Source organism: Hypanus sabinus, chromosome 30 (assembly GCF_030144855.1).
Source record: "Hypanus sabinus isolate sHypSab1 chromosome 30, sHypSab1.hap1, whole genome shotgun sequence".
NCBI lineage: Eukaryota > Metazoa > Chordata > Chondrichthyes > Myliobatiformes > Dasyatidae > Hypanus > Hypanus sabinus.
Window position 1 is genome coordinate 37,161,447 of NC_082735.1, and position 67,857 is coordinate 37,229,303.

General features: G+C 41.3%; 2 protein-coding genes across 2 annotated transcripts; one reads left to right on the top strand and one right to left on the bottom strand.

Moving 5' to 3' along the window:
• Positions 1 to 1,396: 1,396 nt before the first annotated feature.
• On the bottom strand, positions 1,397 to 31,172 carry LOC132383575 (glucocorticoid modulatory element-binding protein 1-like). The gene is made up of 9 exons (XM_059954717.1): positions 30,873 to 31,172; positions 27,132 to 27,220; positions 16,567 to 16,679; positions 15,787 to 15,890; positions 11,594 to 11,751; positions 9,947 to 10,072; positions 6,464 to 6,601; positions 4,615 to 4,737; positions 1,397 to 3,179 (listed from the first exon to the last, which is right to left on the bottom strand). Exons 1-9 carry the CDS (start codon positions 30,995 to 30,997, stop codon positions 2,458 to 2,460), a joined length of 1,698 nt encoding a protein of 565 aa, XP_059810700.1. The 5' UTR covers positions 30,998 to 31,172; the 3' UTR covers positions 1,397 to 2,457.
• An 8,864-nt stretch (positions 31,173 to 40,036) lies between these two features.
• Positions 40,037 to 55,934, top strand: LOC132383576 (dnaJ homolog subfamily C member 5-like). Its single transcript, XM_059954718.1, has 5 exons — positions 40,037 to 40,139; positions 42,588 to 42,724; positions 47,593 to 47,806; positions 51,442 to 51,538; positions 54,395 to 55,934. The coding sequence occupies exons 2-5, from the start codon at positions 42,618 to 42,620 to the stop codon at positions 54,484 to 54,486; spliced, it is 510 nt and encodes a 169-aa protein (XP_059810701.1). The 5' UTR covers positions 40,037 to 40,139; positions 42,588 to 42,617; the 3' UTR covers positions 54,487 to 55,934.
• Positions 55,935 to 67,857: the final 11,923 nt, after the last annotated feature.

The following is a 67,857-nucleotide window of genomic DNA, read 5'->3' on the forward strand; positions in this document are numbered from 1 at the left end:
ACTGTTTGACAGACAATGGAATGCTTTACAACGATGGAAATGGAAATGACAACAATATAAATAGGAGTAGACCATATGCCCTACCTTTAACGCATTTGCCATCAACCCTATTTTCTTTGTTCCTTGCAAATACACACAAGGCCCCATTTCAATTAATCAATATCTAGTTTATAATTTAAAAGGGAATGATTCAACTTTCAAAATAAAAACCTGTAGGTCTGGGGAATGGAATTCGAAGGTCTAGCATTGGCCCTCAGTCACTTTGCAATTTCTAATAACCCAAAATAATGGACGTCATACAGTAATGCAAAATTTAGGAAAGTGTTTTTTTTGACACTTTCTATCAGAAGTAATAGGTAGTCGTATTCAGAAGGTTATGGCCAGCCCACTAAGCTAGTTTCACTTCTCAAAAAATGGCATTTCCCTAGACACAAATGTGAAGCTATTACAGATTGGGATCTTGGAATTCAGAGTTCAATCCCAGCATCCTCTGTACATCCTCCCTGTGCAGTGTGTGGGCTTTCTGTGGGTCCTTGGTTGATGTATTGATTCCCATAGGTTGAGCTAAGGTCTGAAAGGACAGAATGAGAGAAATGCTCAGAGGCAGCCCCCAGATGTAACTAGAATCTGTAGTGGTGGGCGTAAACAAAGTACTTAAAATAGTCACCATTTTCTAAAGGAGATAGTAAGACTACTGAGTAAAGGTTTGGCCAAAAAAGGATGGATTTTACAATTATTATTTGATAAGTCTACATACCATTCCCTCTCAATATTTCTTGAAAGGAACAGTCTTTTAGCTATGATACGCTACCACATAACTTAAACAACATACAAGTGCTTCATGACCATGTGACCTTTCCTTGAAGTCTGATTTAAACCTGATGTCTCACTGTAAGACTGCAACAGAGTTCCTGGCCTGAAGCAGGGAATTGCTGGTTGTAGGACAGTTTGATAAGATTTAAATCATGGCTGTTCTCTCCTCAGAGGGAAGAACTCATGTCCTGACCCACACTAGCTAAAGCTGAGTGACTCATGATTTCATCCAATTAGTGTTAAAGGACAACTGATTCAATGTAAACAATTGTTTCGAAGCACTCTAAAATCTAGTTTGATTTGGTGTGCAAACATAGTCAATATATTGACTATATCCCCATAGGTTATTGTGACCTTTAAAGAGTCAGATAGCTTTCTATCCAATGTCCACACAGATACTAAAGAACAGGCAAGTGGTCTGAGCTTTCCATAATTCAAAGGAACTGGACCAGCTGTACTAATCGCCTGGTTAAGATCAGCTTATTAGAATTAAATCAATTGTCATCAAGTTCGATTTTGTACCTGTTAGCAACAGTCAGTGGAAGAGGTGAATTACAAAAATAAATGTATATTTACACAGGACAAAGAAATAAAAGCATTTGATTAATTTCAATCACCTTCTGTCACATGCATTTAATTGCTATATAGGAATGCTATTAATCTTTTGTTGGTTTAGTTTAAAAAATGTACATATTGTGGATTCATAATAAGCAAATGAAAACATTACAGGCTCACATTAAGAAACATCATTGAAAAGGAGACACAATGAAGCTGCCCTTCCACAAAAGGAACCTGTTCAAATTTTGGCAAGGATAGGCAAGGAGGTTACAATTAAAGGAGTAAAATCACCAGTGAATAGCAAGATGTGCAGCATCCAAAAAGAGGAGACATTAATCTTTTGTTGACTTTTTCATTACTAAGAGTGAAGGAGAGTCTCAAGATGCAGACCTTTCCCCCCAAATGCTGATGCATCCGCTGTTCATTTCCAACCACTTGTTATTTTGCATCAGTCTGCACCATCTGGAGTTGTTGATTTCTCACCTATTATACCAGCAGTGATTGCTTCCCAAATTTCTCTCCAATTATCCAAAGCAACAATGCAAGAGTACAACTTTTGTTAAGTGATCTTGTCACCCACTGCTACTTGTCCTTCAAAATCTTTTCTTTAAGATTAAACAACTCCAACCTCTTTCAGGTAAAGGAATCAAATGTGGATGCCATGTACAAAATATGGCTCAAGTTAAACCGAATCAATTCACTTTGTTTTACAAATGCCAGCAGTGGCTAATTCGTGATAAGCAATTTTAAGAATGTGGATCTAGTACATACTTTGCATTCAATTACATCAGAAAACCAAAGACTGCATCTTCATTACAAGTTGCTTTGAGAAGGGGCAAACAATGTGAGATGATTACATGCTACTCAAACACTTGGTTAAAAGCAGCGTACAAAATGAAGGAAACCGGAGCGGATTCTAATCCACGGCTGGAACAGAGCACAGAGAACGCATCATAATATTGCATTCCTTCCTTTAAAAAATCATGTCAAAATTCATACCTTTTACACTTAACTACATTTTGGTAACAGTACATTCAGATACAGCCAAGCGATTATTTTTAAAGCTCAAATGTTTGCTTTGTGTCTTTAATTTTCCTCATTTCCCTCATCCTGCTGATCCTCATGGGCCACAATTTCAATGGCTTGTATTTGGGCTTCATTGTCCGTGTCAGGCGTCTTGTCATCACAATCTGCTTCTGCCACACCATCTTGGTCTGAATCCATGGCCGGCCCAGGGTGAATTTCGATCACAGTCTGTGATTCTGCTGTCGACTGGTCAACACTATGGCTCTGAACGACAGAGGCCAGACCAGAGTCCACTGTGACCAGCTCCACGGGGCTGACACTGACACCAGCCATTGTCGTGATGGCATTGCTGTCTTGGATGGCGGCCGTGCTCAGCAGGGCAAGGCTGGAGGCAGGATGAATGGTAACCGTGTCAGAGGTAGTTGTCTTGGGCGCACTGACTACGGCAGCATATCTGGTGAAAAGCTGTGATCCACCTGACAGTGTGTGGACAGTGACAGGGCTGGATTGCTGAGCAATGGCCACGGGCATGGTCGTGACATTGGCAACAGAAAAGTTTGTTCCTATTGGTGTGATCGCAATAGGCGATAAGACAGTGAACTGGGGCTGTTGAACCGGTGTGGTTGGGGTCAAAATGCTGGCAGAGGCAGGTCTCTGGAGTCGAGGGCGCTTGTTGGGTTTGGGAGTAGCAATTGGCATCAGCACCACATTTTGTAACGTTTGGTTTTTCAATTTTTGTTCCTTGGCTCGTCTCCTCTGCTCCTCCAGCTGACGTTCCAGTTCTATTGTTAGGAATTGGGAAAAGGAAAACAAGTGTTTTTTCCAATATCAAAATGGTAACATTGCCAACTGCATATGCCCCTACTACACCTCATGCTTGGGGCTCAACACATGCAAAATTGTAGGAACTAAAAAATTATTGGGTATAATTAAAAAGTTCAAATGTATACACCAGAGAGCAACTTTCTTCACATTCATAGTAAATACGAGAAACAATAGCATCAATTAAAAACTGCACTCAGCAAGACGGACAACCTTTCTGCAAAAGACAAACTGTGCAAATACAAAAAGAAAGAAAATAAATTAATAACGAGAACATGAGATGAAGAGTCCCTGGAAGTGAGTCCACAAATTGTGGGGAAAAACTCAGTGATGGGGTGAATCAAAGTGTAGTGAACTATTAAAACTAATATTCAGAAGAGATTTAACCTGAATATAAAAGATCCCACTAATATATGTAACAGTACGTACCTGTATTCAAGAGCATTTTACAATCCTTCTGCCTTCAAGGTTCTTTGTTTACTTCCTGTTATCTGAAACCTTCGCCAATCCATCGACCACTCCCCCTCCAGTTTTTGTCACTTGTACACCTTTGTAGCCTTCCATTCAGCCCCTGAGCCTGAAGCTCTGAAATGCCCTTTATTAACTTGCACACTTCTAATTCACTCAAGATTCTTTAAAGTCTGTTTCTGAGTTTTTGAACAATTGCCTTAATGTCTATGTCATGCCATGTCAGAATTTATTTTGACAGTTCTCCTACTATGTAAATGGGATGTTTTGTGTTAAACCTGTGATATTTTGTAAATTGAATGGGAGGTGTCAGTTACTGAAATGTTAGAATTTGTCAGAGAAGCTGATAAATCAATGATCCCAATCAGATTGGATGGCAAATCTTTAATATTAAGAGTACTTAAGATTCAGAAGCCTAACAGAGTGCTTTATCATTGCCAATGGAACATAAAGAACCCTAGTTGAAGGGCTTATCTAACCAAAATGAATGCCATCCCTAGGAATAGGTACTATATTTTGAGAGTTCAGCTAATTAATAATCTCTATTCACACTTCAGAGTGAATTTGTCTTTAGTTTTCAGCAGTTAAAAGTGCAAAAATCACCAAGTAAATTGTCCTCAGTAAGACAACCTAACTATTCCAGATCTTAACTCTACAGAGTACCTCAAGTAATAAAAGTGACCAGAACTGACAAAAGTGGGAGTCTGTTGCTTTCAGCTTCCCTTAATGGCAATGTTCTTCAATGTCTGACTCTAATTTGATTGGTACAATAACAAGTGGCTTGGTATTTCTTGAAGCTAGAACTACCCTGCAAAATTCTTAGCAGTGTCAGCAGATGCCCAAGAAATGACATATTTGCCCCTTTCGTCCTAAAGCAAGAGTACAACCTAATGAATTCCTTCATTATAGGTTGAAAAAGTAACTTACCAGCAAGATCATTATGAATCTGTTCTTGGCTTTGATCAGTCTGACTCTTCCTGTTGTCTAATACTTTCTTCACAGTCTCTAGGAGACCAAAAGTGTGTGCCATGTTGTTCAGAACTGCAGCATCTGAAACCGAAACGTAAAATATTCCGCTATGTTGTTCTAACCCCAAACCAGAGCTCAGCTTCAGAATAAAGGTTCAAGCTATCATGGTAGATGCAAGTAATGTATTCACTCAAGGCGGCTGGATTTTTAAAAAATTAACTAGAGGGCTACAGATGCTGAAGTATTGAATGTTCTCAAGGTAGAGATGACTGGATTTTGAGAATGAGAAACTCAGCAAGGAAAGAGCAGTTGAAGCTGAAGATCTGTCAGAGAGGTGTAACATAAACAGGTCCACTAATTCCATGTTGGTCTATTAAACATTTACAACAATTGCAACCCTGCAATTCCCCCTGCCCCCCAGATTCTACCATAACACACCGGGAAGAATTTGCTGTAACCAATTAACTAGCAACCCACACGGCTTTGGGATGAGAGAAGAAATCAGAAGAACTTTGTAGTTCTAGGAGGAAGATGCAAACTTCACAAGGACAGCACCCAAAGTCAGGATTGAGCCCAGGTCCAGCACTGTGAGGTTGTGAAGTTACCAAATGTGCTAGTGCATCTCTTAACACTTGTCTGGATTAGATTACACTTGCTATTTCCCTGTCCACATTTTCAATTGGTCTACATCTCGCTGAATATTTTGCCAGCCTTTCTCATTATCCACAACTCTGCCATGTGGGTTAACTTCAAACTTACTAGTCAGTCCACATACATTTTCACCCAAATCGTTTGACTAGGTCTTGTGGAACACTACTGGTCATAGATGTCCAATCAGAAGAACACTCCTTCACTACTACCTTCAGTCTTTTATGGCTAAGCAAATTTTGAATCCAGTGCACTAAGTCTCCATGGATCCCACATGCCTTAATCTTCTCAATCAGCCTACCCTGAGGTACTTTATTGCAGCTCACTGCCCTAGCCTCAAATCACCTTCATCACCTCTTCAAAAACCTCAAACTTTCAAGATATAACCTCCCATCACAAGGGCTATCCCTAATAAGCCTTTTCCAACCTTAAACATTCACAGCCAATTAGGTATACTAACAGAGTTATGGTTTATCTCAACTTGTCAATACCAATATATTTTGGATTCTAATTTAGAAACTACCCACTAATGAATCAAGAATTCTTCCAAAACACCAGATATACACATATTAACAGCCCAAACAAGGGAAAATGCAAAGTCTCAAAAGTTTAGTCAAAGTGCCATACATGGCATGTTTTTTTTTTAATCAGCTCTAGCCTAGTCTAGACACCACTAAATTAAACCTCATACTAGAAAAAGAAACCAAATAATTGAACATTTTCAACACTTATAGATGTTTAGATTCCATCATGTACAAAGTGGTCCAAGACAATTCAAGATATGAGGAAACTGGCAGCAAACTAATAATTAAATAGATTTCAGGAGGTGGTATTAAATGTGCTTGGAGTAGTTAACTAGTCATAATGAGACAATCAATAGGAATAGGGATGAACTGGAGTTTATGACTAACAGCTTTATAGTAATTTATCCTCTATTAAAAATACTAAATTATCTGAACAATAAAGTGATTAGACAAGTTGGTGGATCTAAGTGGGAAGTGAAGGGAAGGGTTAGATTAATCTTAGAGTAGGTTAAAGAGTCAGCACAACATATTGGACTGAAGGTTCTATGTCTGCAAGATCCTAAGCAGGAACTAGGCTGAAAACCACTTTTGCAAAGACAGTACTCTTATGTGAAGCATGACACTCCTCTACTTACCCGTAATTTGAAGTGGAGTTTGACCCATCCGTTGCTGAACACCAGATAGCATCTCCATCAGCTCCTTTTGAATATTGGTGACAACTTCCCCCAGCAAACCCACATCTGCTATTCCTTTCCAGAAAGCCAAAGTATCCTCTGCAGCAAGTAAAACAAGTCTATAAATTTGATATTCTCCCAGCACCAGATCAGATAATGAAAAGGATGTAATGCTGAGACTTTTGACATTTTTCAGACCACGGCTGGAATACTGTGAGCAGTTTTGGGTTCCATATCTAAGAAAGGATGTTCTGGCATTGGAAAGGTTCACAGACAGTTTACGAGAATGATCTCCACAATAAAAAGGTTAATGTATGAGGAGCACTTGACAGGCTGGGCCTATACTTGCTGGAGTTTAAAAGAATGGGGCACAGGGGTGGGAAGGGGGTAATTTCATTGAAAACTGGTACCAATAGTGGGACAATCTAGGACCAGAGGACGAATAACACAAGGACAAACTTTTAGGACAGATAAGGAGAAATTTCTTTAGCCAGAGGATAATGGATCTGTAGAATTCATTGCCACAGATGGCAGTGGAGGCAAGTCACTGGGTATATTTAAAGCGGAGGTTGATAGGTTCTTGATTAGTAAGGGTGTCAGAGGCTACCAGAAAAAGGCAGGAGAGTGGAGTTGAGAAGGATAACAAATCAGCTATGATCATATGTTGGAGTTGACTCAATGAACTGAATAGCCTAATTCTGCTCATATGCTTTAATGTAGTATATTACTTTAGCAGCCAATAATCACGGTGAATGCAAAACGAACATTCCACTTCTTTGACCAATGTGAGCAGTAAAAACCTCAAAACAATAACTGCATAAAACATTGCCAGTATGCTGTAGTGTATGGTTCAATTTGTACCTCATTTCAATACTTGGCTATGTAGAATGAACAGAAAATCCCATCTCCTGATTTTCCATTAGTTTGAGTAGCGAATCAGTTGTGGAACAAATTTATGGTGAGTCGGGGGGGGGGGGGGGGAGAGAGGGGGTGGTGTCAGATGCATTAAGCTCTTAAACAGTGCAACATTTTGATTTTAATAGGGTCACATACAACTTTCTTGAAAAAAAAAGGATTAAAAAAATAATTAATGTAATATGAAACACAAAGAAAACATTTAAACATAGAAAACCTACAGAACAACACAGGCCCTTCGGCCCACAAAACTGTGCCGAACATGTCATGTCCTTACCTTAGAAATTACCTAGGGTTAGGGTTACCCATAGCCCTCTATTTTTCTAAGGTCCATGTACCCATCCAGGAGTCCCTTAAAAGACCCTATCATATCCGCCTCCACCACTGTCGCTGACAGCCCAGTCCATGTACTCACCACTTGTTGTGTAAAAAAACCTACCTAACATCTACCTCCAAGCACCTTAAAACTGTGCCCCCTCATGCTAGCCATTTCAGCCCTGGGGAAAAAGCCTCTGACTATCCACACAATCAATGTCATCTTATACACCTCTATCAAGTCACCTCTCGCCCTCCATCACTCCCAAGGAAAAAAGGCCAAGTTCACTCAACCCACTCTCATAAGGCATGCTCCCCAATCCAGGCAACATCTTTGTAAATCCCCCCTGCACTCTTTCTATGGTTTCCACATCCTTCCTGTAGTGAGGTGACCAGAATTGAGCACAGTACTCCAAGTGGGGTCTGACCAGGGTCCTATATAGCTGCAACATTACTTCTCAGCTCCTAAACTCATTCCCACGATTGATGAAGGCCAATGCACCATATGTTTTCTTAACCACAGAGTCAACCTGCACAGCAACTTTGAGTGTCCTATGGACTCGGACCCCAAGATCCCTCTGATCCTCCACAATGTTAAGAGTCTTACCATTAATACCATACTCTGCTTTCATATTTGACCTACTAAAATGAATCACCTCACACTAATCTGGGTTGAACTCCCCCGCCACTTCTCAGCCCAGTTTTGCATCCTATCAATGTCCCGCTGTAACGTCTGACAGCCCTCCACACTATCCACAACACCTCCAACCTTAGTGTCATAAACAAATGCTTTCACTTTTGAATATTTCTGATTATGAGAGCTATTTTAAAACAGTTTGAAGGGTGCTGTTAATATCAAACTGTCAAAAGGCCAAAGTCAGTTCAGGGATATAGCTTCAGTTTCTACTGCTTTGCAACAGTGAGGTCCAAGCTACCCAAGGACACCCAGGCTACAAAGAACAGCACAAGCAGCAAGTGAGTAGGTACAATTCAGCCTAATGATATTAAAAATTATCACTATTCGTATCCACTGGCTTACTACAGTTGTGCTCTGCCATTTCCTCCACAGGTCTGGAGCATTGAACACAATTGCAGCATCCTGCTGCTACATAATATCAAAGCGATTGGATCAGAGCATACTAGAGATTGAACCAGAAAGTGGTTTAATGGCCTATCAATGAATTCACTGGGCACTCACTGAAACTTCTGAACTCTTTATAATTTTGTGTAGAAACACAACTGGAAAGGAAGTATTTACATGGCTATACGGGAAGAAATAGAAAGGGAAGACCAAGTGATAATTCCTCTTAAAGACCCTGCACAAGAACAGAGCCAAATGGCCTCCTTTGGAGAATGACTGTTTCTACACATTATGCCTTGGCATTGTTTTTTCAACTCGGGTTCACTGAATTTTATAATTTCACATTTAAGTATGGACTATGAACGTGCACTGGCTCAGGCTTACTGAGCATCCGGCCAAGACCCATCGGTTGCTTTATGCTTTCAGCAGTAACACCTTAGTCAAAAGCATTGAAACCTAATAGAATGACCCTAAATATATTTAAAATTATGCCTTTTCAGATCCAAGGACTTGCCTGAGGAGGTCACCAGAAATGAATTATTTTTGAAGTGCTGCCATTTACACTATGTAGGCAGTTAATGCACAGCAGTCACTTAAATAAATGAGATTAAAATCAAAACCTGTCTTGGTGGTGTCATCTTAATGAAAGATATTGGGCAAGAAATCAGTAGAGGTAAATGAGACATCAACAATGTCTTCTTCAAAGACAATACCTCTTTGATAAGGCAGCACTCTCTCAACACTGCTTATTGTGTTCAGATGCTGGACAGAGACATTGACCACAGCATTGTATTATCAACAGATACAACTTTATTCTTCTTCTTGGGCAGTCCCTTGGGATGGAGGATGATTTGCTTCCACAGCAGACTTGTGGCTTCTAAGGTAAGTGGAGAGGCCAGTTGACTTTAATCCTTTCCTACTCAAGATAAACCGAAAGGAGAGAGAATTTAAGTATGAACTTGATGGCCTTTACAGTTACTGGGAAAGTGCTTGTATTTGCTTCAGCATTATGGGAGACTGCACTTTATAACCGGAGCAGGCAAACAATTTCATTGAAAAAACTTATCATTCCAACAAAGGCAATCAAGACAACTACTAACTCAAAAGGATCCTGTCTGAAACCTGAAAATTACCAGAGATTTCTTCACCATCTTTCCTGTTTAGATCCTCTGTAGTAACTGCCACTGTGGTAAGAGCTGGACTCCACTCAATGCATTCTTCAGTATTGTCTTCAGATACAGTGATGTGTGTCCCATTGCCTGAAAAATCAACAGTCCTTAGAGTATACAATTTAACTAAATGTTACCAAATTGAAGCCCTTTCCTCAGAGTCAGATTGCTTTATTTACAACCTGCCTGCACCACTCTTTACCAACTCACACAATCCTAAATATGGAAATGGAAACCAGAAAAAAACTAGCTGATTCATCAAGTCTGCACCATACTCATGATACCTAGAGCAATATAACAATTCAATTCACTGCCAACATACATCTAATTTAAAGTCACGGTAAAAAACCGACCAATACTTGGTTGGAGTGGTCAGGAGAGGGCAAGTTATCTTGGGAAATTCCTTTCTGACCCACTTAAGCAATACAGTTAACTGCTAATTGACTTACCTTCTGTATGATGTGATCTGAGTCCCAGCCAGGGATCGGTCCAGCTCTCTCTCTTTCTCTGACGAAGGCCTGCAGAGAGTCAGCACCCAGCACACCAACCGGCAATGCATCCCAGAAGCTCACTACTCTCTAGGAAAAAAGAGAACCACCTAACATCTAGCCTATTCCTACTTTATGTGTAGTTTAATTGCATAACTCCAGTCCACCCCAATCTATCAAACTGCAATGATCCATCTTAAATACACAATTCTAACCTGTAAATATTTTCTGTACTTCAGTAAGTAATCTACATGAAAAACTATGCAGAGTTCTGTATGACTGAGCCAGAAGGTCCAATATCCACTGAAACAACACATTACACAGCTGACAAACAAATGTTAAAGAATGAGGTAGGCAGGGGATGCCATAAGGTCCAATTTGCTAACATTAGGCAGCCCCTCAACCAGATATTCCAGCCAGAGAATTCACTCTGCATTAGGCTTTAAAAAGCACAAGTATTGTAAATACATTTAGTCTGCATTATCTCATATTATAATACAAGGCTGGGGCATAGGCAACCCAAGGAGTGGAGATCATATAATCTCCTTGCTGAATGCTGCCCTCTACCCTATATTGCTGGATGCAATAGTGTCCTGTTGTCATCAAGGTTCACTCATCACACTTTTAAGTGGCCTCAATAGTAAGTGAACCTTGTCCATGTAGGAATGGATTAATGTTGGTGAACCAGGACAAAGACAACAGGTTTCCACCCCTAATTTATAATGACACCATAACTTCAGAGTTACTTAAAAAGAACAGCTCAAACTCTCAACCACCATGGTGCAGCCTGAATGCATGATCAGTGGAATAAAAGTTTACTATCATTATACAATATTGTGTTGAGACAGGTAAACAGTAAATGCCAAAAACATGAAATGCTGAGACATACCACTTACTCAGCATTCCAACAGGATTTTTGCTGAAGACTTTCACATGAAACCTGACCATTCCAATCCCAGAGGTGTTTTTTTTTTGGGGTCACACTCAACAAAGCTTGCATTTTATCAGGTTTATCAGCCTCCTTGTGGCTACTGAAATTGTGCACAATTCACAGCTCCCTAATGAATTTGCAACATCTCCATCACTCAGTCCTTTCACTCCATCATTGTGGTGTTACACTTACCTTCAATAGAGGTTGGAGTCTGGATCACATTGCTCTGCTGACTGGGAACTGGTGCCCTAGCACTACTGATCAGAAGATCAAACTTCGTGCTGCGGCAGGTGTTGGTGCAGACTTTATCGTGTTGAAAAAAGTCCAACTGCCCAGAATCCATCATCTTCCTACCAATGATGCAACCACATGTTAGACACACAATACATAGAGCCCCTTCTAGCACACTAAACACCAAGGTCTTTGATTTCCATTTTAGATTTTATCCTGTAATATGATCTCGGCTGAGTTGGTACTCACTTTTGCTCCTTCCCCTTTTGATTGCAAAATAAAACAACAAAATCTGATAATTGCAACCTTCCAAATGGAAACGGTGGATATTGAAGAGAAAATTGCAGAGATCAAGAGATAAACTAAGGAGGAACTAAACAGTTTTTAAAATAGTATATTTGAAAGAAAAACAGATATTTACTGTGATAATCAGAATTAATGTTATTCTAATTGTTTTGATATATAGAGCAAATAGAAAAGATTTCCCTTTTGAGATGAGAAAATATTGCCTGCCTGAAAAACTGGTCATTTGTTCCTGGTTATGGAACTCTTAACGTTTCTATAATCTACCACAAGTTGATCTCCCCTTATCTGAAATTCAAAAACCTGATTCTTTTTTTTTTGAGCGCTGATGTCACAAATGGAAAATTCCACAAGATAAAGTTCCAGGCACCACTGACAGTTCTGAGAAGAGATCTCACATATGTAATGAACAGAAGTTAATGAGAAATAGAAAAACACTGTAATAGAAAAGTGAAAAATTAAGATCTTGATTGTGTATTGAGAGAGTGGATTAGTGATGAAATGAAAATATGCTGCTTAACAGTACGCTTATCATGAAACAAGCAAAGATCTACCACAACAAACTGAATATTGAAGTTAATTGTGAATATTCCGCAGCTGGTTACAGAAATTAAAAGATACTGCAGTAAATATTTAAGAATTTGTGGTGATAAGTTGCCTGCTGATCACAAAACAGCGGAGAAATTCTTTAATGAGTTTTCCAAGGTCGACATTGATTAAAACTTAACATGCTGAAAGGTTGCTTCAGTATACGTGTGATAAACAAGTGTAAGACAAAGACTGCTTACCAATAGCACATAAATTCAGAATCTGGAATGATGGTGATACCAGTCACTGACTATCCACCTGAGGTAGTGATAACTTACCTTTCTGATGGCTCAATATACACATTGTTTCATGCACAAAGTTTAAAAAAAAATAGATACCTGCAAAGTATATGTACAGCTGTATATGAAAATGTATATGGATTTTGTGTTTAAACTTGGATCTCCGAGGTATCTCATTATATAGGTGCATATATTCCAAAATCTGAAATCCAAAACACTTCCGACCACAAGCATGACAGATAAGGGGTGCTCAACTGTAGTTTAAAAAGAAAGGGTCACTAAATTGATAAAGATTAAGATCACAAAAAGCAATTTTAATGACATCTGGGACTATAGATTTTAATCCAATACCTGACTTTTCAATTTAAAAAGAAATAAGCTAGAAAATAAAAGACATACACAATCCATAGGATTATCATTATTTCATTCTAATTAAGCTCAACCTGAAACTTCCCTTCAAGGATTTCCTAGCGCTTTTAACCTGGTAGTGTGGAAAAGGGAGTACCATATTCTGATCACCTCACAATAACGCAGTAGTCATTCTTGACACAAAGACAGGCAGCTGCTTGGGTCCAGATCAGTGCAATCACCTCAGAAAGCTAGGGTGACTGCAAAGTTCTGGAAGACCAAAAATATGAAATGCATTTTTCACTTCATACTACATCAATTGCTTCAAAGACCATAAGACAAGTTATAGGAGCAGAATTAGGCTATTTGGCCCATTGAGCTTGCTTCATTTCAAATGGCTTCTCAGCCCCAATCTCCTGCCTTCTCCCCATATCTCTTCATGTCCCAAGTAATCAAGAATCTATCAATCTCTGCCTTAAATATACCCAGTGACTTGGACTCTAAAGCCACCCATGGCAACAAATTCCACAGATTCAATCTCTGGCTAAAGAAATTCCTCATCATCTCCATTCTAAATGGGTGCCCTTCTGTTCTGAGGCTGTGTCCTCTGGTCTTAGACTTCCCCACCACAGGAAATATCCGCTTCAAAACTACTCGATAGGTCTTCCAACCTTCAATAGATTTCAATCAGATCCCTTCTCGTTTTTCTGATTTCCAGTGAGTACAGCCCAGAGCCTTCAAACACTTTGTATATAAGCCTTTAAATCCAGGAATCATTTTCATGAACCTCCTTTGAACCCTCTCCAAAGTCAGCACATCCTTTCTTAGACAAGGGCCAAAACTGCTCACAATATCTCAAATGAGGCCTCACCAGCACCTTACGAAGACATAACCTTATAGACCCTTCCACCTCACTGTCAAAAGCCTTCAGCTGTTGAATACACTGACAATTCTGTAGCAATTGTTTTATCTGCTTTGCAAACTAAAATCCACACTACAGGCAAAGTAACAGTGATGGGCCAGAGTCCAAAACCATTTCAATGGACTATGAAGAAATTCTGCAAACTAAACCAATGCATGATTAACATCAGAGCTCAACACCACAAAACAATTTATTGGGAATGGGATCAAGCATAGCTTGTGTTGTCATTGTTGAGTGCCATCAAGTCGCCATCGACTGATGACGAAGCTATGGATATAGTAGCTGTCTGTAGGGTCTTCTTGGCAAAATATAGAAGTAGATTGCCAAGCCTTTCTTCCATGCAGATACTGCTGTTGCCCAGGTTGGGACCTGGCCGGACTCAACTCAAAACCATCTGCCTTAAGGTCCAGTACTGATGCCAATTCATCACCAGTCAGCCCATATTCTGTGTAGGATACCACAAAAGTCCCTGTGGCAGTGTTGACAAGTGCATTGCAAACAGAGTTGTTGGTTCTCTAAGGACCAAGTCAGTGATGTGTTTATCCAGTCAGCATAACATCCTTGAAAGAGTTTATCACTGATTAACGAATGAGTAAATATGAAAATGGTGAAAATTTAGAGATGGTTAAAGAGATGGGGCTTGACACGGGGGGGGGGGGGAGAGAAGGAAAAATAAATGATAGTAGGATAGGAATGATCATAGATATCTAAAATGTTTGCGGTATAGCTGAGTCTCTTTGACAAGCTGGGTGCAAGTCACATCCCGTAAGTTCACAACCCAAGATGTTTGCACTTATATAACAGACACCCGAACTCCTCAAATGGAAGAGTATGATTTGGCTGCTAAATTTGGAACTTTGCCATATATATAAAAATCAAGATATTGAAAGTGTAGCAGTGCAAGAATAAAATGCCAATCCAAATGTGGAAGTTTCAGGAACTGCTACAGATTGATAAAGAGTGGGTGCATTTAACAAGAAATTTTACACTTTTGTATCTCTTGATCCAAGAATACCCATAGTCTATAAGCAGCAATGAGGTCTTGAGCAGCTATTTTGTCTGTTTGTGGTTCTTTTGGCTGAGGGATAAATAATGGCCAAGAAACTTGAGCAATTACTCAGTACTCATCTTCAAATAAGCACATGGGATGTCATACGTCAACTTGAAATGAAGACATTTCAGCTTAGCATCATATCTGAAAAGCCATATTAGCAACAGCAAATCTCCTTAAGTACTGCACTGACATAGCAGGTTTGATTGGTTAAGGGAAATTGCTGATAGCAGGACTCAGTCGACCATAAGCTCTTTTGCCTTGATCTGACTAAAGCTTTTTGATTCAAACACTTTCACTTTCTTCAGATGCTGCCTAATCTGCTGAGAGTTTTCAGCATTTTGTTTAAAATTCACTAGATCATAAAGTTTACAACCAACAGCAAAGTATCACTTCTTCAAATCCATAGGTAGGAATCAAACGTGGGACTCATGATTTAACTCATTTAACCCCAACAGAAATGGCAGTAATAGTTAAACAAGAAAAATGGAATAAAATATTTTGTAATGTGAAATTAGGAGAGAAAAGCCAGCAATGGTAGGCAAATGATAAGCAATTAAGGTTGAGAGTTTCAAAGGTGCTGAAAGTACTTCTCAGATTACAAAAGTGTTTTGAAAATTAAAACCAACTACTCGACATGGTAATTCAAAATTACATGTGAAACAGTCAACAAAAATAACTCCTCTGGAAAAATGATACTAACCTCAACATCACACCACCTATTCTAATTGCTCTTTTCCAGTCTTTCAGAGTAGATTTCCCTGCAAGGTGTACAAATTGCTTTGGGCTTATAAGCTGCTCGTTAAACTAGAAAACAAAACAAAAACAGAAGAAATCAGCTTAAATTTGAACCATCAGTTCTGCTGGTAGTAGGAACATAAACACAAGTAGGAGTAGATTAATTAGCTTCTCGAGCCTTCCCCACCATTTAATAAGATCATACATCATTGAATCTTGAGCTCAGTAACTTTCCTACTCACTCCCCATACTTTAACACCCTTGCATTCTAGAATGAATAATTGTGAAGATTCACTGCTCAGAAGACATTCCTGAGGAATGCTATCTCACGTAATCCAAGATTGGACTTACCAACCTTTTAAAACAGGACAGCTGCAAATAAAGAACTGACTCATGGTAGGGTCCAAATCTTCATACATGGATAAAAGATTGCCCCTCATTTGCAAATCAAAACTATAAATGCAGCTTTTTCATAACACTGCCATGAACCACATTTTACATGCATGGGAGAAGTTAATGGATAACAACAAGAAATAGGCAGCAGGGTATGTTTTCTCTAAATTCAAAGAGGGTTAATCTAACTGCACCACCCTTATTTCTGTGCCATGAGACACAAGTCTGCACCAGCCAAGAGTCCAACACAGGCCTTTGCTATTCTGACTCATCACAATCTCAGGCAACACATCAATTACTCAACAAAAATACCAGAGTAGTTGTAGCTAGAACATTTTTATGTTGTTCATACCTTTACACATTTCACGTTAATCCCCGGGCAAACAAATTTCTTCCACATTAAAATGGCCTTGCTTTCCCCACAAGTAATAGGATAAGCGATTTCAACATCCTCATTGCAGATATCTGAAAGTTAAAAACAAACATTTTTTACTGCACTCATTAGGTACCCATTGTTGTTATGATATTGGACAAGTAATCAAAAAACCTATTCAAATCCTATTATAGAGCTAGATCAGCATTGCAATCAATTTATTAGTGATTTAGTTGATTTCAGAGATGGACTGTGAATAAATCAGACTGATGAACCAGATGACTTTTATAACAGAATCCCTTTGGGAAGGAAATGTCTATCTTTACCTATTCTGACCTATGTGTGGCTTCAGACCTGAAGCAACATCCTTAACTTCGACAAATTACTAAAGTCGCTACCTACCTCCTTATTAAGGCCAAGTAACACTGAAGTAAAAGCTTGCATGGGCAATGACACTCATACACAGAGGAGTAAACTAGGACAAATTTCTGACAATTATTTCTACCTCCCTTTGGAAAACAACTTAAAATCCTGAACTAATGGCAGAAAGAAAAATGGAATGGAAACAAGTCACTTGGGCATGTGGCACTATTAAACATCAGAACCAATCTAGCACCTTAATCCCACTGTCATCTGATCATGATCCCAAAAGTTCCACAATTTCCACAATCAAAAATCTTGGAATGTATGCTCAGTTGACAACAGACTAACAGCCAGAGACTGATGATTTCAAGATAAACTAGCCTTGATTAATTTCTCTTCAGTCCTAAATAGCTGATCCTTTAAAATGAGATTATGTCTTTTATCGAGATTGTTTCAATAAATCACTCTTCTGAATACCCCTTTGAACATCAACTGGATATCATCCAAAACTGCTGTAAACTATTTTCCAACCAATCTTTCAGTTCCATCCCGTGCAGAACAAACCCTATCTACAGCTTTTTACCCAGTGACCAGTTCAGAGCTTAGTGTTTGCCAAGCCTTATCACACAAATTTTAAAATACACCTTAATAAAATGAGTAGCGAGTGAAGGTTTAACAAAGAAACATTGAGCTTTCAGTCTAGACAGCTGAAGGCTGAGCAGCTGATCCAAACATGATGAAGACACATAGAGTTCTCCACCAAGTTACGGGACTAGAAGAGGGAACACTGTGGACACATAATAGAACAATAAAGGCCCAAGGACTGGAATCTGCACAAGAGAACTAAAGCAGGAATAAAAATCAGACATCTCCGAATAAGCACGACATACTTCCAAATACAGCACAGTAAAGAAATCATACAGGCATAGAATTATACAGCACAGAACAGGCCCTTTGTTCGAACTCACCCAGACTCCTTGCTTACCTGACCCAGTCACTTTTGACTGCATTCCGTCTATAATCGCTGTAGACCTTTCTGATACAAATACCTACCTAAATCTATTTTAAACATTCTAATTGTACTGTTTCTACCACTTCCTCTGGCAGCTTGTTCCATCTACCCCCAACAGCAAATAGAAAAACAACTTCACTACTTTCTTGCTTATTTTGCTCTCATTTCATTCCTCCTTTGCTTTTTGTTTTAAAAAATTCTAGTCCCCAGCCAGTGCGCTATCCTGATTCTGCAATCCCACAGTCTACAAAACTGAAAAACTCTTGGACATGGCCACATCAAGTATATCTAGTTAAGCATGGGTTAAGATGCAGCACAACCAACCTTCTACACTATTACCAAACATCTAGCACAGGACAGCCAAATACACCAATCACTGCTTACTCCATATATAGTACTATTTTAATACATGACATCCAGTGATATTTGAGTGATACTTCCACTGAATGACTGTTGATTGTGTCTTGGGACTCATTGTAGAGCCTTCACAGCTGAATAGGGATGACTTTCACGGTATTAAACTGGCCTGGATTTAAACAATATACTGCTCACGTTTGAGGTGTTGGATTCCAATGTGCCAAATTAATTTAGGTATCAAATTAATTCCTCCTGTACATCCAGGAATCTTTCTTTGACAAAGCAAATATTCTTTATTTGAGGTAAGGGGTACAGGCCAGGAAAAACTGCATTAACTGCTTCTAAATATCTTGCACAAAATATAAATGAAAGCCCACTGTGGCAATGAGCCCCAATAATTTGGTACAGCAATCACCAAGTTCCAGTTTGTCATCTTGGTTGATATGTTGGAGGTAAGGATTCAGTTACCAGCATGCTAAAGTAGAAGGCAAAACAATCAACTCTGCATGTTATTTATCACTTTGCAGGGACTTGGACATAACCAGCAGCACCTGCTACTCTGGGTATCAAATTCAACACTATGTCACATTCATGAATGTAAAGCAACACCACCTACACCCCCCACAACAATCTGCATTTATACGTTTTCAATCTTAAAACTGCCCACATCACTGTAAACATTAGCTGACAAAAAAACAGAGGCAGAGGACAAATGAAAATCTTTTATCAAAACCAACATATATAGCAGCATTTTGACAAGACAACATATATAGCAGATAGAAAGTGGAGTACAAGTTACACAGTTCCAAGAAACCAGGAGAGAAAAGTACATATTTAAATGAAGCATTGATTTCTGATAATCATCCAAGTTACTCTCTTGAACTACAGTCTTATCTTACAAATTCCCCATGTCCTCTTTCATGGGGACTTTCAAGCCAACTTACTACTCCTTAGATCAGAGAGGGAGCTTCAGATGCAAGGAGAGGAAATGCCTTTAATCTGAACCAGTGCCTGACGCGCGTGCGCACACGCACGCACACACACACACTTAGTGATTCAATAAAACCACCCAGTCAGAACCTTATTTTTCTTTGTGTAAAGTGGAAGACTTCCCATTTTTGTGTACTCAGATATTCCATCTGCCACGTTCTCACCCATTCACTAAACAAACTTAAAATATTAAATATATTAGTTATTTCAAATAATTGCAAAACACTTTTCCCCACTACTTATTAATCAGACTCATACTTACAGGTACTTCTTTCCAACATTACTGTGCTAAATTGTGATTCACGTAATTGCAGCATCACATACAATTACTGTTCTACAGGCAATAAATACCCTGTGGCACACTTACGTTGCGGGACAGAGCTTTGGCCAGCTAGCACTGAGCACTATAAACAAACTCATAAGTCATTCATATTCTTTCTAGTTGGCGATCCCAGATGATTATGTGCCACAAACACTGATTTTGCTTCACTGACCTATGGGGACAAAATCCATGTGTAATAGCTTGTCTCAATTCTTCAGGTAGAATTAGAAAGCCCCAGGAGTCAAATCTGGGTCTTTTATATGACTCATTCTACACTGGCCCTACTATAAAAAAACACTACCCAATAAGGGACAAAATAAAGGAAATATGTAGTCAGAATTATTACAACTTTTAAAATATAAAATCAGGATTCACTTCAATTCCTTCTCCCTTTAATTTCTCAACCTTTTCGTTCCTTCTCAATCACATAGAGCAGTGCCTGAGGACACAGTTTCTGCACTGGCTTGGTCTATTGCCCAACGTGACAGCCTGGTCACCTCACACTGACATGCTGTCCAGATGCCAGCCATATTGATGGACCGTGCACCTTACAAGCAACATCAGTGACTTAAGCTGTTAGTTTGAAGTAATGAGTGAAGGTTCATTTAGAACTAGAGCATCATCAGCAGTTATACACCTATAAACACTGGATAGATTGAGTGCCAGTTATTAATAGACAATAGGTGCAGAAGTAGACCATTGGGCCCTTCGAGCCTGCACCGCCATTTTGAGATCATGGCCGATCAACTACTATCAATACCCGGTTCCTGCCTTGTCCCCATATCCCTCGATTCCCCTATCCATAAGATAACTATCTAGCTCCTTCTTGAAAGCATCCAGAGAATTGGCCTCCACTACCTTCCGAGGCAGTGCATTCTAGACCCCCCCACAACTCTCTGGGAGAAGAAGTTTTTCCTTAACTCTGTCCTAAATGACCTACCCCTTATTCTCAAACCATGCCCTCTGGTACTGGACTGTCCCAGCATCTGGAACATATTTCCTGCCTCTATCTTGTCCAATCCCTTAATAATCTTATATGTTGCAATCAGATCCCCTCTCAATCTCCTTAATTCCAGCGTGTACAAGCCCAGTCTCTCTAACCTCTCTGCGTAAGACAGTCCAGACATCCCAGGAATTAACCTTGTGAAACTACGCTGCACTTCCTCGACAGCCAGGATGTCCTTCCTTAACCCTGGAGACCAAAACTGTACACAATACTCTAGGTGTGGTCTCACCAGGGCTCTGTACAAATGCAAGAGGATTTCCTTGCTCTTGTACTCAATTCCCTTTGTAATAAAGGCCAACATTCCATTAGCCTTCTTCACTGCCTGCTGCACTTGCTCATTCACCTTCAGTGACTGATGAACAAGGACTCCTAGATCTCTTTGTATTTCTCCCTTACCCAACTCTACACCGTTCAGATAATAATCTGCCTTCCTGTTCTTACTCCCAAAGCGGATAACCTCACACTTATTCACATTAAACGTCATCTGCCAAGTATCTGCCCACTCACCCAGCCTATCCAAGTCACCCTGCCACCCAGCTTAGTATCATCAGCAAATTTGCTGATGTTATTTTCAATGCCTTCATCCAAATAGTTGACATAAATTGTAAACAGCTGTGGTCCCAATACCGAGCCCTGTGGCACCCCACTAGTCACCACCTGCCATTCCGAGAAACACCCATTCACTGCTACCTTTTGCTTTCTATCTGCCAACCAGTTTTCTATCCATATCAATGTCTTCCCCCCGATGCCCTGAGCTTTGATTTTACCCACCAATCTCCTATGTGGGACCTTGTCAAATGCCTTCTGAAAATCGAGGTACACTACATCCACTGGATCTCCCCCGTCTAACTTCCTGATTACATCCTCGAAAAACTCCAACAGATTAGTCAAGCATGAATTACCCTTGGTAAATTCATGCTGGCTTGGCCCAATCCTATCACTGCTATCTAGATATGCCACTATTTCATCCTTAATAATGGACTCTAGCATCTTCCCCACCACCGATGTCAGGCTGACAGGTCGATAGTTCTGTTTTCTCCCTCCCTCCTTTCTTAAAAAGTGGGATAACATTAGCCATTCTCCAATCCTCAGGAACTGATCCTGAATCTAAGGAACATTGGAAAATTATTACCAATGCATCCGTAATTTCCAGGGCCACCTCCTTTAGTACCCAAGGATGCAGACCATCTGGACCTAGGGATTTGTCAGCCTTCAGTCCCATCAGTCTTCTCATCACCGTTTCCTTCCTAATGTCAATCTGTTTCATTTCCTCAGTTACCCTATGTCCTTGACCCATCCATACATCTGGGAGATTGCTTGTGTCTTCCTTAGTGAAAACAGATCTAAAGTACTCATTAAATTCTTCTGCCATTTCTCTGCTTCCCATAACAATTTCACCCAATTCATTCTTCAAGGGCCCAACATTGTTCTTAACTATCTTCTTTCTCTTCACATAACTAAAAAAGCTTTTGCTATCTTCCTTTATATTCCTGGCTAGCTTGCGTTCGTACCTCATTTTTTCTCCCCGTATTGTCTTTTTAGTTAAGTTCTGTTGTTCCTTAAAAACTTCCCCATCATCTGTTCTCCCACTCACCTTAGTTCTGTCATACTTCTTTTTTTCTAATGCTGTGCAATCTCTGACTTCCTTTGTCAGCCACTGTGGCCCCTTTCCCCCTTTGAATCCTTCCTTCTCTGGGGAATGAACTGATTTTGCACCTTGTGCATTATTCCCAAGAATACCTGCCATTGCTGTTCCTCTGTCTTTTCTGCTAGGATATCCGTCCAGCCAACTTTGGCCAGCTCCTCCCTCATGGCTCCATAGCTTCCCCTGTTCAACTGCAACAATGACACCTCCGAGCTGCCCTTATCCTTCTCAAATTGCAGATAAAAATTTATCATATTATGGTCACTACCTCCTAATGGCTCTTTTACTGCAAGATCGCTTATCAAATCCTGTTCATTACATAACACTAAATCCAGAATAGTCTTGTCCCTGGTCGGCTCTCGTGCAAGCTGTTCCAAGAATGCATCCGGTAGGCACTCTACAAACTCCTTATCCTGTGGTCCAGCACCAACCTGATTCTCCCAGTTCACCTGCATGTTGAAATCCCCCATAACTACTGCGACATTACCTTTGCCACATGCCAATGTTAACTCCCTATTCAACTTGCACCCAATATCCATGCTACTGTTTGGTGACCTGTAGACAACACCCATTTGGGTCCTTTTGCCCTTACTGTTCCTCAGTTTTGTCCACACAGACTCTACTTCTCCTGACCCTATGTCCCCCCCTTGCAAAGAACTGAATCTCATTCCTCACCAACAGGGTCACCCCACCCCCTCTGCCCACATTTCTGTCCCTACGATAGCAGGGATAAAAGGAAGTAGAGCAAAAAGCTAGGCTATGGACTTTCTGGTCCATAAGCTTTTCTACTTTACAGATTGAACAAATCATCTCTATTTAAGATAAAAGCAGGTTTAAATGTTTTCTCAAAGTAACTGTGGAAATCCTTTCCCTGTCAACACTATGAACTTCCATCAACTTTGAAACAAGACAGTAGCCAAACCACCTTACATTAGCCAATTTAAAACTCAGTCTTCTAATGCTGTAGATCAGAGAATAAAACACTTAGGAGATTTGTCTCCAGCATTCAGATCTGAGATTTGCATATTTACTCTGGATTGTTTCAATGAACTTGAACAGAAAAGAGACACTTAGACCGTGCGTGTAATGATGTACAATTATTGCTAAGATGTAGGAAAAATAGCCTTTCATTTGCACATCGCCAGGCTCCATACACAGTATTGAAATAATGACCAGATCACTCATTTTACTGATGACGGTTAAAGGAAAATATTATTTTTCAATTAATTCATCTAAATATTTCTCTTTTTCAAATTTCTGCTGAGATGCCTTTTATGCTTGCAAGGACAAAGTCGCTGTTACTCAGCACATCTGAAAGAACACAGAACAGTACAGCACAGCAGAGGCCCTTCAGGCCACAATGTTGTGCTCTGCTATAGAAGCCTATGCCACAACCAATCTAACCCATCCCTCCTACAGTTCACAACCCTCCATTAACCCAGAATAGTCTTTTAAATGTTCTTAATGTATAGTACTGTGCAAAAGTCTTAGCACACAAGTATCGCTAGGGCACCTAAGACTTTGGTACAGTAATGTAGTAATTTTATGTATTGCATTATGCTGCTGCTGCAAAAAATCAAATATCATGACATACGTAAGGGATAAGCCTGATTTTTATATGGGCCTCTATTGTGGACTGAGAATGGAAAGGGGCATGGAGAGGGGAGGGAGCAGATGCACCAGAGAAACATTCTGAAATGATCATAAACCAATTGTTTGGAATCAAATGACCCTGCCTGGTGTCTCAGGGCTGGGTGTGTCTGCACCCTTGCCCCTGGCACTCCTCCTCAGCCACCTGTCCCACACCCCTCCTGTGGCACTCCACCCTTAATCCAACATCTTTTGTTCCTAACAGATTTACAAACACCGTGCTCCACGTGACAAATACAGTACTGTGCAAGTCATATGCACCCTAGCTATATATAGGTGTGCCTAAGATTTTTGCACAGTACTGTATCTGCCTCTACCACCACCCCAGCAGTGTGTTCCAAGTACCTATGACTTTGCATAAAAATACCTCTGATATCTCCTCCACTCACCTAAATAATGTCCTCTGGCATTAGCCATCACCACCCTGGGATAAAGGTGTAGTGCCCCTCTATTTATGCCTTTCATGATCTGATACACCTCTATCAAGTCACCTCTTATCCTCCTCTGCTTCAAAGAGAAACAATCTAGCTTTCCTCATAACTTATTTTGAGATATGCAACCCAAAACTGTTGACAATTCTCCAAGTGTGGCCTGATCAGTGTCGGATAAAGCCTCAGCACTATCTCCTTGCTTTTATATTCTATTCCCCTTGAAATGAATGCCAACATTACATTTGCTTTCCTTACCACAGTCTCAACCTGATAATTAACCTTCTGAGAGTCTTGCATAAGGACCAAGTCCCTTTACAGCTCTGATGTTTGAAGTTTCTCCCCATTTGGATAATAATCTGCACTTTTGTTCCTTTTACAAAATGCATTATCATACATTTCCCAACACTAAATTCCATTGTAACTTTTTTGCCAATTCTTCCAACTTGCCTAAGCCCTGCTGCAATTGCAGTGCATCCTCAGCACTACCCACCCCTCCACCTATATTCACATTATCCACAAACTTTGCCATAAGCCATCAATTTCATTATCTAAATTATTGACAAACAATATTAAAAGTAGTAGTCCCCATATTGACCCCCGAGAAACACCTCTAGTCACTGGCAGCCAACCAGAAAAGGCCATCTTTATTCCCAATTGCTGCCTCCTGCTTGTCAGCCATTCTTTTATGCATGCCAGTATCTTTTCTGTAATGCCACAGGATTTTATCTTGTTAAGCAGCCTCATGTGTGGCACCTTATCAAATGTTTTCTGAAAATCCAAATAAATGACATCCACTGCCTCTCCTTTGTCCACCCTGCTTCCTCGAAGAACTCTTAACAGATTTATCAGGCAAGATTTCCCTTTACAAAAACCATAATGACTTTGACTTATTTTATCATTAGTCTCCAAGTACCCCAAAACCTCATCCTTAGTAATAGACTCCAACACTTTCCCAACCATTGAGGTTAGGCTAACTGGCTAATTCATGAGCACCAGCAGCTGAAATTCAATGTTCGAGGGCCAAAGATTTGAAATTGTCCATCTAATGTGATGAACAAACATTTCAAAGTGTGAGGGGAAATGGTTAAATACAAAGAGAGATTCAGTGAAGAGCCAGGTTGTTTAGTGAAAGAGCTGGTATGGTCTCAGTAGTATGAATGAATCATTTCTGTGCTTCACTATTCTCATAATTGAAGCTTCACCCAAAGTCAGTGAAAAACATGCTGTTATTTATTACAGAACGTCTACACAGACTCTTGTTGATAGCGCAGCTCATCAAAACAGGGAGGAGCCAACAGCCCCTTGGTCATTGAATAAGATCACGACAGTTCCTGGACCTCATCTGCGTTCTAACCAAACCCACATATCCTTCAATGTCCTATTGATTTACAGACCTCAATTTTGGATAAAGCAACAACAGAGCATCAAAGCCCTCTGAGATTTATAACTCTAAGAAACCTCTCCACACCTGTCCACACATCACCTTTTTTTTTAAAAAAAAGCAAAGATGACCATACAGCAATCTCAAAAGGACAGCCATAGATAATTTCTTTGTTTTTTTTTTAAATACAAAGGAGTTCATTTTGAGCACAAGTCCTAACTGCAAACCTACTAACTACAAGAGAGATTGAGTAGATCCAAAGTAATATGCCAGCTAGGAGCATTTTGTTAAACTCAATGAACAAGTGGCACGTTGATTTGCTGAATTTTTTTTCATATTAGGGAGCTGAAACAATTGCCTGACCCCTACTCTCTATCTGATGTCAAAGGCAACAAATTGAACTTTTTGATACATATTATGGTAGGAAACATCTCCTGAAAGGGCCCCTGTAATCTATAAAAGGACAGGTTCTCCCATGAATGATGAAATGTCTGTAGAAATCAGAGTATATAATGAAATCACAGAACAAATGCAATTTCACAAATAAACATTCTATGACGTTGGTGCTTGTAATGAAAAAAATCTAGATTTTAAGCATTTACACAGACATAACTAACCCCATCAACATAACTAATACCAGGATAGTAACACTTCAAGCAGAATTTGAAGCAATTGAGGCAAGTTGCAGCGTTTGCTGGAGTTAAAAAAATATTCCGATTCAGATTAGCATATGTACATCAAAATATACTGTGGAATGTGTCATTTGTGTTGATAACCAGCACACCTGAGGATATGCTGGGGGCAGCCCGCAAACCAGCACATCATGGGAACAATGTTCCGAAGAACAGCAGAGGCAGCACAGCAACAAGCGCAAAGCATGCCCTTTCCTCAACCTTTCCATTCACACACCCAGTCAGGCCAACTCAAGGCAAATAGCCTGAGCTACTGAATGACACTACTTAGAAAACTGTCACATATTATTCTATATACCTTCAAGATATTATTGGAGGTCAGAGTGTTATTGAAATGTTTATTTTGATCCCAACAAATGTTAGGGAAAAACAGCATTCTTCTATCCTCTAAATTCGGTAAATCCCATCTTTTTATCCTTTTTACGTTTACAAGTTACCACCATAACCACTCATACATTTACCTGACAAGGTTAATGAGTTGTTTTAAAAATTGCTGCATTCATAAACTGTTCAACTCAGCATTCAGGGAAGTATGATACTTGGAAGACAAAAGTTTTATCTCAATGTTTGATTAAATGGAACCCAAAAAAATCCAATTAAAAAATAAAGACCAACCCCAATGTTCAGAGAGAAAAAAAACATGCGAACAATAGAAGCACACAATTAAAACAAAGGAAAAGTTCTCAAACTCTTACCTTCACCATCTGCTAACTTCTGTAAAGTGTGAGTCTCCACAGTAACAACTGAAGCATTGCAGTTCGACTCAGTTCCTTCTTCACACATGCTATTGAAATAATTTCAAATGAGCATTAGAGGCAAAAGAAAGAACTCACTAACTACACAAAGACAAATAAAAAGCATCTTGGACAGAACATATAGTAGTGCCTCTGGGAATTCTGAGAGAAAATAAATTCTTCAAGTTTGACGTCTATATATTGAATTTATGCTGGAGTGGGCAACAATTAAATTTACTTACTCTTTGTCCAGTTCACACTACTACTGCAGTAAAAGATCTCCAAGTATCCCTGAGAACCAATATGTTAAGCAAACATAAACCCTCGCCCTTCAAAATAGAAAAAGATTTAACCTAGCCAAACTTGCAGCTGTCTGAAAAATATATTTCAGATTCTGAAGAACAGTGGAAGTAGTTTTAGTGAAAAATCATTCATGTAATGCAAGACTGAGGATCAATCATAAGATACTGGTATATTATATACAAAATTACATTTGAACAGCATCTCAACACGTAAAACTTCTCTCAATACTATACTGAATGAATTATTTGTGGCTGCATCTCTTGCAGAGAAAGAATTTTGGCTACAGTACCAACTAAGTCCAACTCCATTTTGAAACAGTGCCATGGGAACTTGGATCTGAGAACACAGTTTAAAGTCTGGACTAAAGTACAGCAAGACATTCTATTGCACTCTAATGCTAACCTAGATCGCTAGTGTAAGACTTCAATTTACAGACTTCTGACAGAAGGGATTTCTCCCATTCTCTCAGTCACTTCAATCTTCTTATCCACTAATATTATATTGATAATGACAGCATTTAAGTGACAAATGATGCTGAAATGAGCCTCATCTACCTGAAGAACTTCATCAAACTGTTGAAACTGACCTCTGAAATGCTCTTCATTTTAGGTCATTTTGCTGTGACAGGTCTAAAGGCAAGTCCTTCAGTATCTTAGCAAAATTGTTTCTTAACGTATGTATGGACCATGACAAACACCTTGGCAAGCCTTTGGAATTAATGCATTCAGAAATATCTGTATGCTTCCTGGAAATATTTAATGGACTAGCCAACTTCCATTTATCACCTCCATTTGACCAACTAAGCCTCTAGCACAGAATGGAGCAAAGGGTTTCCATGATGTACTTACAATATCTGTCACATCACAGCTTCGTGTGCTGTTCCTGGTGTCATTTCAGATAATGGCCTGAGATACTGGACAATTCTGATGAGCAAAACAACAAAATTCCACTGTCCCCTTCCAACTTAGATCAAGACAGTATTTCATTGGTCCAGTAAGCTACTAGATAGCTAATGGTGCCAAGAAATTGTGGGTATATACTTTAGAGTGGTATCATCAATGGATGGATTAACGTGCATTTATTTGCTCTCAACATAAATAAGGCTCTTAATGTGGAAATAAATGAGGATAATTCAGGGCTATCTATACGGCTATGTATCGATAATAAACAGTCTAGCAGGCTTCATTCCATGCTACAAAAAAAGCTTTAAGCAATTTGCAGATGCCATAGCCAATTCCAACTATGCCACTGAAGCTAGTCTTGGATGTTGGCTAAAACAATAAGCATGACCAAGTCAGGCTATTGTTTCAAATAACGTGAAAGGCAGCTCTCCCACTTCAGCTACTCATGAAGAGAATTTTGCAGGACCAAGTGCTCTGGGTATACTCTTGTTGATACTGGATGACCTGCCCAGCTTTTCTGACATTTTGAGATGGGTTTCATAGTCAAGTAGCATGACACAGCCTCTAAGAATCATAATGGTAGGATACAGGACCAGCCGAACAATATCAGATTTCCCTCCCTCAGGAGCATTCACTGACAGCAATATTTTGCATCCCAATCATTTTATAGCGAACAATACTGATTCTAATGTTATTCTAGTAAAGAATTCCCCAACTCTTCTTTCCATGGTCAGGTCTCCAAATTACAGCACTGTAATTGTTTTTGAAGATGACCAGTCAAAATGCAAAAAGTGCTGAGTTAGCAATATGGAACTTGATCAGGCATTTCTAATTGCTTCAAGGTATATGAAATAACAATCAAAGACATTTTCATCCAATGTAGAATCAAGGAGGCTGAAGGCATCAGGGGTAATATGGTGAATTGTAAAAGCATGATTTGAACAGAAAGTTCCTGGTCTCAATGCACATCTAAGTGCTTTTCAGCCAATTAAAACTATTTTCTGCTTGAACTGTAGGGAGTATTGCACAATAGGATAATGAGCAGATCATCTGTTTTGACCAATAATGGCTGAATGATTTATATTGGCTGACACACAGAATTCACTTGTACATTACTTCCAACAGGTATAGAATTTATTTTTTATTTACACCAGAAGACCTGGACTTAAGGTGGTAATTCCAATTGTGTGTTGTTCTTTCTGAACACCTTAGATCTTGTGCTCAATAGTCCAGAGGAGGGCATCAACTTTGAATTTTCAACATGTAACATTTCAAATATACCTGCACTGTAAATGTTGTACCATATATAGGACTTTAAATGTGATTTCAGATTACATTTACCAAATATTAATAAATTTGCTATAAGAATTTAAGCTTGCTTTAAAACATTTAATTTTAGATCATCTGTATTTTATAATAGTATTTGTAAGTCAGGTTTAGTATATAATGCTTTGCCAATAGAGCTTTAAAAGTTGCATTCAACTACACGTTTGATTTTATATGATTTTACAATGACAGAAACAGGCCATTAACCCCAACTGGTCTGTGTTTATACACCATAGAACCTTGTCCCACCTGACTTCATCCAGCACAAACAACATAACCTGTTCTTTTCTCCCCAAGGTATTCATGCAGCTTTTCCTTAAAAGGATCAGGCAAGAGAACCACCCCAGGAAGTAACTCTTGTTAAAGGGCTTTCTTCTCAACTCCCTATTAGATTTACTAGCAATCAACTTAAACTTACGTAACCCTCTCCCAGAGCATAAGCTGTTCATAATACTGTCTGGAGCACAATATATTTACAGCATATTCAATGTTTAATCTCACATTCTAACAGCAGATTTTAAACAGGAAACAAACTCTTTACAATCTCATTTTAAAATGAGATTTATAATATTTATAATAGGCTATTTTAATAGGTTACTATTGTTAGTAGATTACTAGTAGGTTAATAGGTTACTCTTAACTATCAGAATTACATAGCTAATACTTTTTGTATTTACAGTTAAATTTGAATTTGGCTTTAATAATGCTGTTTTCCAGTTTGGATTTCTTCACTACATTTATAATTCAAGTTTTTACATTAATGCATTGCAAAGTTTTCTTCATATTTTAATAAGCTCTGTTTAGAGTAATGTATAAACGAAAGTATGCAATATAGCCCTGAATGGTCCCAGCCCCAAACATCGACTGCTAATCTCCACAGACGCTGCCTGACCTGCTGAGCTCCTCCAGCATTTTGTGTGTTGCTTTGAAAAAAAAATGAAGCTTATTCTAATATTTAGCTGTTTACATTTCCGTAAATTAACTTGAAGTTTATGTTCAAATACACATTCTTCAATCTATTTACATTTATGAACGATTTAGTGCTATTTAAAACTATCCTGATGCACTAAAAGTTTCGTATTTCAATGGTTTCAGTTGATTTTATTTATTCACACATATTGAATGTGCGTCCTGCCGTGGCCTGAGCGGCTGGGCCTGCGGCCCCGCTTACCCGTGCTGCACCGACTGCAGTTGCAGGATGACTTGGGTCTTGTTCTCCTCCGAGCTCTCCCCCTCCAGGCTCGTGGCCTCGGCCGTCACCACCACCACGTCCCCGACAGGCACAGCGCTCGCCATTTCCCCCTCTGCTTCCGCCCGAAACGACCGACTGCCGACTGCGGGCGAGGCTGCCGGGCCCACCGGCCCACTCGCGGCCTCCGAGCGCCGCTCACCACCGAGAAATCGCCGAGGCCTCACCGTCGCTGTTTCGGCGCTTTTCCGTCACTAACGGCTCCCAGACAGCGCCAAAGACGTGCGAACGTCATCGCGTAGAACGTCAGGATGTGACGTCGGAACCCTCCGCTGCTCCAACCAACTGTGACTACCTTAACCGCCGCCATGTTTATATTGGCGTGAAGTTACTATGGCAGGAATGTGCAGTATTTCGATTTTTAGAAATATTTCTGCTCCATTAGCAATTCAAGCTGTGTTTCATGACCTCATGATCTACTTGGTCATGGCCTTATACCTGATTGTCTCTTTGCATTGCACTTTCTGTATAATTTGAACTATATTCTGTTATTGTTTTCTTCTGCACTACCTCAATGTACTGGTGTGCTGAAAAGATCTAACTGGACGGCATGTAAAATAGCGTAGCAAAGAGTTTCTGGAGCCACATAACTTTTGTCACTTTTTGCCTATTCTCATTTTTAAAAATCTAAATAATATTTAAGAAATCCAGGGCGAATCTGCAGGCCATGTAACATGTACAGCAGTGACAATGTTTTAGGATTCATTTATTAGGTTTTACCCAAAAATGGAACAAACACATAATTCTGTTGAGGAACCCTTAGCCCTACAACTTTCATGCATTGCATGGATTATAGTGCATCTAGATTGGTATTGAATTGGAGAGCCTGGCTGTCTCTGAATTTCCTAACATAGGTTAGAGACAGCAGAACTCTGGTCTTGAAGAGAAGTCAATTTATTTTTGTTTTGATCTGTTGGCGCTGGTTGTGAAAGTTTGAAGTTGGTCAGTAAAGAGTCAAAACTGCCATACCGATGGCTCAGATTCCAAAAGAGAAGCTAAAGCACTTCAAATTCCCATGTGCAAATGTTCTGCAAATCATTGAGATTTGAATAAGACTAATAAACTCTTCTCAGGCTTCCAGCTGGATACGGGGATTGATTATAACCGACATTTCGACGACAGCCGTCTTCTTCAAGGATGATGCCTGGACACGTCTAGTCCAGTACTTACAGCCCCAGTAGTCCATCCCTCCTGATTGATAGTCCTGATCCAATCAGGTTTCTGCTCTCCCACTTTGCTTACAATCAAATTCCAGTTCCTGCTTAGAGTGAGACCCTTGTCTTTGTTGGAATTCTTTCCCTCCAGTTTTATTTCAATGTTTTCCTCTATGAGGCGATCCCAAAAACCGTTGTCATGGCACAGTGGCATTGTGTTGTTGAAGCCAATCCAATGGCCATTGCAAATCCAAGGTTCTGCTACTGCTGATTTCTCTGGGTAATCCAAATTGATACACCTCCTGTGCACTTTAACACAGGTTCCACTGTGCATCCCAGCTGGCCGATATACACTGCTCTGTATTCATCGGGAATCCTGTAAACGCCAGCCAAACTGAGTTGTAGGTCATCTTTGACCTGCATAAGCTGTGACTTGAGTTTCCTAACAGGTTTGTGGATAGTACTAATCTGGTATTTCTTCAGGGTCCTAGCAATCCTTCCAGAAACTGTAAACATCGGGAAGACAGGCGGTAGTGATGGGTTCCTCCTCATTGTTAAGTTTCCTGCTCCTTTTAAGGGCCCGATTGATTTCCTTCACCTTGTAGCCATCCTACAGGAAAGCCGTGTGTAATTGTCTTATTTCCTCAGGAAGACTCTCTGAGTCCGAAATAGTTTTCGCATGGTAAATCAAAGTAGAAGGAACCGCTCTATGTTGGGAGGAGTGATGGTGGCTATTATTGTTGATGTGTAAGTCCGTGTGAGTGGGTTTCTGATCAACACTAGGGCTGAGGCCGCCATCCTGTTTCTGTCATATCAGAATGTTCAGGAACGGGAGACAGCCACAGTATTCTTCTCCATCTCTATTGTAATTTGAATGTTTGGATTTATACTGCTCAGATGGTCATGGAACTGTTGGAGTGCCTGGAGTCCATGAGGCTACACTACGAAAGTGTCGTCGAGGCATCTGAAGAAGCACTTAAAGCGTAAGGGTGATGAACTCTGAGCCCTCTCCATGAAGTCCATGTAGAAATTAGCAATAGCTGATAAGACTGAGAGAATAAGCACCAGAACATTTGCCTGGCAGCCACTTGCATTCATTTACTCCTGGATATTATTTATGAGACCTAAAAGGTGCATGATTGCTTTGACTGATCCTTATATGATAACTGTGCACAACAGGGGTCACTATTCCACAAGACAATTTAATTTAATGCAGTCTCTCTCTCTCTCTCTCTCTCTCTCTCTCTCTCTCTCTCTCTCTCTCTCTCTCTCTCTCTCTCTCTCTCTCTCCCCCTCTCCCTCTCCCTCTCCCTCTCCCTCTCCCTCTCTCTCCCTCTCCCTCTCTCTCTCTCTCGCGTCCTCCTTGTCGCTATCTCTACCTTATGTAAGCCCACGGCTTATTATCAGCTATATAAAGTGTCTGTAAACTACAGTCATTTATATTTCAAAGCATCTACAGTAGATTGGTATTGAAGTGGGGGAAGTCTGTCTGTCTCTGAATTTATTCTCTCTCTCACACACACACACACACACACATATAAACATCATCGTTACTTGCCGTGTTACATGTGGGTGATTGTGGTCTTGACCATGATTCTGCTTGGCAAATCTTTCTACAGAAGTGCTTTTCCATTGCCAGTGATGGGCTTTGGGGCTTCCACATTTGCCACATGATTTCATATGCTTTATTGGTGAAGATCCTTCCTCTCCTAGGGATGAGATCTTTGAAGCTTCTGATGACATTCCTGTAGTTCAGTGCTTTTATCGGATGGGGCTGCCCAACCCTCCTTCTTTCACTACCATTTTGGGACTGTCCATGGCAGAGTTTCCACTATTCCTCTAGCACCACATTGTTTCTCATTCCGCATTCCTTCCTTCTAGCTTTTCCTCCTGGGACCATGCACGCGCCTGTTGACGGAGCCTCCTTAAGTGGATGAACTTCGTGCATCCCTCAACACTTTAAATTTTGAATTTAAGAATGCCTTATTCCACACCAGCTCCTTAATATCTGCAAAGAGTTGACATTTTAACATTGCCCATGCGCTGAGAAACTGTCCTTGAATTGGGGTTGTTCTTTGCGAAAATGAGTGCATGGTTGAGTATGTGTGGGTGAGAGAAAAATGTGGAGGATGTGTGTGTAAGAGAGAGGAGAACGTGTATGTGAAAGTACCACTAAATATCTGTACATTTGGCTGCCTTGTGTGTTTACACACTCAGTGGTCACTTTATTAAATACAGGAGTCGAGTCTGGTCTGGTCTGGTCTTCATGTGCAGTAGCCCATCCACTTCAAGGTTGGACGTGCTTGTGTTCAGAGATGTTCTTATACACACCACTGTTGTAACGCATGTTATTTTGAGTTACTGTTGCCCTCCTGTCAGCTTGAATCAGTCTGGCCGTTCTCCTCTGACTTCTCTCGTTAACAAAGTGTTTTTGCCCACGGAACTGCCGTTCACTGGATTTTTTATTTTGTGTTTTGCACCACTCTATCTAAACTCCAGTCTGTTGTGCGTGGAAATTGCAGGAGATCAGCAATTTCTGAGATAATCAAATCACCCTGTCTGGCACTGTGGAAGAACGAGAAAGTACGGGGAGTGTGTGTGTCCAAGAGAGAGGGAGAGAGAATTTGAATATCAGTGTTTCTATACATATGGGTGTCATGTGCATTTATGTATAACTGATGGAAAGATCGTGTATTTATTTATGGTTGAATGTACTTTGTATGAGTGTGAGACGTATCGGATGTAGATTAACTGTCCCATCCATTTGCAATGCAAACACAGACTGATGTCTGTATAAGTGAGTTTCCTTTACGTAATCCACTTTTAATTGTTCCTTTCCTCTCCCAGTAATGATTTCCTTAGATGCAGACATCCCTGCAGACTCTCCAGATCATGTCTGAATTGTAACTGATAAAATGAGAATGCAGGTTATTGAAGATTTGCAGATTATTGGCTTCACCCCTGTACATAGTGTCACTTTATGGACATACAACATAAGCTAATATCATGAATTTATATTTATTGAGTTTTATTATATTTTTATGCCCATTTCATTCTTCTTTATATTAACTCCACCACTACTTTATTCCTTGTGTCACCTTATGTACAGCTTAGAGTCACTTTATGGACGTACAATCAATCATATATATAAGCTATCTTTTGTATTTATATTTATTATTGTTATTTATGTTCTCTATCTTTTGTGTGTTTTTTTTCGTGCTGCATCAGATCTGGAGTAACAATCAATTCATCCCCCTTTGCACTCATGTACTGACAAATGAAGATCTGCAATCTGTAAATTCATATGATGGAACAGTTAGATACACACACTGTACAGTAGGGGGCAGCAGCTAGTCATTGGGCTGAAATTCGCGAACCTGTTGGTGTCTGGGTAATCAACCCCTACGATTTTCACACACCCTCTTGGGATTCGACAGTAATTCTCAAGGGGGTCACATTGTTGTCGCTCTCTTCCATGTTCCTTGTATTTTGGAGAGGAAAATTATGCTGACTGAAACAAAACATGATCTGTTTCTTAACTGGGAAGGAGATAGACAAAAGGTATACACATCACTTGACCGGTGTAGCATAATGGGGTTATGTGAACCTCTTAGAATGCCAAAGGGATGTTGAAAACAAAACTGATCGTCCCTAACATGACTTCAAATGAGATCAGATACTTTAGGATGAATCAAGATTCGAAGGTCAAAAGGTTTACTTATTATCAAAGTATATTACCCTGAAATTCTTTTTCTCCTAATAACCATGAAACCAAGAAAGAAAGGAACAGTAGGATGATCATCATCCCACAAATCCCTCCTGCTCAGCTTTAATTGGTGAAATTACAGCCTTCTCACCACCAGGGTCCCGCACACTGCCTCTGCTTGCTGGAATCCCCCTGGAGACTGCAGAGTGTTGAAACACTCAAATTATCTCCAAACTGCAAATCACAGTCTCCCAACAGTTCCAGAGTCACACTTGAGATGAGAAACAATCTTAAAAGACATAAAAGAAGTGAAATATATGGTTTCATGATCTATCCAGAAGATGTTGACCGAAGGCACCATCTTGACTGGAAGAACACAGCATTGATGCTAGTGACCAGTTGATATGCAGATCAGAGTGAATACTTGGGCTGTTTTTGATGATCAGTGATATCCATGGCACTGTGGGAGATTGGCCTACTGTTGCACCCTACCAGATGGCTTGAGAATAGCTAAGCTGATGATTACCATGAGATTTATTTATCACACGTACATAAATATTCAGTAAAATGCTTTGTTTAGTTTAATAACCAACACACCCAAGGACGTGCTGGGGGCAGCCCACAAGTATCGCCACACGTTCTGGCGCACACGATGTTATTGAGTCATAAGGTCAAAGAGGCGGATCACCATTCTGTCACCCAAAGAGAGCGGATAAGGAAGAGTCAACATTTCAGACTGAAACCATTCATGAGGAGCCTTGGCCTGAAACATCAACACTTTAGTCCTTTCTCTGGAAAGCCTGACCTGCTGCGTTCCACCAACACTGGATTTTCAGCATCTGTAGAATCTTATCTGTTTATATAATCCGTTTATATAAGTTAAGCTACAAGAAAAGTAACAATATTATACCCCAGTGTGACAGTCAACAAACGATGGGTTGATGGATAAACAGGAGTTACTCCACTGCACAGAAGTTTGACGACAATCTCTATCTGCTCGCTCTCCTGTATGTGTCCCTGCACAGCACCTTTCTGGAACAGGACTGATGCACCATCAATAACTCACTCTGAGACGTAAGGTGAGATATCGGCTTTTATTGACTGGAAGAAGGAACGAACAGTGAGTGACCACCATACTACATCCTGGAGACTGAGAGGCCGGGCTCAGGCCTAGATCGCCTTTATACAGGGGTCTGTGGGAGGAGCCACAGGAGCAGTCAGCAGGGGGCATGTCCAGAAAGGTATATGTAGTTCACCACAAGGACATTCTTCATGAATAGGCTGTTGGAAACAGAGTACCAGCAAACATAGAACAGCAGAGGCTAAGGTAACCGTGATTGGCAAAGTACACTGGTACATTACTAGAAACGGTCAGCCGCTGCGGATTTTGTTATTTGGTCGCAAATACTGTGGTATTTCTGCCATTTTTAAATGTTGCCTTTTCTCGATAATAGTCTTCCTAAAGAGCATAGCCAATGTGACAGACCAGTTCCACAAGCATTCATTTACCCTCCAGCACTCAACCCTTGCTTCAGATTTTCAGTATCGGCTTGACCTATGAATAAATCTCCACAGCCTTGTTGTTTTGTTATAACCTTCACAACATCTTTCACATGAGAATTCATTATGCCCATCAGAACTTGTTACTGAAACCATAGCAATAGAATGTGCTGACTTCCTAATTAGTTAGCCCTTCATGACAGAATATTCTGATTTTATTTCAAAGATAATACAGTGGATTCTGGTTAATCAGAGCACTTGCTTTTTTGGGCCAACTTTTAAAGAACAAAAACTAATTGAAAAAATATCCAGGATTCCCTTCATTTATTTGGGACAATATGCTGCTTAATTGGGACAGAAGCCTGTTGCCAAACTGTTTCTAACTAGTATCAGGCACATGTCCATACATGGCCATTGGACACTACAACATGCTGAGAGCAAACAGGTTTCTCTGATTCTATTATGTTTCTTGGATTTACTGAGAATGCCTGCAAGAAAATGAATCTCAGCATTGTAATGGTGACACATATATATACTTTGATAATAAATTGACTTTGAACTTTAACTTGTGTCAGTTGCATGTGTTTATCTTCAAAAAACAGTAATTTTTGTCACTGATAGTTGGCTAGAAATAAGTAGTAAGACAAACCAAAACTGTTTTTGCTCACCCACGGTTTCAAACTTTATGAGTGAAAATGCCAGAAATAGGTGGGAGTGAAAATGAAATGATCTCACTACTTCAACAAGGGGAAAACTCCAAATAATTGGAAGGTATCAACAATCACATTGAACGTCACAACAAAAATGAAGATTTGAAGCATGCAATCATCAAAAGCATTGTACAAAGGCAGTCCATTGTCTGCACTGTGTGTCTGCACTGATTTTGTTCATTTACAGTCAATCAAGAGAACAAAGCAGTGTACAGTGGATTAATTCCTCTATCGATAACTATTAGGAACTAATACTCAGTTTTATAGTGCTCTAGTAGTGCTGATAGTAGTACTAAGAGCAGAGAGGTAATGTTGCAGCTATATAGGACCCTGGTCAGAGCCCACTTGGAGTACTGTGCTCACTTCTGGTCGCCTCACTACAGGAAGGAAGTGGAAACCATAGAAAGGGTGCAGAGGAGATTTACAAGGATATTGCCTGGATTGGGGAGCACGCCTTATGAGAATAGGTTGAGTGAATTTGGCCTTTTCTCCTTGGAGTGACGAAGGATGAGAGGTGACCTGATAGAGGTGTTCAAGGTAATGAGAGGCATTGATCATGTGGATAGTCAGAGGCTTTTCCCCAGGGCTGAAATGGTTAGCACGAGAGGGCATAGTTTTAAAGTGCTTGAAAGTAGGTACAGAGAGCTGTTAGGGGTAAGTTTTTTACGCAGAGAATGGTGAGCGCATGGAATGGGCTGCCGGCAGCGGTGTTGAGGCATAAACAATAGGATCTTTTAAGAGACTCCTGGATGGCTACATGGACCTTAGAAAAATAGAGGGCTATGGGTAACCCTAGGTAATTTCGAAGGTAGGGACATGTTTGGCACAGCTTTGTGGGCCGAAGGGCCTGTATTGTGCTGTAGGTTTTCTATGTTTCTAATTTATTCTGTTTTTCACTTAACTACATAATTTGATACTTATTTAATCTTTTTTATACCTATTAACTATTTCATGAAGCTTTGGCTAATTGGGGCAGCTGCTTAGTTGAGCCAATATGTACTGAACCCAATGAGTCCCAATTAACTGGAATCCACTGTGTTTGTAAGTGCTCAAATGTAAACCTGAATTACATGGAATTCCTTGCCTGCAAATTCAATCCAATCAAATAAAACTGTGTAGTTTTTTAAAATAAATATCATAAAATATTTTAATGTCTTCCTTCGTAGTGTATATCTGCATACTTTTATTCTTTTTCCTTCTCAAGACCAACTGCGGTAAATATTTAGATGTTCTTTGATAACTTGACTAACAACCTGTTTGTCATTAAGAGCCATGGAGGCAAACCTGCATTGGCTACTCAACCACAAAGAGCATAACAGCCTGTGCCTTGTTCCTGCTTTCTGACGATATGGGTCAGGGCACCAGGATCAATTACATGCCCTATTAACTCTCCGGGCTATAACCCATTAACTGGACTGGTCAGAAATCAAGGCTGATTCTATCCAAAGCATAGATCAGTTCCTGGCTAGGTGGTCTGTTCACAACTAGAACCATGCTTGAAGGTTGAAAGAATATATTGCTTTCTATATTCCTATTCTCTTGTTTCCCAGTGTCCATTCTGGCTCCCTTCTTCTGCTTCTCCTCCTCACCTGCCCTCTGGTGCCTCTCCTTCCCTTTCTCCCATCGCCTATTCTCCTCTCCTATCAGATTCCTTCTTCTTCACCTTTACCTTTCCCATCTATCATCTCCCAGCTTCTCACCTCATCCTCCTCCCTCCCCCACCCCCACCCCCACCTACCTACCGCCTCGCGTCATCTGGCTTCACCTATCACCTTCCAGCTTGTACTTCTTTCCCCCCCACCCCCTTATTCTGGCTTCTTCCCCCTTCCTTTCCAGTGCCGATGAAGCATCTCGGCTGTTTATTCCTTTCCGTAGATGTTGCCTGACCTGCTGAGTTCCTCCAGCATTGTATGTGTGTTATTCTTGCTTTCTATACAGTCAGTCAGGAGGGCGTGTCTTATGCTCCCTAATGAGGAAAGTGATTTTGCTTTCTGTTAGATACTGGTCACAAGACTAAATGCACATACAGAACAAAGCTTTGAAAGCAGAAGTCTGTGCTGAAGATTTTCAGACCAGTTATACACGAACTGCTTTGTCTCAACAATAGCAAAAATTTCAGGTATGAAAAGAAGAGTGAATGTTTGGCATAACTCTATTGAAAGCTTTCAGTTGCATGTTGTGCAGGTGCCTCAGGTGCAGCCGTTGTGTTTACCAAATTCAGCCTGTGGTTGTTCCCGGAAACCAAGTAAAATGCAAGGTTGAGATATACAAAGGTGACGCTGATGGAAGATGGGGTGAGAGAGAGAGCAGCAGAGTAATGCAGTGACAAAGATTGTGAGTGTGAGGGAAGAGGGCATTGCTAAGCTGAAGAGGAGGGGAGAGAGGGACTGATGGACTGTAGAATAGGGGAGAGGAGATCAAAAGGAGGGGGATCTTGCAGGTGAAAATATACGAGGTGGAAATGAGAAAGCAGGAATGAGAAGAGGGGAAATACAGATATGGAAAATGTAAAGTTGAATTTGAGAACGTACAGAGAGAGGAAGGAGTGTGGAAATTACATCAAGAGTTGACATAACATTAAAGACACCAGTTAATTTTGGTTAAAAATGAGCAGTACAACAGAGATTTGAATAAAGTTTGGACAACAAAATTTGGAAATTTATGACAATCTGGAATCTAAATCAGGACTAGCCAGTCATAGAGCTTCCAGTGACAGTCATTTGAGTGAAATTTGTACAGATTAGTCACCACAATATGTAATATGTGATGTGGTCAAGTCTGGGCTTCATGCATGTTGCTCATTGACACCAATTAAATTTAATCTCCTCGAATATTTTAACTGGTCTAGAGATTGATCCCTGTTTATTTTGTGCTCTCTTCCATCTTGCCCCTTCTCTCACTCTGTGTGGGCCCCAGTGACCTCTGTCGGCACAGGCTATTCATGTGAAACGCCTAGCAAGGTGTGACAACCAAATACTCAAAGGCTTATCTCAAGGCCACAAAGCCATGTCATCCAAATTCATCCTCCGTGAACTCCTGATGTCACAATTTACCTGTTCATGGTCCTTCCATTTCAGCTGCCTCACTGCTCTGCACTTTCAACGTAACTGTAAACCTAAATGAAACACTGAGGCTGAGAATGTGGGCCTGCGCAGGCTGCTGCAGGTTTTGTGTCTGAGGACTCACTTTCATTCGAAATGCAATTTGCTTACTTTTATTGCTTGCACGTTTTGGAGTTTTCTCTGCACATTAATGGTTTTTCGGTCTTTCTATAATGGGTTCTTTTGTGTTTCTTTGTTTTGTGGCTGCCTGTGAGGAGATGAATCTCAAAGTTGTATAATGTTCACTTACTTTGATAATAAACTTATTTTAAACTTTGAACCTTGATAACCTGCATTCTGTTATAGTTTTGCTTTTTGTTACCTCGATATACTTATGTTTTGAACGATCTATATGGATGGCATGTAAAAAACAAAGCTTTTTACTGTTTCTCGGTATATGTGAGATACAGTAAAATTAATAATCTGACTAAAGTTCAAGGTTGGCTAAAGGGATGCCCTTGTACTCTGAGGCTCTCTGCTCTGTTTTCCCACTACAGGAAACATCCTCCCCATGTCCACTCTATCTCGGCTTTTCAACATTTCAATACAATCCCCACCCACCCCTCTCATTCTTCTAAACTCTAGTGAGTACAGGCCCAGAACCTTCAAATGCTCCTCCTATGTTAACCCTTTCTTTCCTGGGATCTTTCTCATGAACCTCCTCGGGATTATATTTTAGCTCAGTGCCACTGTCCAGCACTAAACTTTTAGCCTTAGGTTGATTTAACATCTAGAGATGAAGTATCTCAATCTGTTTCAGAGACTGAACCTTCACAGTTTTCTTGGGTAGTGAATTCCATACACAGGATAAAACATTAACTTTTCACTTCTGTCTTGATTGTTCCACACCTTCCTCTGGGAAGACACTCCAGTCAAGAGGAAACATTAGCCCCACCAGTACTCTGTCAAGCCCCTTAAGAATTTACTTTCATGAGCTCACCTCTTATTCTGCTAAGAGTGCAAGCCCGCAATCTTAAGTTCATCATAAGGGATTCCCATCACCAAGGCCGTGCTCTCTTCTCACTGCTGCCACCAGGAAGGAGGTACAGGAGCCTCAGGACTCACATCACCAGGTTCAGAAACAGTTATTACCCTTCAACCATCAGGCTCTTGAACCAGAGGGGATAACTTCACTCATATTTACTTGCTCCATCACTGAAATGTTCCCACTGAACTGGACTTACTTTCAAGGACTCTTCATCCCACGTTCTTGATGTTTATTGCCTACTTATTCAACTTATTTATTTATTTATTTATTTATTTATTATTGTTTTGTCTTTCTTTTTGGATTTGCATAGTTTGTTTGCTTGTGCACTTTGGTTGTTGACCATCCTGTTGGATGTGGTCTTTCATGGATTTTATTGCATTTCTAGAACTTTAGTGTGATTGCCCACATGAGAAGGTATCTCAGATTAGTACGTGGTGACATAAATTTACTTTGAACTTTGAAAGTTATTCTCTGTCAGGTTATCTTCACTTTGCAAAGGAAGTCAACAATGACCAACAGACTGGAGCGATCCAACTCAATGCAAGGTGAAACCCTTTACAGAATTTTACAATTGCCAAGGAAATCTTCACCAGAAGAGGTCAAGGCAGCATATAGGTAAGACTATAAGGGGACCAATCAGATCTTCCATTCTAAAATTCGATCAAAGTGTTTTTGTATCTTTTCTATTTATTTAATCCTTACCACATTCTTTGGTACTTTTAGATTGTTTTCTGTGCAAATCTACTGATCTCAGTATTCAACTTCCAACTGACCTCTGGCCTTAACAGTGTATTTGGTCGGAGAGTGACCTAGGTCTCAGTGCCATTTTACGTGCATTTCTTCTGGACCCCTCCAGCAGGTGAAATTGTTTCCTTCCATTGGATGTCGGACACAGACGCAATACATCTGTGGATGTCCGGTACATCAAAATCCAGGGCATTCTACTCACGGACATTTCAGAGAAAAGAGCTGAGCTGACAATTGGACAGTATTATGAATAAGAAAGGTTGAGAATATGAGCCAGACACAGACAAATGCAACTGTTTTAGTTGGTCATATTGATTGGTATAGACAAGCTGGATTGAAGGCTATTTCTGTACTGTATTGCACTCTGCTTCAATGACTCAGACAGAGGGGCTGTACCAACATGGAACAGAAAACAATACGTGCTTTTCAGCCCACAATGTCGTGCTGACCTTTCAATCTGCTCCAAGCTCCTTTTGTATGCAAGATTTTAAGGGGTATAGATAGGGTAAATGCAAGCAGGCTTTTTCACTGAGGTTAGCTGGGACTACAACTAATGGTCATGGTTTAAGAGTGAAAGGTGAAGAGGAACATGAGGAAGAACTTCTTCACTCAGAGGGTCAAGAGAGTGTGGAACGAGCTGCCAGCGCAAGTGGTGCATGCAAGCTCAATTTCAACATTTAAGAGAAGTTTGGATAGGTACCTGGATGGTAGGGGTATGGAGGGTATGGTCCTGATGAGGGTTGATGGGAGTAGGCCGTTTAAATGGGTTGACTTTGACTTGATGGGCTGAAGGGCCTATTTCTGTTCTGTACTTTTCTATGACTCTACGACTCCATCAATCTAGCCCTTCCCTCCTGTAGTGGTTACTTGAAAACAAACCAAAACTGTTCGGAGACTAAGCATGGGGTTTGACATGGTAGTACATGCTATCAATAATAACCAAGTTCCAAAGATCACAACAGTATATTCAATCCTTTAATGAGAAACCAGCAAAGATGAACAATTTTGTAGCGAGACAAAACTAATGAAATGAAAACTAGTGATATAATGAAATAAGTGGTCTAAGTGATAGCAATTTTAAAGTTTTTAAGCGTTAGTGATCAAAAAAAAAACAATTCCCCAGCCTACTCCCTGCCTCTAACCAGACTACACTGACCTGAAACAAAGTGTGAATATGTAACTGTACTCTTTTGCTTCTACCGTAACCCAATCCACCCATAGTAACCACACAACACAAAATACAATACAGGCAGACAGAAAATAGATACATGGCTCGTACAGCTCCCACACTGCTCTCCACTTCTCTTTCATCCAAGTGCCTACCTAAGAGCCTTTTAAATGTCCCTAGTTATCTTTCTCTGCCACCAGACCTGGCAGTGCATTCCATGCACTTAACGCTCCGTGTGAAAAAGAAATCTATCTTTGACATCCCGCTGTACACTACTCCAATCACATCGACGACTCCTCCGTTGAGAGCGTTAAGAGCATCAAAGTTCTTGGTGTTCACCTGGTGGAGAATCTCACCTGGTCCCTCAACACCAGCTCCATAGCCAAGAAAGCTCAGCAGCGTCTCTACTTTCTGCAAAGGCGGAGGAAAGTCCATCTCCCACCCCCCCCCCCTTATCACATTCTACAGGGGTTGTATTGAGAGCATCCTGAGCAGCTGCATCACTGCCTGGTTCGGAAATTGCACCGTCTCGGATCGCAAGACCCTGCGATCAGTGAGGTCAGCTGAGAAGATCGTCGGGGTGTCTCTTCCCACTATTACAGACATTTACACTACACGCTGCACCTGCAAAGCTAACAGTATTGTGAAGGACCCCACACACCCCTCACACAAACTCTTCTCCCTCCTGCCATCTGGCAAAAGGTACCGAAGCATTCGGGCTCTCACGACCAGACTGTGCAACAGTTTCTTCCCCCAAGCCAACAGAATCCTCAATACCCAGAGTCTCAACTGACACCTACATAATTTATTATCATATTGTAATTTGTCCTCTACTATGCCTATTGTCTTGATTATTAATTATTGTACTGCCCTGCACTGTTTTGTGCACTTTATGTAGTCCTGTGCAGGTTTGTAGTCTCGTGCAGTTTTTATGTTGTTTTTACGTAGTCTAGTGTAGCCTTGTGCTGTCTAGCGTAGTTTTGTGTTTCATGTAGCACCAGGGTCCTGTAGGAATGTTGTTTCATTTTTACTGTGTACTGTACCAACAGCTTATGGTCGAAATGACAATAAACTTGACTTGACTTGAATTAAAATGATGCCCATTGCTGCCCTGGGAGAAAGGTGTGTGCTGTCCTCTCTATTTATGCCTCTTATCACCTCTCATCTTCTTTCGCTCTAAAGAGAAAAGCCCTAGTGAGGGGAGCGATCAAGCAGAGAGCAGAAGAAGCAGCTATTTTGAGGCACAGGCCTGCAGAGGAAGGAAGGCACCAGCCAGGCCAGGGGAGGGGTTAAGTCTAAAGAAATGACACACTGCAGGCAGAATCTGGCGGAAGGAGTAACACACACAAAATACTGGAGGAACTGAGTTGCTAAGGCCGCATCTTTGGATATGAATAAACAGTCAACCTTTGGGCTGAGGCCCTTCTTCAGGAAACCAGAAGGCCTGAAAGGTCGACTGTTTATGTTTTTGTATAGACGTTGCCTGACCTGCTAAGTTCCTTCAGCATTTTGTGTGTGCTGATAGGAGAAGAGAGTGGACCATGGGAGAAAAGGAAGGAGGAGGGGACCCGGTGGAAATGATAGGCAATTGAGAAGAGGTAGGAAGACAGAGCAGGGAGTAGAAGGGGGAAGTGGGGAGGGAAAATATAAAAAAAAGAAAAAATGTGAAGGAGTAACTGTGCTGTAAGATTGGCTGGAATAGTTCTTAAATATGTGACACAATTCAAAGTTCAGAAGTTCTAAGTTGAAAGTAAATTTATTTTTGAAGTATGTATATGTTACCATATACTGGCCTGAAATTCATTGTATAACAGGCATTCACAATGGAACAAAGGTTTACAACAGAATCAATGAAAAACTGCATGCCAAGACCGACAATATGCAAAAGAAGATAATCTATGCAAATACAAAAAGAAATGTTAAATAAACAAATAAATAATACTGAGAAGGTAAGTTCAGTAACTGGAATTAGTTAAGTCGAGCATGTCCCAGGTAATGAAATTTTCTCTGCAATTCAGTGAAGAGCTACCTTCAAGAATTGATCTGTGTGACTGAGTACTGTACTCTAAAAGTGACACATATTACCAACATAACTGATAACAACTTGCACTTATGTGCTGCTTTTGCTTGTGTTTCTATCCCTATAAGACTTGGCTGTAAACTACATAACCAGGAGTGTCTGAACTGAAAGAGGCAGGGAAGCAGTGAGACACAGAGGAAGAGTTCAGTCAGATGCAGACTCAGTGGGCTGAGCTGTTGAGATGGTCAGGATTGACCATCGGCGTGGCGGCCCAGCTGTCCAGATACACAAGCCAGGGCAGTACGATATGGAGAGCAAGCTGTTGCCCATGTAGCAAGCTCCCTCCTCCACGCATCTGATGAACCCAAAGGAACGGCAGAAACTGGTACAGTGGTATCTCACGAGTTGCCAGCCAGTGTTGAACTCAACACCGGACTGCCTTAGGGACTCCAGCTGCAGGTCTTCCCCTTGGGGTTTACTTGCAAAACTTTCCCCATGACTGGGTATAGCCGCAAGGCAGTGCACACTTGAGATTAGACCTTTCCTTCTCCTAGATGAGCTGCCAACCACTGCCGATGAGCCCCATCTGGCTGAAGCGACTGGTTTTAAGGCGCCAGTAACCCACCTTTGCCCCTTGTCCTGTCAATAGAAATGGTTCCACTGGGCTTAGTATCCAAGCCACATGTAAAGACCAGGTGCTAGACTTTGTTGTCAGAGGCTATTTGAGGTACACACCACTGGGAGCATTTAATAGGTAGTTGGAGCTTATCCCCATTACCACTCCCAGCTATTACAGCTTAGGGAACCTGTAGGTGGGCTTAAAGTGTAACAATGTAACTCAGAAGTTAGCGAGCAGCCTATATAGGCAGAGAGAATTTTAAGCACTATAAGAATAGGTCCTTGGTTAGCCAGGGTACGGGGAGAAAGCAGGACAATGCAGTTTAGTTGGACAATAAATAGCCATAATCGAATGGCAGAGCAGACTCAAATGACTGAATGGCCTAATTCTGCTCTTGTGTCTTATGGTAAGGTGAAAAGGTGCAGGGACGGTGAGGCAGAGACAGGGACATGGGACTGGGTGGGGAGCTTAGAGAGAACGATACAGAATTTTTAAATCTGGGCTTTTCTGCACCGAGAAGGAAAGCAGATGAATGTAATTGAGGCTCAGGGCATTGGATTTGGAGTTCAATCCTGGCATCTTCTGTCCGTCCTCCTCGTGGAATGTGTGCACTGGATTCCTCCCAGAGTCCAAAGGTATGCCTGTTGGAGGTTAACTGATCGTTGTAAATTGTCCTGTGATTAGGTTAGAGTTCGATCAGTGTGGCTTGAAGGGCTGGAAGGACTTACTCTGGACGGTATTTCTAAAAATAAGTAAATAAATAATGATGGTACTTGGTACAGGGAGAATCGAAGTTGGGTTTTGGGTGAATCAGCTTTAGATGAAAGGCTGACCAAGGAAGTTGGATTCGTTTAACAAGGAGGGTTCGTGCTTTTATCAAAACAATTTTTTTTGGCTGGCTGCTGGTGATTGGTCTGATTGCAATGCAGAAAGCTAGCTCTGAGGTACCATCCAGATAAAAATCCCGATGACCCCACGGCAGCTGAGCATTTCAAGGAAATAAACAGAGCCCACAGGATCCTCTCTGATCGAAGAAAGAAACGCATCTATGACTCGTACGGTTCAGCTGGGCTACACGTGGCCTCCATGCTAGGGGAGGATGGGGAGAACTTCATGGCCGCAAGGAACCACTGCTTCATGAAGGTAAGCTGCACATGTGCCATGCTACACAATGTGATGTTTCATTTCTAACCCTCAAGCTCCTGTCATTGGATGTTTGAGAAATCGCTCACTTCACCCACTTTCCAACGCCATCAGTATGAACTATAAATGGAACAGCCATTTGTTCCCTCCTCCCTGTCCCCTGTACTTGTTTAAGAACAGCAAATAGTTTCTCACAACCTTCTCTAGAGAATCAGTCTTTAATTCCTGGACATCCACATGAGATGACAACCCTAGCTCAGGCCTGTGTTGAATTAGGCCAGGGGTTCCTAACCCTTATTATGCCACAGACCCCCACCTTAACTGAGGATCCTGTGGACCCCAGGTTGGGAACCCCTGTTTTTGGCCTGCAGTATAAATGTGCCTTATTCTTATTCAGGAAGTGTCATGGTCGAGTGAATAAGTCAGCTTGCGCATCTACTTTTGTCTCCTTTGTTTTCTGTTCCCTCCTGAACAAGTTAAAGACTGAATGTTGGGTGTCTCTCCTGGACCTCAGCCAATATCCATAAGCAGGCTGAACCAGTGAGGCTTGGTAGGCTTTTCAACAGTATTAGTTTTACAGCCTAACTCATATCTGTTCTTGCCTTAGTGTAACCGGTTGATTTGTTAGCAAACACCTTCCTCTGGACTGCCTGCGGTCAGAACATCACTGCATAAAGAAATGACTATAAAATCATTGACAGCAACATTGCAGATTCTGAAATCAAATAGAAGTAATCACTGGCCCAAGCAAACCCACCATCAAAGACATATACACCGAACGGAGCTGGACAAAGGCCAGTAACATCATGAGGGATCTCAGCCCCCCTGCTCTTGGACTGACAGTCCCACTCCCATCAGGGACAAGGCATCCATGCCAGGACCACCAGACTTAAAAACAGTGACTTTCCCCAAGCTGTAAGGCTGATCAACACCTCCACCCACTGACTCACTCCTCCACACCCCCAACCATGATTCCTGAGAGTCACAGTATGTACAGACACTCCTGTGCCTTGGTTCATTTTAAGGACATACAATCAATCCCAGTCTGTGAGCTATCATATGTATAGTGTTTTCGTTCTTTATTTTATTCTGCTTTTGCTCTGTGCTGCATCGGATCCGGAGTTACAATTATTTTGTTCTTCTTTACACTTATGTACAGTTTAAAATAGAGGGGGATGGGAACCAGAATGCCAGAACAGATACTGGAGAGGTTGTGGAGACAGATGTTGCTAAGACCCCAGACAAAGTCAGGAATCAAGAGATTGGGCTTGATGAGACTGATATTCTGAATTGTGTATACTTCAGTGCAAGAAGTATTGTATAGGAAAGGCAGACGAGCTCAGGGCATGGATCAACACATGGAATTGTGATATTGTAGTGAAACTTGGCTGCAGGAGAGGCAGGACTGGTAGCTCAAAATTCTGCGGTTCCTTTGTTTTAGACACAATGGAATGGGAGGGATTAAAGGAGAAGGGGTGGTGTTACTACTTAGGGAGAATGTCACAGCAGTGCTCAGTCTGGACAGACCAGATAACTTGAGCAGTGAGGCTTTATGGGTGGAACTGAGCAATAGCGTAGGTATGACTATGTAAAGGGGCTATATTATAGACTACCCAACACGTCATAGGATTTAGAGGAACAAATTTGTAAAGAGATTGCAGACTGTTGCAAGAAACATAAGGTTGTTACAGAAGGTGATTTTAATTTTCCACATATTGACTGGTCCTGCCATACTGTTAAAAGACTAGTTATGATAGAGTTTGTCAAATGTGCTCAGAAAAGTTTCATTTATCAGTATGTAGAAGTCCCAATGAGAGAGTGTGCAATCTTTGATCTCCAATTAGGGAATGAAATAGTTCAAGTGACAAAAATTTGGATAGGGGAACACTTTGCATCTAGTGTTCACAATGCCATTAGTTTCAAAGTAAGTATGGAAAGGGATAGGTCTGGTCCTCGCTTTGAGATTCTAAATTGGAGAAGGACAATTTTGATGGTATCAGAAGTGATCTGGCAAGTGAGGATTGGGACAGGCTGTTTTCTGGCAGAAGTATACCTGGTAATTGGGAGGCCTTCAAAAGTGAAAACTTTAAGAGTATGAAGCTTGTATGTACCAGTCAGAATAAAAAGGTAAAGGTAACAGGTTTAAGGAATCTTGGTCTTCGAAAGTATTCTAAGGGACCAGATATATGAATATTTGGATAGGCAGGGATTGATTTGGGATAGACATCATGGCTTTGTGTGTAGTAGGTCATGTCCAACCAATCTTATAGGGTTTTTTGAGGAAATTACCAGGAAAGTTGATGAAGGCAAGGCCGTGGATATTGTCTTTATGGACGTTAGCAAGGCATTTGACAAGGTCCTGCGTGGGAGGTTGGTCAAAAAGGATCAGTTGCTCAGCATTCAACATGAGGTCGTTGAATTAGACATTGGCTTTGTGGAAGAAACCAACGAGTGGCAGTTGATGGTTACTTTTCTGACTGGGGCCTGTGACTAGCGGAGTGCCACAGGGATTGGTGCTGGGTCTGTTGTTGTTTGTCGCCTGTATCAATGATCTGGATAATTATGTGGTTAACTGGATCAGCAAATTGGCAGATGACACCAAGATTTGGGGTGCATTGAGGAAGCAAAGAAGACTATCGAAGCTTGCAGAGGGATCTGGACCAGCTGGAAAAATGGGCTGAAAAATGGCAGATGGAATTTAATGCAGACAAGTGTGAGGTGTTGTACTTTAGTAGGACCAACCTAGCTACGTCTTACACAGTGGACGGTAGGGCATTGAGGAGTGTGGTAGAGCAAAGAGATCTTGGGAATACAGGTCCATAATTCATTGAAAGTGGTGGCACAGATAAATAGGGTCATTAAAAACCTTTTGGCATATTGGCCTTCATAAATCAAAGTACTGTGTACAGGAGATGAGATATTATATTGCAGTTGTAAAAGATGTTAATGAGACCTAATTTGGAGTACTGTGTGTACTTATTTACTGATGTAAATAAGGTTGAAAGAGTACAGAGAATATTTACAAGGATGTTACCATGACTGGAGACCTGAGTTGTAAGGGCAGATTGAATAGGTTAGGACTGTGTTCTTTAGAATGTTATAAGACTGAGGTGAGATTTGATAGAGGAGTACAAAATTATGCGGGATATAGATAAGAGTAAATGCAAGCAGGCTTTTTCCACTGAGGTTGGTTGGGACTACAACTAGAGGTCATGTGTTAAGGGTGAAAGGTGAAAAGTTTAAGGGAAACATAAGGGCAAATTTCTTCACTCAGGGGGTTGTGGAATGAACTGCCAGTGCAAATGGTGAATCTGAGCTCGATTTCAATGTTTAAGAGAAGTTTGGATAGGTACATGGATGGTTGGGGTATGGAGGGCAATGGTTCAGGTACAGGTCAATGGGAGTAGACAGTTTAAATAGTTCACATTGGATTAGGTGGGCTAAAGGGCCTGTTTCTGTGCTGTACTTTTCCATGACTCTGTAAATGACATGAAACAATATTGAATTGTGTTGCCTGACTACTGGGACAGGGCTTTGGGCTAGGGAAGCAGAAAATAAAGGGTTGCAGATATGTACGTTCAGCTCCAGTTTAACCTGACTCTAACTGCATGTTGAATTGTTTGCTTGTCTTGCAGTTTGTGACCTATTTCTGTGCAATCGTAACGTGCTGTTGTTGCTGCTGCTGTTGTTGTTACTGTTGTGGCAAATGTTTACGAAAAGATATGCACACAGGTAAGGAACGCCACTAATAATGATGTGTACTAATTATCCTTACAACTTATTCAAAAAGATTATTGCCCAGATAACCCTAAGCTGGGGGAGGTAGTGGGGATAGAATGCTCCCAATGGTGTGCATCTCAAATAGACTCTGACAGGCCAAGTCCAGCTCCTGGCCTTCACATGTGGCTTAGCTACTAAGCTTGGTGGAACCATTTCAACGACAGGAGAAGGGTCAAAGGCAGGTTACTGATGCCTTAAAGCAAACTGCTCCAAGCAGATGGGGCTCATCGGCCATGGTGGGCAGCTCAACCGATCTTGTGCTGCCTTGTGGCCATACCCACTCATGGGCAAGGCTTTGGGACTAAACCCTGAGGAGAAGTCCAAAGCTTCAGTCCCTAAGGCAGTCCTGACTGGCAACCCTTGTGACACCACTGGTGCCAAATTGTATCAGTCTCTACCATTCCTTTGGATTCATCAACTGTGTGCAGAGCAGGAGGCTGCTGCATGGGCTATAGCTTGCAATCCATATCGTACTGCCCGAGCTTGCGTATATCCATGGTTGACCGTGACTAACGGAGAGCCTCAAATGCCCAGAAGTACAATTGTATAGCACCAGATCTGGAATATTGAGTACAGTTTTGATGGCTCTGCCTGTGAAAGAGACACAAGAGATGGAAGGTACTGGAATCTGGAACTACAAAGAAAATTCTGGTGGAAATTAATAAGCATCTATGGAGGGAAATGGACAGTTGACGTTTCATGTCGGGACCCCTCAATTGACTGTCTATTTCCCTCCACAGCTACTCCAGACCCATTGAATTCCTCCAGCATTTTGCATGGTACCTATAAAGAAATGCTTTCTGTAATAAGAGCAGAGAAAAGATGAGAAGAGATTCATAGGATAGCTACCTAGTCTTTTGTGTCTGGAAAAATGAGAGATAACCTCATTGAAAGATCCAAAGATCTTGGAGGACATGGCATGTATATAGAACAAGCTACTGGGGAAGCTGAAGAGGCTTGTATAACCACGATGTTTAAAAGACATTTAGACAGGTACATGAGCAGAAAATGCTTAGAGCAGGGGTTGGTTCTCAATTTGGGGTCTATGGACTGTTTGCTTAATGGTATTGTCTATTAGCATAAAAATGGTTGGGACCCCCGATTTAGAAGCATGTGGGCCAAATGGAGGTAATCGGGACTCGTTGAGACAGACATTTTGAATGAATGAATTCAGACATGGATGAATTGGGCCTGTGTCCTTGCTCTATAAGACCATAAGACCCAGGAGTAGAATCAGGTCATTCAACCCATTGAGTCTGCTTCACTATTCCATCATGACTGATATATTATCCCTCTCAACTCTATTCTCTGGCTTTCTCCCTGTAATCTTTGATACCCTGATTAATGAAGAACCTATCAACCTCCACCTTAAATGTACCCAATGACCTGGACTGCACAGTCATCTATGGCAAAAAATTCCACACATTCACCAGCCTCTGACTAAAGAAATTTTTTCTCATCTCTGATCTAAGTTAACATCCCTCAGTTCTGAGGAGGTGCTCTCTGGTTCACACTATAGGAGACATCTTCTCCACAGCTACCCTATCTAGACCTTTCAATATTCGATAGATTTCAGTCAGATCCCCCCACCCACCCCACTCATTCTTCTAAACTCCAGAGAGTACAGCCCTAGAGCCATCAAACACTCCTCATATGTTAACCCTATCATTCCTGGGGTTCATGAGGTTAGATGTGAAGGGCTTGCTCACCCTGAGAGAGTTATATTAGCTAAACCACTGATAATAACTTTCCTTAGAACCATAGAACACTACAGTACAGAAAACAGGCCATTCGGCCCTTCTAGTCTGTGTCGAAGACTAGACCTCAGGCCTTTATTCCGCGAGCCCCATTGACCTGCACCCAGTCCATAACCTTCCAGACCTCTCCCATCCATGTATCTATCCAATCTGTTCTTAAAACTTAACATTTACCACGTCAGATAGCAGCTCGTTCCACACTCCCACCACTCTCTAAGTGAAGAAGCGCCCCCTAAACCTTTCCCCTTTCACCCTAAAGCCATGTCCCCTCGTATTTATCTCTCCTAGTCTAAGTGGAAAGAGCCTTGCTTCTCTGAAAGTGAACCATGGAGATGCTAAAGGTCCCAAAGTAAGATGGGAGAACTTGGAGGGGTTTTGTCAGTCAAATGATTGGATGGTGAATCTCTGTCTAAAGGGATGAAACTGTTTCTTATTGTTGAAAGATTTATATTTGGTAAACCCCTGGTAATAACCTTCCTATTCTTCTCTGAAAATGTCCCATGGAATTTACTGTCCACCTAAGGGTGCCTCAGGGTCTCGTGTGACAAAGGGCACATCTAACGCTATAGTTCTCCATCAGTATTGAACGTAAGTGTCAGCTACATTTTAACTGCAGCATTGAACCAATAGATCACAGACACGGACAAGGTGAGCCATGGCTTTTAAGAAGAGAAATGGATTAGTCCAGGAGTGAATTCTAGAACTCAGGGTCTCAGCAGCTGAAAGGAAACAGTTGATGGTGAAGCAGTTAAAACTGGGCATGCTCAAGAGGCCGGAAATGGAAGCGAGTTTGAGTTTTTGAAGGCTGGTGGGGAAGGTTTGTGGCATGCAGGTGTAGAGACTACAAAACAATTTGAAGCCAAAGGTGAAAATTGTATCTGTAGAGGAATTTAAATGAAAACAATGATCACAAGATCCTAGACTTGGACTTGAGATTTCTGCATCAAGGACCAAAATGCTAATTGTTGAACTCTGTTGTAGTTCCTACTGAATATAAGACAAGCTTCTTCAATGACTTTACATTGAATATGTAATTTATTTTATATTTCAGATGACTTAAACCCTATTCTGGTCCAACCGTACACTGTGAACAGAGAAACCAGTCCAGTAAGCCAAGAGTTTGATCTCAGTGAAAACAATTAAATAAGAAGTGAGATCTTTGCTTTCAATGGAAATTGTAGGCTGTTTCAACCCTTGGCAACGTGATAGAACTTCTACTATGGAGTAACTTTTCTCCACCATCTAGCATTTGATTAAAAAAATCTTAAGGGTTGAAGAACAGAAGACCATTTGGTCCCTGAAGTTCATTACATGCGCAGACCATGTAAAATCCACACCATCATGGACTATGGCCATTTAAAAATGCAACCACAACAGAATGCTGTAGCCAAACCAGGTTTTCCTTCGCTAGTCTCCAAATCCCAAAATTGCCATTCCATGCTGTAGCACAAAAGGTTAGTTTACTTGTGGGTTGAAAGCTGCTTCTGCAGTGTCAGTCATTGATTGGCCCATTCAAAGGATGCAGGATGTCCCATAGGTGTCCAGTTTCAGGCGTTTCCTTTGTCTCAGGGCACTCAACATCACATTGAGGTCACGACTAATGCAGAAGAACCATTGGGACAGTACGCTGCAGGTACACAGGGCTCACCCTCAGCAGGATATTTGTTTGTCGAATGGTTATTTTTATAGTTGCTTAATTTAGGGTTACTTGGATGTTTGGTTGAATGTTTTACTGTTTGTCTGTAAATAAATGATTATTTGTAATCAGTGTCTTCTACTTCACCAAACTCATGAACTTGTTTCCTCATAACACATGCTCAAAAAAAAATCTGAATCCTAAAGAAGTTCTCGTTTCTCCGGAGGTAAACCAGTGCCACGTCTCCTACAATATCAGCCATGTCCGTTTCATTATTCACACAGATAAGGAAACATCAACCTCCATGGAGAACTTGACTAGGTAGGCTTTGGCTTATCAGCTGATAGAACACCCATTTACCTATTTCTCCTTTGTCCTTGAAGGCTAAGTAAAATTAGATTAAGAGGCAGATTAGAAATTCAGTTAGATCCATTGTTGAGTTAATGTGAAGGAAAACAAAATTTGCACACTCATTACAAGAAACGTCTTCACTCAGAGGGCGTTGGGAGTGTGGAACGAGCTGCCAGCACAAGTGGTTCATGTGTGCTTGATTTCAATGTCTACGAGAAGTTTGGAAAGGTTAAAGGATGGTAGGGGTATGGAGGGCTATGATCCCAGTGCCAGTCGATTGGAGTAGGCAGTTTAAATGGTTCAGCATGGACTAAATAAGTTAAAGGGCCTGTTTCTGTGCTACACTCTTCCATGACTTTATGACTCTATTACAGGAACTTCATCACTTCATTTCCTGGAAGGATTTATATTCTCCTTAGCATATCTCTTCTTGTATTAAAAAAACCCTTTAGTTAAAATTCAACACACAAAATCCGTTTGCAGTGAGTGAGATTTTCAACCTTAGTGACTTGAGAAACACTACTCATGGTCCAAAACCAGGAGAAAATCTGCAGCTGCTGGAAATCTGAGCAACACACTCTACATGCTGGAGGAACTCAGCAGGCCAGGCAGCATCTATGGAAAAAAGTACAGTCGACGTTTCAGGCCGCACTGGAGAAAAAAGCTGAGGAGTAGATTTAAAAGGCGGGGAGAGGGGAGAGAGAAACGCTAGGAGATAGGTGAAACTTGAGGGGGGAGGGCACAACACCTTATATTCCATCTGAGTAACCTTCAACCTGATGGCATGAACACTGACTTCTGAAACTTAACAGTAATGCCCCCCTTTCACCTTTCCCATCCCCCTTTCCCTCTCTCACCTTATCTCCTTGCCCACCCATCACCTCCCCACTTTTCTTTTTTCCATGGGCTTCTATCCTCTTCGATCAGACTTCCCCTTCTCACACCTTGTATCTCTTTCACCGTTCAACTTCCTAGCTCTTTGCTTCATCCCTCCCGCTTTCAGTTTCACCTTTCACCTTGTGTTTCTCTCTCCCTTCCCCACACCTTTTAAATTTACTCCTCAGCTCTTTTTCTCCAGTCTTCCAGAAGGGTCTCGGCCTGAAAAGTCAACTGTACTTCCTTTCATAGATGCTGGCTGGCCAGCTGAGTTCCTCCTGCTACGAATGTGCCACAGTTCTGAGGGGCCGAAGGGTGCGGGGTAGCCCCCTCCTTTTTGAGAATCGCAAGATCACTATTGAGTCAGTTCAGGAGACCCAGGAAATGAGAGAAAGACATGCAGAATCCACAAAGAGTTGGAATGTGTCCTGGCCTCCGAAAGGCAGAACCATTGATACTGGCGATTGTCTCTTGGAGACGGACTTGTGTATTGCATCCTGTACAATGCATTGAAGCCCCCAGGCAATGAACTGGGGGGGGGGGGGGGTTGGTGGAGGGATTGCAACATCCCAACCTGATTGACATCTGAGACCCTGTGAGTCAGGATAAAAGAGGGTCTGTGGGAACAGCCCCTCAGACGCACCAGAAGAAACGCTAGCGATCCCGTAATAGCGAAAGCCGGTGGGAAGGCCACGTGCGTCCATTTCTATTTGCCCTGGAATCGGTGAGCCTTTACCATGGGAGAAGGGTTTTTAGATAACAGCGGGGAAATCAACTCCCATCGACTCTCGAAGGATTGATATCATAAAAGGAATGGGCAAGTTTTAACCTGTCTTTCTCTCCAACCAAAAAGCTGCAGCTTGAATGAACTAAAGTGACTTTTATATTTCCATCGGACAATACATTATCCCCTAGACAATGATAGAGCTATTCTTTATTGATTATTATTATACCCGTGCTTTTAGATTTAGTATTGATGATGTGTATTATCTATATGTTTGCATTGATATTATTTTTGTGTATTTTTATCAATAAATACTGTTAAAAATAGTACCATCAGACTGCAACGGACCTCTCTATCTTTGCTGGTAGGTGACCCAGTTACGGGGTATCAAACAAGTCTTAGGAAATCCATTTCACCTGAAGGACTATGATTAAAAGCATCAACAGTTAAACTTACTCTTTGTCCTCATTGAGAAATGTGATCTCCTACATTGACTAATCAACTGCAACCTGATTTTTTCAGGAGATCACAGTTGTGTTGGTGCACAACCACATAGTGATTAAATAAAAGCACACATGCAGGAGATGGTTTTAACTGATGTATTCACATGGCAATGAGAGAGAGAGAGAGAGTGAGAGAGAGAGAGAGAGAGAGAGAGAGAGAGAGAGAGAGAGAGAGAGAGAGAGAGAGAGAGAAAACAATGCACATATGTAGACAACAGATCAATATATATTGCTAAAGGGGGGGTCATTGCTCTAAAAGAAATAGACCCTAACATTACACTTCCTCCCCCTTTAGATCAATGCCACATAAAACTGTATATGTATAAAACATTCAATTTCCCTTTCATAAACTCCTATTCCAAATAAACATGCCTTCACAGTAACAAATAACTTCAAATAACTTCACAGTTCTAAAGGCTCAGTCTTTTGGGTGGCACAAATTTCAGAGTAAATTTATTCTCAAAGTATGTATATGTTGCCATATACTACCCTGAGACTCATTTTCTTGCAGACACGCACAGCAGAACGAATAAATACAATAGGTTCAATGAAAAACCACACTCAAACAATCAACATGCAAAAGAAGAAAAATTAGGCAAATCCAAAAAAAAGTAAGTACTAATACTGAGAATGTGAGTTGCAGAGTCCTTGAACGTGAGCTCATAGGTTGTGAAATCAGTTCACTGTTGAGGTGAATAAAATTATCAATGGTGGTTCTGGACTCTAATGGTTGAAAGTTAATATCTGTTCCTGAACCTGGTGGTGTGGGACCTGAGGTTCCTGTACTTCCTTCCTGATGGCAGCAGCAAGAAGAGAGGACAGCCTGGATGGTGGGGTCTTTGACGATGGATGCTGCTTTCCTGGGGCAGTTCTCCTTGTTGATATTCTCAATGGTGCGGAAGGCTGTAAATATGGCATTGGAACTCAGAGTCTTAAATCTCAAGAGTCTTAAGTCAAATGAAAATGTTCTAAGATGCTACGGAAAATTGAACCATCTCCTTTTCCCTATCCTTCCACTCGCACATGAGTCTCATTTTATTGTTATTCATACCAAAAACAAAAGGAATTAGGTTAAAACTTGCCAATCAGGCTTTGAGATGATATTGATGCAATTTATCTTCAACATACAGTACTCTACATAAGTTACAGGCACATACTGTATACATATATAACTCGAGGCCCTATGAATTCTGCACAGTACTGTAATAATTTTATGTATTACACTGTACTAGTTTTGTGGAAAAAAAAACAAATTTCATGACATATGTGATTGATGATAAACCTGATTCTGATATGGGTCTCTTGTGTACTGAGAGTGGGAAGGGGACAGGGAGAGGGGAATCATAGTTAGGAAAAGGGGAAGGCCAAAGGGATGGAATGGGAAGCACCAGAGAGACATTCTGTAATGATCAATAAACCAATTGTTTGGAATCAAATTACCTTGCCTGGTGTCTCAGGGCTGGGTGTGTCTGCACCCATGCCACCCCCACCACTGACACTCCTTCTCTGCCATGTGTACCACACCCATCTTGTTGTACTCCACCTTCACCATTCTCACCATCCTTTGCTCCTGCCAGATTTACAAACATTGACAAATACAGTACTGTGCAAATGTCTTAGGCACCCTGGCTGAATACTGAATATATATGCCTAAGACTGTAAATCACCAAAGTGATTCTCCTTCTAAATGAAATGACAGACTTTATTAAAAGATAGACTAGAGGGAAGATGTTAGGAATGTCAACAATTGGTAGGCAGTCCTAGTTGTTGGCTCTGGACAATGAGAAGTTACGATAAGCCATTGTTTTTCTGACAGCTCTGTAAGAGAATGCCCTGCCACCCTGAACCTTGATGGCAGCAGGTTCGGTATGTGTCTGTGAGGTATTCATCGATGCTTGACAATGGCCATCTCCGTACCGTAGATCAGTTAGACCACCAGCTTCCACTCCCTCTTTGAGAGTGAAAATGGAGACGCAGGACGTGGGGAAAATGTGCTCCATCATGCTGTCAGAATGAGGAATTCCTTCAAGTAAACCTACAATCAGTATTTATTCAAAACAATCATTGTCTAATTTTTCATATTAAAGGAAACCAAAGCTTGTATTCTCACCTGCCCATGTGTCACTTACTCATGATCCTCTGCACCTGCATTGGCCTTTACCTCATCATCGTGCAGCTCCCATCCTCTGTTCAAATCCCTCTGTTGTCTCATCCTTCCCATATCTGCAGCCCTACAAACCAATTAAGCGCCTCAAATTACACATCTTTTGTTACCCTAAAGTTCCATGGCACGTTTGTCTATGAACAAATTCATCAAACCAAGTTAGCACTAATTATCTATGATTATTTAATACTTACAAAGTCTTTGCCATTTTGTAATTTGAATGTCAAATTATTGGGCGAGGTTTAAGACGGAGATGAGGAGATGTTTATTTTTTATTTGGAGATGAAAATAGTAAAAGACCCTTTTGCCAATCAGCCCACGCTGCCCAGTTACACCGGTGGTGGCATCCGTCGGTCTTGAGAGACCATGGATCTGCGCCTGGAGTTTCCAGGGCGCAGGCCTGGGCAGGGTTGTATGGGAGACCGGCAGTTGCCCAAGCTGCAGGCCTTCCCCTCTCCATGCCACCGATGTTGCCCAAGGGAAGGGCACTAGGACCCATGTTGCTTGGCACTGGTGACGTCGCAGAGCAATGTGTTGTTAAGTGCCTTGCTCAAGGACACAAACATGCTGCCTCAGCTGAGGCTCGAACCAGTGACCTTCAGGTTACTAGTCTGTTGCCTTGCCCACCAGGGTACGCGCCATGTAACCAACTGACCTACTAAGTTGTATGTCCTTGGGACGTGGGAGGAAAGCGGAGCATCTAGAGGAAACATATAAACTCCCACGGACAGCAGTGGGAATTGCAGCCGAGTCACCAGTGCTGAAATTGTGTTACACCAACCGCATGTTGCCCCAAACTTCCAGATGTAAAATACATCACGGGATGTGGAACAGGAAAATAGTGGGATAGGGGAACAATTGGACCCTGATGCTTTTGTGATCCTTTTGTGCACTTCAGAAGTGCATAAAACTTTTATTAAGTGGTATAAGAATGAAGAAGAGGAAAGAAGAAGCACAGCAAGAGACAAAGTTAAGAAAAAAACAGAAAGAGAAGAGAAAGGAAGAAAGGCAGAGGAAAAAGAGCAAGAGAAAAGACAAAGATGGTGTGGTCTCTTATACCAGTCTACTGACACAGAACACTACCTCACTACTTCTTTATTTCTGGTTTGTTTTGCACTGCTTATTTAAACTTAACTATTTAATAGTCAAATATATAATTAATGTAACTCAGTTATTTTCTCTATATTTGTTTATTATGTATTTCATTGTACAGCTGCCATAAAGTGAACAAATTTCACATCATATGCTGGTGATGTTAAACCTGATTCCGGTAACAGAGAATTCCATTGATAACATTAACCAATAAAATGGCAAGGTTCAAGTAATGTAACACCCACCACTGAAACCAAGTAGTTTCCAGAGAAATACAGAGACAGGTGTAACCACTGGAAAATTCACTGAACGGTTACAAATACAGTACCTGGTTTGTAGGCACCATGTATCTGTTCTCCACCTGTTCTGTGTTGTGCGTTTACTATGGTAACTAGTCACATGGGTGGGGGTGTGGTAAAAGGGAAGGGAATAAGTCACGTATTCATGCTTTGTAGTGTCAGTTTGTCATAGCTGGGGGCTAATGGATGTCCCACCTTTCGCTGACTGCTCAATATCGCTCCATTGCTCTGAGCTTACACTTGGGTACACTTAAGTTTCATTGCTTCAAGATTGTATGTTTGCTAATTCCTAATGAAGGATCACATAAAGGGTTTGACTTTTCGAGCAATCTTTATTGGAATGAGGGTGCATAATGCAAGTATAACAAATTCCAAGGGTTGCCAGCAGCGGCAATTAGAGTCACAGTGTCATAGAAAAGTACAGCACAGAAGCAGGCCCTTTGGCCCATCTATTCCATTGTTGAAACTGCTTAGTCCCATAAAACTGCACCAGAACCATAGCCCTCCATACCCCTCCCTTCCATGTACCTACCCAAACTTCTCTTAAACATTGAAATCGAGCATGCATGCACAACTTGTGTTGGCAGCTCATTCCACACTCTCACAACCCTCTGATTGAAAAAGTTTCCCCTCATATTCCTCTTAAGTTCTCATTTTTCACCCCATACCCATGACTTCTAGTTGTAGTCCCACCCAAACTTAGTGAAAAAAGCCTGCTTGCATTTACTCTATCTATACCATCATAATTTTGTATATCTCTATCAAATCCTCTCTTAATCTCCTATGTTCCAAGAAGTAAAGTCCTAACCTATTCAACCTTGCCGTATTACTCAGGTCCTCCAGATTGGCAACATCCTTGAAAATTTGCTCAGTACTCTTTCATTCTAATTGTTTTGGTTTTGGTTTTGATTTTGGTTTGGTTTGGCCACTACATCGGAGATTATATAAAAATACAAGCAAGCATGAGAAAGTTAAACTACAAGGTCAATAACAATTCTACACCCGAGTCCAACAAAAACCATTCTGAATGGTTGCAGATTCGGCACAGGTGGAGTGGGCCGTTCAGAGAGGTCTTGATGTCGGCACGATCGGCCCGAGTCCGAGGTTCAATCGCTCTGGGCACTGAACTGATTTGGAGAAATCAAGACCACCTTCAGGCTGGGTGGCGAAGTCTGAGCCCAGAGCAAGTCGCTAGGCAGCGTGAGCTATGCCCAGAACCTTTCGTGGCAACGGTGCCCAGGTCCTAGTGTGAGGTATGATACGCTCTTTGGACAACTTAAGTAATATACTGGAAAGACACGGGAACAGAGTTGATAGGCCACAAGGCTAGGAAGACTGCCCCTGACTGCTCCATGCCTGCTAATATGATGGTCTGATGCCGGGTCTTTGGGCCTACTCCGGGCTGCGCCATGGTTCAGATCTGAGGACTCATTTTGGTTCAGAGTGTTGTTACTCGCTGCTATTGTTTGCATGATTTGAGTATTTTTTCCCTTTCTCTGCGCATCGGGTGTTGGTCTTTATCTCACTTTTTAAAAATTGTGTTCTTTGTGTTTCTTGCTGTGTGGCTGCCTGTAAGCAAAGCAGTCTCAAGGTTATATATTCTTTGTTAATAAATATAAACAAAGTTGGAATGGTAGAACCAACTCGAAGGGTTGAATGGCCTACTTGTGCTCCTATTTTCAGTTACCCATTATTATATAGTTTTATGGATATATTCTCAATGCGTGGCAGTTACTGTTAGTGAAAAGAAGGGAAACGAGCATGGAGTGGCAGAATAAATGGGTGATTTTCGAAGGAAATGCTGCAGTAATTTTGCTCCACTCTGAAACGAGCAGAGGCTGGCCACTGATCGGAGAAGCAGCCACGTTGTCCACTTGTGACTTTACCAACCTTGAACATTTGGGTGAAGTAGCTCCCACAACACAGATGGTGGAGTTATCAACCTTAATGTCACTACTGAGGCAAATAGTTCAAATGTCTTGTGCACTTGTCATTCGACTGGAAAAAGAACAAGATGAAAGGAATTGATTTATGAGATGGAGTGGGAGGGCAATATCAGCATCTTTAAGCCAGAATTTGAAGCATACCCACTTTCCCCCTCACAATGATCGAGTTGGTTATGCGTTTGGCCGTACCACTTGTTAATAACTTGGGAAGATTTCTTTCTTCTGCTCATTTGTTCTGACAGTTGGGGTTTTAAATGAGCAAATCACTCGAGGGCTGTGACTCCTATACTGCACCGCCATTGGAGAAGGTCAGATAACGTAATCGGGCAGGCTTGAACACACAATCTTCTGACTCAGCTGAAAGGACCGTCTGTGAAGAGCAGCCTGTTTCTATGATGCAGTACTGCTGGAGGTGACAGAATCCCTGGGCAGAAAGACCTGCTGTGATGGATGTTGCCAGTGTTGCACTGTGAATCTCCAAAGATTAGCACTGCCTTACAGTGCCTGAGAGAAGTGGACCTGCGCTTCCACTATTGTTTGAAAGAAATTAAGGTGGCTATTACAGAGGAGTGCTGAAGTACCACGAAGCACAGGAAACTATCTTAAAATTAGTCAAAGCACGGGTCGTTAATGGGAGTTTCTGGCAGACATCACTAGTTTTAGAGAGTGAAAAGTTTCCTAAGCTGAAGCAGCCTCCGGCTGACGGGAGTGCCTGAACAGAACAGATGGCTTTCTGAGACAGGTTTAAAAGAGTCACCATACTGTTTAAAACTTCCTGTGTCCCAGTCAGTGTGCATGTGACCTTCAACAGGCACATCATTTCCATTTATGTTTGTGCTGATATTGGAGCCTGCTTAAAACCTGCCTAAGTGAGCAGTGCGACAACTAAGGTCAAGGACCGCCAACGAGTCAACGTATGTTTAACGAGTGCTGCAGATGCACAGAGAGTTACTTCTCAAAGTTCAAAGCTCAAAGTCAATTCATTATCAACGTACACGTATGTCACCATATACAGCCCTGAGATCCATTTCTTGTGGGCATTCACAGCAAATGCTAGAAACACAATAGAATCAGGGAAAAACCACACCCAACAGGGTGGACAACCTGTGCGCAAATACAAGAAGAAAAGAAAATAATAATATTAAATAAATAAGTAATAGCTATTGAGGACATGAGATGAAGAGTTATTGAAAGTAAGTCCATAGGTTGTGTGAACAGTTCAGTGGTAAGGTGAGTGAGGTTGAGTGTAGTTATCCCCTCTGGTTCAAGAGTCTGATGGTTTAGGGTAATAGCTGTTCCCGAACCTGGTGGTGTGAGTCATGAGACTCCTGTACCTTCTTCCTGATGGCAGCAGTGAGAAAGGAGCATGGCCTGGATGGTGGGGGTCCTTGATGTTGGATGTTGCTTTCCTGCGACGATGCTCTGTGTACACGTGCTCGAGTATGGGGAGGACTTTACCCATCCTGCGCACGGACTGTTTGAACTGCTTCCGTCTGGTAGGCGCTTCAGATCCCTCCAGACTAAGACTAATAGGCACTGGAGAAGTTTTTTCCCTACTGCGGTCACTTTGCTGAACAGTTAACTGCCGGTTAACTGTCGGCTAACTATTACTTGGATTGCACTACTTGTACGTATAATCTATATTTTCATTTATATTTATCATTATTATTGTTATGAGCAGAGAGACAACATCTGCCGGAAGTAAATTCCTTGTATGTGCACAGGTACTTGGCGATTAAACTCTGATTCTGATTCTGATTCTGATGATGGACTGGGCTGTATCCATTACTTTTTGTAGGCTCTTCCATTCAAGAGCATTGGTGTCTCAGTAGCAGGCTGTGATGCAACTAGTCAATATCCTCTCCACCACACGTCTCTAGAAGTTTGTCCAAGTTTGCACTACTTTACTAATGATGCTTGGATTAGGTTGAATGGCCTAATTTTGTTTCTATGTCTTGTGGTCTTATGGAGATTAACCATGAGGTGTTCTTCCTCCACCATCATTTCAGAGAATTGTGGTAAACTATGTGTATACCTGTCTGGACACGCCCCTCTGCTAACTGTCCTGTGGCTCTTCCCACAGACCCTTGTATAAAGGCGATTGGAGGCACTGCTCCTCCCTCAGTTTCCAAGATGTGGTCACATTTGCAGCTAATAAAAGCCTATCTTTTGCCTCCCGTCTCTGAGAGTTATTGATGGTGCACATCAAGAATACTGCTGGCACACACATTTCAGATGAGAAACTAATTCCTCTGTGTGTCTGTAATTCTTCCATTAATTGCAGTAAAACTGATTTCTATATATTAAGTTTCTGTTAATGGGAAAATTGTCCTTTCTATTATCCAGTCTCCTATAACTTAATTCCCCTTCACCTCGTCAACTCCAAAATGAATGTCAATGATGACTTACCCTCGCAGTTAAACTCCCTTGGAAATCTCCTCTCAACTGCTAATAAAGTTCAAAGTTCAAAATTCAAAGTAAATTTTATTATCAATGTACATAAATGTCACCATATACAGCCCTGAGATACATTTCCTTGTGGGTATACTCAGTTAATCTCTAGAATAATGACCATTACAGGATCAATGTAAGATCGCCCAACTAGGGCATTCAACCTGAGGGTAAAAGACAACTATGCAAGTGAAAAAAGAAGAAATATTAATAATAAATAAGCAATCAATATTGAGAACATGAGAGGAAAAATCCTTGAAAATTAGTCCGTAGGTTGTGGGAACATTCCTAAACTGGATGGCCACTGGGAGAGAAGGGAGGGGGCACTGGGAGATCCCGCTTGTTCTTGCAAATGGAGCGTAGACGCTCGGTAAAGCAGTCTCTCAATCTGCGTCGGTTCTCAGGAGGCCACACCGGGAGCACCGAACACAGTACACGACCCCAACAGACTCACAGGTGAAGTGTCGCCTCACCTGGAAGGACTGTTTAGGGCCCTGGATGGTATTGAGGGAGGAGGAGTGGGAACAGGTGTAGCACTTGTTCCACTTGCAAGGATAAGTGCCAGGAGGGAAATCAGTGGGGAGGGATGAATGAGTCGCGTAGTTAGCAATCGCTTTGGAAAGCAGAAAGTTGGGGGGAGGGAAAGAAGCGAACAAACACAATCTGCCAGGGGTCAGCCATTTTAATTCCACTTCCTGTTCCCATTCCAATATATCCATCCATGGCCACCTCCACTGTCATGAGAAGGCTACACTTATATTCTGTTTGAATAGCCTCCAACATGGTGGCATGAACATTGACCTCAAACTTCTAGTAATTCCTCCCCCACTTCACCATTTCCCATCCCCTCTTCCTTCTCTCATGTTATCTCCTTGTCCGCCCATTGCCTCCCTCTGGTGCTCTCCCCGCCCCCCCCCCCCCATTTTTTCTTTCTTCCATGGCCTTCTGTCTCTTTCACCAATCAACTTCCTAGCTGTTTGCTTCATAGCCTGGTTTTCTCTCTCCCCTCCCCCCACCTTTCAAATCTACTCCTCAGCTTTTTTTCTCCAGTCCTGCCGAAGGGTTTCAGCCCGAAATGTTGACTGTTTTTTTTTCCATAGATGCTGCCTGGCCCGCTGAGTTCCTCCTGGTGTGCGTGTGTGTGTCTCCCGTCAACTGTTAACCCCTTCATTCCCAGAATCATCCTTGTGAACCTCCTCTGGACTCTCTCCAATGACAACACATCCTTTCTGAGATATGGGGCCCAAAACTGTTGACAATACTCTAAGTGTGACTAGAGTCTTATAAAGCCTCAGCATTGTCTCCTTGCTTCCATGTTCTATTCCCCTTGAAATAAATACCAATATTGTATTTGTCCCTTTTTCTACAGACTCAACCTGTAAATTAACCTTCTGGGAGCCTTGCATGAGGACTCTTTGTACCTCTGATGTTTGAACCTTCTCCCCATTTTGATAATAGTCCCCACTGTTGTTCCTTTAACCAAAATGCATTATGTTACATTTCCCAACACTGTATTCCATCTGCCACTTTACCCGTTCTTCAATTTGTCTAAATCCTGCTGTAATTGCATTGCTTCCTCAGCACTACCTACCCTCAACCTATCTTCATATCATCCACAAACTTTACACAAAACCATTAATTCCACTATCCAAATCATTGACAAACAATGTGAAAAGTAGCAGTCCCAATACTGATCGCAAACAAGAGAAAATCTGCAGATGCTGGAAAATCCAAGCAACCCACGTAAAATGCTGGAGGCAGTGAGTAGGAATAAAAGGGAACTTTTCCGGTTGGCTGCCAGTGACTAGTGGTGTTCCACAGGGGTCAGTATTGAGATCATACACAAAATTCTGGAGGAACTCAGCAGGCCAGGCAGCATCTATGGAGAAGAGTACAGTTGATGTTTCCCCAAACATCGACTGTACTATCTTGTAAAGCAGCCTCATATCCAACACCTTATCAAATGAAAATTCAGGTAAGTGACATCCACTGCCTCTCCTTTGTCCACCCTGCTTTTCACTTCCTTGAAGAACTCTAACAGATTTGTCAGGCAAGGTTTCCCTTTACAGAAACCATACTGACTTTGACTTATTTTATCATTAGTCTCCTAGTACCCCAAGACCTCATCCTTAATAATAGACAACAACACTTTCTCAACTATAGAAGTTAAGCTAACTGGCTCATAATTTCCTTTCTTTTGCCTTCCTCAGTTCTTAAGGAGTGGAGTGACATTTGCAATCTTCCAGTCCTCTGGGACCATGCCAGAATCAAGTAATTCTTGAAAAATCATGACCAATGCACCTGTTATCTCCTCAGCAACCTCTCTCAGGACTTTGGTGTGTGGTCCATCTGGTCCAGGTGACTTATCCACCTTAAGACCTTTGAATTTGCCTAGCACTTTTTCCTTTGTAATAGAAAATGGCACTCAGTCCTGCTCCCTGACACTCATGGACCTTTGGCACACTGCTAGTG

What these genes read in the sequence shown, in the direction of transcription:
- LOC132383575 (XM_059954717.1), bottom strand. Translation starts at nt 30,997, where the DNA reads ATGGCGAGCGCTGTGCCTGTCGGGGACGTGGTGGTGGTGACGGCCGAG. An exon ending in AGATGGTGAAGAAATCTCTG is followed by an intron (nt 6,602 to 9,946) that starts GTAATTTTCAGG and finishes TACTTGCTGCAG; the next exon opens with AGGATACTTTGGCTTTCTGG. An exon ending in AACTCCACTTCAAATTACGG is followed by an intron (nt 4,738 to 6,463) that starts GTAAGTAGAGGA and finishes TTTCGGTTTCAG; the next exon opens with ATGCTGCAGTTCTGAACAAC.
- LOC132383576 (XM_059954718.1), top strand. Translation starts at nt 42,618, where the DNA reads ATGACCAACAGACTGGAGCGATCCAACTCAATGCAAGGTGAAACCCTT. An exon ending in GAGGTCAAGGCAGCATATAG is followed by an intron (nt 42,725 to 47,592) that starts GTAAGACTATAA and finishes ATTGCAATGCAG; the next exon opens with AAAGCTAGCTCTGAGGTACC. An exon ending in ACGAAAAGATATGCACACAG is followed by an intron (nt 51,539 to 54,394) that starts GTAAGGAACGCC and finishes TTTATATTTCAG; the next exon opens with ATGACTTAAACCCTATTCTG.